At 40.3% G+C, this 72089-nt stretch overlaps 1 long non-coding RNA gene across 1 annotated transcript; it reads left to right on the forward strand.

Annotated features, from left to right (window-relative positions):
• The first annotated feature begins 25399 nt into the window (after window positions 1-25399).
• Window positions 25400-57193, forward strand: LOC114054373. The gene is made up of 5 exons (XR_003570471.1): window positions 25400-25434; window positions 49672-49743; window positions 52969-53168; window positions 56299-56420; window positions 57159-57193. It is a non-coding gene; the product is annotated as an uncharacterized LOC114054373 (long non-coding RNA).
• The last annotated feature ends 14896 nt before the right edge of the window (window positions 57194-72089 follow it).

Genomic DNA, 72089 nt, shown 5'->3' on the forward strand with positions numbered 1-72089 from the left:
TGCTTTGCAAATCTTAAAATGCTAAATAAATGTTAGCAATTATTATTTCCCCTTTGAGATTTGTCCAGAGAAAAACCTGGTGCTAGGGGAAGCAGGTAGGCCTAAACAATGGGACAAATATTGTAGGAAACGTAGTTTTCTGTACATGTTTAAAGTCTTATTTTTTACTACCCTTGTGAGTTTGAAAATTTAGGGGCTAAACTTATTTTGGATATTGTATTTTCCACCCCTACTTTGCATGGAGGCCACTAGTTGCATTTCAGAGTACAAATCATCAGAAGTACTGAGACTTGTGAGAAGTAGGGCTCTGTCCAAATCACTCCTCTCAGATGCTGTTAAAAAGCAATAATGATATGGATTCCCTAGCAATTATAGCATAAGAAATATTAATATGATAAACAGTGATTTGTGCTACTTAAGTTGCTTTGTTAAGAGTAGTATATTTTATCATTCAAAAGAAGGCACCACACTGCAGAAACAAGAACCTTCATGGAGAACAAGAAGGGTAGTCCTTCCATTGCATGCAACACATTTAGAATGATGTGTTCAGTGTTAGGCAATACATTTTTGGAAGGAGAAGGTCAAACTGGAGCCTATATAGAAGAGGACAATGAAAGGAGATGGATTTTAGGTAGAGGAAAAGGAAAACTTTCCTAAGAATTAGAGCTGTCCAGAAGTTGAATGGGAGAGAATGAGCTCACCATCTATCACCTGGTAGCTAGATCACCATTTGTGAGGGATATCACAAAGGGAATTCTTGCTCAAGTGTGGGTTGGATTAGATGATCTTTGAGGCCCCTTCTTACTCTGAGATTCTGTGTCTAGGATAATGAAAGGGCTCCTAACTGGCTTAGAAGGATTGGATGAATGAATTAGGGATGTTTAGCCTGGAAAAAAGAAATGGTGGTCTTCACATACTTAAAAGGCAAATGATTAGAATTGTTTTGCTTAACACCAGTGGGTATGACCTGGACAGAATGGGGTGGAAGTTATAGGGAGGCAGATTTCAGCTGAATATAAGGAAAAACTTCATAAAAATGTAAGCTCTTGGGTCTTAGAAGGCAGCAAGGTCCTCATCAATGGGAATCTTCAAGTGGGGGCTGGAAGTTGTAGAGGGGAATCCTGCTTTAAGTATGGCTTGGAATGGATGACCTATGAGGTGCTGCACAGTTCTAAGAATCTTTGAAATTGATATTCTGGGTCCGAAAGATGGTCCACTATCCAGCCTGATATTCCATTGTCAACACTCACCCTTTTGGGTATTTCTTGGAAAGTCTTCCCTAGGTTAAAGATTAGATATCTATGTATTATGTATATATCGCATGTATATTATATACATATTATATGTGTATATAATTTAAAAAAAAACAAGCATTATAGCAGAACTGACTGTAGTTACCAATAATACATTGTAGAGCTGTGTTTCTGTTCTTTGAGACCCAGAATTAGATTAATTCATTATATTTAATGGTACAAGTTTTAAGAGGAAGTGCAGCCAGGAAATACTAATTCTGTTTTTAAAAAATAATATTCTTTTATTTTATTTTTAATTTGTGGAATAAAACAAGCATTTCTATACCATAGTACAATGAAAAATGCAATTGTCCATGAAACTGCAAATCTACAATGCACAACTTGCTATTCCTTTCAAATATACAAAAAAATTATCATGAAAATTTTTTTTCTCCCCCACCCTCCAAGCTTCCTCACTCTGTGCCTGAGTCTGCTTCTGTAAACAGAAGACAATTACTATTTGTTTATCTCTTAGAGATGCTTGAGAAATTGGGATCTTTTATAAAATCACAGATTTAAAGCCAGAAGGGAGCTTAGGGGGCCACCTTAGAGTACAAACCCCACATTTGGTGGATGAAGGGTTGTTTAAGGTCTCATAATAAGTAGCAGACAGGATTTGAATTCAGGTGTATGGGACTCCAAATTCATCATTCTTTTTTACTGCATGCTGGAAAACAATGCAGAGTTAGCTTGGGAAAAGGAGGACGATTCCATAAAAAGTCACAGGCTGAGCCCTTGGTATCAAAGAATGACTGTCCTACGGTCCCCAGCGCCTGGCCCCCAATCAGATCTTCATCTCTCAGTTACACAGGGTAGTCCCTGTTTGGTTTGTTATAGTTTAATACCCAAGAGTGTGAACAAGTCCTTCTTCCTGGACATTTTAGGAAATTATCTGAGGTGAACTGCATTGTTAGAGGTCCATGGTGAGGCTCCCTGATAGAGCAAAGATCAGAGCTTGCCACAGCTGCTGAACTGGGCAGGCAGCAAGGCTTTGGAGAAGTCACTTGCACTTCCTCTCTGTTTTATGAGGGTCGTTGTCCTCTGAACTGTTGTCAAAATCCAATTAAAAACTCATTTAAGAATTCAGTACCTTAGGGGCAGCTAGGTGAAGCAGTGGGTAGAGCACCGGCCCTGAAGTCAGGAAGACCTGAGGTCAAATCCGGCCTCAGACCAAACACTTGACACTTACTAGCTGTGTGACCCTGGGCAAGTCACTTAACCCCAACTGCCTAAAAAAAAAAAGAATTCAATACCTTAATTCCCCACCCTCTCGACTTCACTCTCAACTCTTATTTTGTCAGTTAGTCAACAAACATCCATCTTCTTGAGTTCAGGTCTGGCCTCAGACACTTACTAGCTGTGTAATCCTGGGCAAGTCATTTAACTCTTTGCCTCAGTTTCTTCATCTGTAACATGAGTTGGAAAAGGAAATGGCAAACCACTCCAGTATCTCTGCCAAGAAAACCCCAAATGGGATCAAGAAGAGTCAGATACAACCAAAAAAAATGCTCTCTCTCTCTCTCTCTCTTTCTCCTAGGCACTGCTTATACTGGGGGATTCAGAGAAAGGCAAAAAGACAGTCCCTGCCCTCCAGGAGCTCACAGTGCAATGGGGCAGACATTCTGCAAACAACTGCAAAAAAGATATAGACAGTATAAATTGGAGATAATTAACAGAGGGAAGGTACTAGCATTAAGGGGGATCAGCAAAGCCTTCTTACAGAAGTTGAGATTTTATCTGGGACTTGAAGGAAGACAGGGAGGTGGAGATACTAAGGGAGACTCAGAAAATAGCCACCAGCTGTCTGAGCTGATCAAAGATGGGTTAATTTCTGTTAGTACTAATGAAGAATCAGCACCCCTCAGAAATAAAAACATTATCTGGTTGTCTTAAACGTGACTGGAATCTGGAAGATTTCTAGGTGCCTTACCTGGCTACTGTGATGCCTCTGGTCAGCTTTGCTTGTCAGGTGGCTTCCACTCTGTTTTTCCCCCCAAATGTTGTTTTCAATGGATCCAAAGGCCAGGCAGTGAAGATTCAAAAGTGGGAGAAATTGGAGGTTGTGAAGTTCCCTGATGGAAGGAGCCAGCCCAGTGCAGAGCTTAAGTCACCAGCCTATGGGGCAGTCGCCCCAGAATAGATAGCTCTGCTGTATTTTTAGTTAATGCTGCCTGGGGCCATAAAGCTTTTCTAGAAAAAGGCTTTTTTTCCCTTCTTTCACCTGTGGGTTCAGAAATGGGAACAGCTGATATTCTTTAGTGATAATTGAAAGGTCAGCTTTTTCTCTAAGGAAAAAAAATTGCCCATGTTTCTGTAGTAATTTACATTTTCCAAAGTGCTTTCCTCACCATAGGATGAAGAGGCAGTAGTACCAATCAATCAAGAAAGATTTGTTAAGTGCCTACTATGTGCCAGGCACTGTGCTAAGCCCTGGGATGCAAAAAGAGGCAAAAAGTCCCTACACTGAAGGAGCTTACAGTCTAATGGGTGATGCAACATACCGATAAACATATACAAAGCAAATTATGTACAGAATAAATAGGAAATGATTAAAAGAGGGAAGGCACTGGAATTAAGAGGAGTTGGGGAAGGCTTCCTATAGAAGGTAGGATTTTAGTTGGAACTTAAAGGAAGCCAGGGAGGTCAGTTGTTGGAGCGGAGGAGGGGGAGCATTCCAGGCTGCAGTCACAGAGAAGGGTGAACTTTTCTGCTTTCACTGTCCTTGGTGTTGAATTGACTCATAACTCCTGGTCAACAAAGTGAAAAATCTTTGTAGTGAATAAAAATGATAATAGCCATAGTGCTTTACATTTTGCAAAGCACTCCCCCATTCCTCTTAATTCCAGTGCCTTCCCTTAGTAAATTATTTACAATTTGCCCTGTATATAGTTTGCTTTGTATATATTGGTTTGCAAGATCCCTCCTGTCCCCCATTAGATTGAAAGCTCCAAGGGGACAACTAGGTGGCACAGTGGATAGAGCACCAGCCCTGGAGTTAGGAGGACCTGAGTTCAAATCCGGTCTCAGACACATGATTCTCACTAGCTGTGTAACCTTGGGCAAGGCTCTTAACCCAAATTGCCTAGAAAAGAAAAAAAGATTGTAAGCTCCTTGAGGGCAGGGACTGTTTTTCCTCCCTTTTTTCAATAGTTAGCATTTAACACAGTGCTTGGCACATATAGAAGCTTGATAAATATTTATTGATTGATTAATATTATCTCTTTTCATTTTTCAAAGCAACCCTGTGAAGTAGATTCTATTATTATCCCAATAAGGAAATAGAAGGTTTGAGTGGCTTTCCTAGGGTCATACAACTAGTAAGTATCTGAGGCAGGATTCAAACCATCTGCTTCACTTGAGTACTGCAGTCTATCCCATATAACACCTAGTGGCCTAGAGTAGGCCAAAATTTCATGAAATGATAATAGCATGCATTTACATATAAAACACCTTCCACAAACCAATCCTATGAAGTGGGTAATGCAATCAAGCATCATTATCTTCATTTTACAGATGAGGAAACAGAGACCCAGAGAGGTTAATTGCTTGGCCCAGGATCACACAGCTAGACTTGGCCAAGAGTCAAAATGACAGTAAAACCAGTGTACTTTCTATTACACAGAAACATGGCTCAACTTCTGAGTTAGAATTCACTGAGGCATGGGATAGGCTTCCTCCGACTGTCCTCAAGACTGGCTTAGTTTGGGGCTTAAAATCTACATCTAGGGCCAGTTAGGTGGCTCAATGGATAGAGCCCCGGCCCTGAACTGGCCTCAGACCAAACACTTGACACTTATTAGCTGTGTGACCCTGGCAAGTCACTTAACCCCAATTGCCTAAAAAACAAACAAACAAACAAAAAAAACCCGAAAATCTACATCCAACTGGGAGATCTATTCTGCCCCAGATTGAGTCCTGAAAAGAAAGGCACCAGTGACCACAGAGGAAAAACCTTTGAAGGGTTCTATTTTGTGTCATTAGGGATCTCTGTTCTCTTCCAGTCTTCTGTGCTTTTAAGTCCAGACAACTGCATTTCGTCCTAGGAATAGTCATTTAAGAAGAGTAAATGATAGCTAGATGGCGAAGTAGATAGAGCACTGGACTTGGAATCAGGAACACCTGAGTTCAGATGTGACCTCACACACTAGCAGCGTGACCCTGGGCAAATCACTTAACCCTGTCTGCCTCAGTTCCTCAACTATAAAATAGGGACATACTAGAGATAGAAATGGCAAAACCACTCCAGTATCTTTGCTAAGAAAACCCCATGGGGATCACGAAGAGGCAGACATAACTGAACAGCAACAATAAAGACTAACCCTTAGAGGAGAGGTAGGAGAAAGCAATTCATTCAGTACTTCCCTAGCATCCCAAAGTAGCAGATGGGAGTTAGGCAGTCCTTAACAAAGGCTAATAGAGACTTCACTTGACTTTTAAGCGTGTGTGTGTGTGTGTGTGTGTGTGTGTGTGTGTGTGTGTTTACAAACCCCAAAGTATCTGTTACCTTGGGACAAGAGTCTGCAAATTCTCAATTTGGCACTTCTCCCCATTTTACTGGTGAGGAAACTGAGGTTAAGTAACTTGCCCAGGGTCACATAGTTACTTAATGTCTGAATTCTGATTTGAACTCAGGTCTTCCTGACTCCAGGCCTGGTGCTCTATCCTCTGCTATCTGGCATATTTAGTATTTGAAGATTTACTATGTTATCATAGATATATAATGGGGGGGGCAGGGATGAGCCAGAAACAGCAGGATTAAGGGCCAACCAGTGGATAGCCTGTGTACTCTATTAGTAGTAATAGAATGTCCCTAGAGGAATCCCCTGTGTCTGTTATTATAGTAGGTTAGGAAGATCATAGGAAGGTTGTTTTAAGTTACAAATTAATTAAAAAACTAAAGTACATAACTAAGTTCACAACAAACCCAGGAGTTCGGAAATAGTCTTCCCTCTCTTCTTTCCTTTTTTTTTTGGCAAGGTGATGGGGTTAAGTGACTTTCCCAGGGTCACACAGCTACTAAGCATCTAGTGTGAGGTCGAATTTGAACTCAGGTCCTCCTGACTCCACCGCGCCACCTAGCTGCCCCGATCTCTCTCTTTTTTAACGGAGGACACTTGGGCTCTGAGAAATTAAGTGACTTGCTACCGGTCACATAGATGGTGTGAGAGCTAGGATTGGAACCCAGGTGTCTGATAGCAAGTCTAGGTCAGTTGCAACCACATCTTGTAGCCTGTTGTTATGATCCTTATCATTAATAACATGAAAGTCAGCATGATGTAGTAGATAAGGCATAGAACGATAGGAGTTGAAATCACAGCTCCGAAATATACTAGGTGGGCAAATAGGCTGCAGAGAAAGGGTCCTTTCTTGGGAGAGGGGATTCCTTCTGTCTTGAGTTCCCGGTCGATTCCTACGAAACCCCAGGTTTAGACCCTATGGCCCTATTGATAACAAACAGAAAAGGGTTTTCTTATAAAAGGGCCCTCTCCTTTCTTTCTCCTGAGTTTGTAAGACGGTGCTTGGTTCAGCAGAGACTGAAAGGAGTCCCGTGACCCTATTTCCAGGAACCCTCACACTGGCTTCCAATGGAAAATAACATTTCCCACTCATAAACATAACTGGAGCTTTGTTTTATGGACGTTAGAAAACAACCGTCCGCCCAGCTGCTGAAAAGAGAAACTTTAGGATGCCCCCGGGCAATGACAAATGCTACAGTTTGTTGTGCAATTTTCAGGGAAATCATATTGAACTGACAAGTTATGCAGGCTTTTAATTTTTTTTAAATGTTTTGTTACAGCACTAATAAGCTTGATCCTTTTAACAAGTATCAACCACCGGCGGCAACCCGTCACATGCGCCAGTCATGCGGGGAGGCGCGGTCACCTCAGCAATCATTAACTAAATGCCCGCCACAAGTGTAGAAGAGGCGATTTTTTTTTTTTAAGTTTTCACTTATAACAAAATCGGTAGGAGGACTATCAGGGAACAGAGGGTAGGCTTTTTCACCCCTTACTCTCACCGGGCAAAAAGAGCCACGTGTTAGCAACTAAAACCCCTAAACGGGCTCCCCACCCGCCTCATACCTGGAGCATTAAGTCTCGAGAAAAGCGGGCGAGCAGGCTGTTCCCCGCCCCCCATTGTCCCTTGCCCGGGGCTCGCCTGCCCCTTCGGGAGGGGAGGGGCCGCTCTCCTTCCCATCCCACAGTTAAAAGAAAATGCTCGGAATGCGGGGTGGATTGTAGTGTAGTGACTTTAATTAAAGCGGCATGCCCCTGTCCCTCTTGGCGTGGAATTAATCCAGGGTTGGCAGCTCGAAGGGGTGCACTGGACGTGGTGGACCCCTAGCTCCATCTGGTCACCCAGAGGTGAAAAATAAAACCAAGAGTTGAAGCCCTTTTCCTGGTAAGAACAACAGAAGTCCTTGGGACTGCGCACCTGGACATTCCCTCCTGGCTCTGTAATGTGTCTTTGTCTGACTTTTCTGGAGTGTTACTTTGTATCCTTTCAGATGCATGGATGGGATTTTTAGTGGGGGACGTAACTAACCCTAGTGTTAGCGCGGGGAGTTTGGGATCCTTTCTAGAGAAAAGGCTAGATAACAAACCAACCAACCCAGACCTATGTCCTTAGAAGCTGATAGTGAATTTTTGGCCTAGATGCGTATTTACTCCCTGTTATTACACAGAATATCTTTCCCAAAACGCTGCATAATAAATATACCCTTTGTTCTGAAAGAAAAACTGCGAGGAGAGTTGGTTTTTATTCTTATCGGGTGTTTAGGGGCCATATTTAAGGAAGAAGGGAAACGGGCAATTTTCTGGTTCCATGAAATTAAGATTTGTCTTCAGGACTTTCGTTTTGAGCTTTCCCATCAAAAACAGAATTAACATGGGACATTGGGTGGGGGGGGTCACACTATGTCGATTTCAAACACTGATTTCATGAGTCCTAAAGGATTTAAAGATTAAAAAAAAAGATACTGGGTTATAGGGCACCCATGTTTGACTAGAGGTTTTCAATGCATAAAGTAGGTGCTTAATAAGTGTTGAGTTGAATTACTTGTTAGGGCAATTGCCAGTTATGAAAAGCCCTGGTCAGTAGTGCTAGACATCTGACCCTCTGGGTGGGCGGGCTCCGTGTTGCAAGGAGAAACAATCACACGTGTGGGAATGGTTGGAGAAGTCTAGTGGCATTAACCTCTCGAGCGAATTGGAGCAGATTCAACCGCATAACCTTTTGTTTTTAAAGTAGAGCCAACTTTAAATATTTGCTGGAGTGTGCACCTGAATTCCATTTAATTATATCCCCCCCCTTTTTTTCTTCCTTCGCTCACCACAAGTTCTCACAGCAGCAAACGTAATTAAGGGAGTGAAACTGGTAGGATTGCATTACTATTCTTTTAAGTTCCATCCCTCCCCTCTGGGAGGCCGGTTTGATCTGGCTGCCTCTTTTTCCCCTTTGTAAAAAGTTACCTTTCCTCTCTTTCCCTTAACTCCGGGTGCTCCACCCGGATCAACTACTTTGTGAAATAGGTGGCCTCTTTATGCTTTACAATAGAAAGATTTGATGAATCACCTATTCTTGGCTTGTTAGGGCAGTGCATGGAAGGGAAAAAGCAATGCTAGGTGATGCTTTGTCCAGAAGATTCTGTCAGTTAAGACGATCAGTGAATGTGTTAATTAGGTCAGTTCTGTAGCCAAAGTGTATGCTGCTGCTACACCTCCTCCAACTGGAAGAGATAAAATTTAGTGCAATAGTATCTGTGATCTCTGGTCTTCAGTAAAGGCAATGAACACAAGGCTGATTGCCTACCTAGTCTTTTAGCAGGAAGGGGAGGAAATAAGCATTTATTAGGGGCTTACAATGTAGGCTGGGGTAGCTAGGTGGCCCAGTGGATAGAACACTGGGCCTGGAGTCAAAAAGTCACTTAACCCCTGCCTACGTAAAACTGGAGAAGGAAATGGTAAACCACTCCATTACCTTTGCTAATAAAACCCTATGGACAACTGGGTCACAGAATCGGACTGGACTGAACAACAAATGTGCCAGGGACTATGCTGAATACGTTACAAATATCTGGTTAGATCTTCACAGCAACCCTGGGAGATAAGGATTGTTATGCCCATTTTACAAATGAGGAAACTGAGGCAGGTTTGGAGACTTGTTCAGGGTCACCTAGCTGTTAAGAGGGTGGGTGGTTTTGAAATCAGGATTTCTTGACTCTAGGCCCAGCACTCCGGCTACTGAACCACCTAACTCCCTCTGATGGTCAGCAACCAAACACTGACGTCTTGTTAAGATCAGGAACCAGAAAATAGTAACAACCCTTTATTGTGGCTGTTCTTACCATACAAGTTCACTCTAACAGCAGTACTGACTCTCTGTTAAAGCATCCCTGTGATGAGGATGGGATCTAGACCACAAAAAGGAAAAATGCTGGACTTTCCCACTTGGCCAAATCTCTGGCGTTTGCCAGAGGCTATAATCCCATCAACTGGCCTTTCATTGGAGCTGCACCCAGTCTCCCAATTCCTCTTTATCCTTAGCCTAGGCTAGCCCTCCATTGTCTTACCTCCCTATGGCCTCCTGCCATTTCCCACCCTTCATCCTACCTAGGCTCCACTGTCCCTTGGCCACGTGGTCCAGGTTCCTGGCATTCTGATCACCCTAGTTCACTGGCCACTCGCTCCAAACTACTTGGCTACTCCTCGATCCCTCCGTAGTCTTTCTATATATAAGGTCCATCTTGTCTCCATTAAGGTGCTCAGATTCTTATAATCTAGCCAATAGCTTACAGATGCTCAGATTCCTTAAGAGTCTGCCCAGTACAAAGGCTTGGGTCAAATTCTTTCGGGCAGCACCCACGTGTCATTATTTTGGGGTCCCAGCACCTCTAGACCTCATCACTTGGGCTCAGTTCTTCAGAGTCAGTCACCTTCAGGAAGACCTCCAGCCTAACACACTTTCTAGCTGTTTGAACCTGGGTAAGTCACTTTGATGGGGTGGTGGGACCTGGACCCCTAGAAGGAAAAGACCATGTCTCTAGAAATAACCCAGTCCCTGAATTTTCCCATACATTTCAGCAGCCCAGATCGATGAAGCCTCTGCCCAAGGCATCGGACCCATCCCAGCCCACCTAGATCACTTAATTAGCTAGTTTGACTATCCTTTCACGGTTCCCCCCCACCCACCCACCCCACACTACTTACCCCTCTTTAATCCCATCTAGATCCTTTCACTGTCCGTTTTAAATTGCAGGGTCACCAGGAACCCTGCCTGCTTCTGTTGGCTACTATAAACCCTGTCATTTGACTGGAAGAAGGTTTGAGTGCATGAATTCATTCTGGGCTGAAGCTGCTCTATACCCTGACATTTTGGGGTTGCCAGCAACCCCAAACCGTATCAACTTCACCTCTGATTGTTTCAGTTTCCTCATCTGTGAAGTAAAAATAGCACCTTCTTCCCAAGGGTTGTGAGAGATCTAGGGAGAGAGTATTTATAAAAGGTTTAGCACAGTCTGGCACATAGAAAGTGCTATGTAAATGCTAGCTATGATGATGATGATGATGATGATGATGATGATGAAGTTGCTGTGGGGATTGTTCTACATGTGGGCACTGCAGAAGGCCCAAGTCTCCACCTTCAAAGCAGACAATTAAAGTACATTAAAAGAAAAAATCCAGCCAAATCCTTTATTATTTTTCAGTCACCCTAATAAATGGATCTTTCTCAATCTCCAATATTCAGATACCATCAAATGATGCATTGCATGATTTACCCCAGATACAGGCAACCTCTCCCAACAGGAATCTCTTAGAACAAAAGATCTCGGTTTCCTTCTTAACATGGCAAGCCCGTCTTTGGGACCCCTTCATCCTAACCCTTCCTGTCTCATTCAGCAGAAGCCCCTTCAGGCTCTAATCTTCCTATTCTTTCCCTTTACAAACATGCCCAGGTCTCACCCATCCTCCACCCTCACTTGGCCCTACCCATCCCCAAGCTCTCATTCCATATCTCTCCTCTCTTTCATAGCCAGACTGCAAAAAGCTTCCTACACTCCTGCCTCTTTATTCACTCAATTCTAAACCCTTTACAATTTGGCTTTTGACTTCATCGCTCAATTGAAACCGTTCTTCCTGAAATTGCCACTGAACTCTTAATTACCAGATCCAATGGCCTTTTCTTCTGCTGGGCTCCTGAGTTTCTTTTCTGATCTGGCTTCGTCTTCTAAGAAGCCTGTGCCAGTCGCGCCGTGCACTCTCCTCCTATAAGGAGCAGGCTGCCAAGGTCATACTTACCAGTCTTCGGATCCTACCCGGATAAACACAGAGACGAGCCGATCAGGAGGGGCAAACACTCGAACTTTATTCAGAGGCCATCACAGCAAGGCCAAGCAGGAAAGCAAGAGCAAGAGAGCAGGAGCAAGAGAGAGCGAGCTCCGACCCCTATCGCCCCTATATACCTTCCTAGCCCCTCCTCCTCAGCCTGCCTACCAGTGAATGATTGTAGGATCAGATACCGGAAGGGGATGTCTGGGGTTAGCGCTGCACCAAGGGAGAGGACGTGACAAAGGGAGCTAGGCCCAGATACAGGAGGGAGATGTCTGGGGTTAGCGCTGCACCTAGGGAGAGGACATGACAAAGGAAGCTAGGCCCGGATACAGGAAGGAGACGTCTGGGGTTAGCGCTGCACCTAGGGAGAGGACTAGACAAAGGGAGCTCGTTCTCTGCCATCCCACTCCCACGTGGCACAGCCCCCTGCCTCAGGAGCACATGCTCCGGCTACTTCCCCGTATCCTGTTCCTACCCCAGTTCACCACAACTCCACATGGCACAGCCCCCTGCCTCGGGAGCGTGAGCTCTGATTACTTCCCCGTATCCTGTTCCTACCCCAGTTCACCACAACTCCATATGGCACAGCCCCCTGCCTCGGGAGCGTGAGCTCCGGTTACTTCCTAATATCTTGTCCCTGCCCCATCTTGCCACAACCCCCACGTGGCACGTAGCCAACATCAGACAATCCCTCACACAAGCCTTTGCTGGGTTGTCATCTATACTGCCCTGTGACTCTACCTGGAGGTTCCCTCCAGAGCCCTCTTCTCTATCTGTTGGGACCTCATCACGTCCCTCTGTGTATGTGATTCCCAAAGCCATCTCTCTGGCCCCAGTCTTTCTCCTAAGCTGTGGGACATCCTGAACTGTACGTCCCTTAGACATCCTAAAGCAAAACTCGTTCTCTTTGCCCCCAAACTTCCCTCTCTTTGTTGAAGACACCACCACATTTCCATTGACCTTGGTTCCAAGCTTGGAATCATGCTCATCCCCTCCTCCCTCAACACCCCCACCACGTCCCACTTCTATCCAATGAGTTTGTTAGGCATTATTGATTCTATTTCCAAAACCTCTCTGTTACTCATTCCCTTATTTCTCCCCAGGTGAATAGTATGCTGGGTGTGGATTCCAGAAAACATGAGTTTGAGTTGGACACCTTCCAGCTGTGTGACCCATGTCAAGTAATTTGACCTCTTTCAGCCTCAATTTCTTCATCTGTAGAAGGGGGATAATCACAGCACCTACCTCACAAGGTTGTTCTGTGGATAAAATGAGATAACATGCAGAAAGTTTGATGAATAGAGTGGATAGAGTGCTCGTCCTGGAGTCAAGAAGACTCATCTTCCTGAGTTCAAATCCAGCCTTAGACTTACTAGCTGTGGGACTCTGGGCAAGTCCCTTCATCCTGTTTGCCTCAGTTTCCTCAACTGTAAAGGGAGCTGGAGAAGGAAATGGCAAACCACTCCAGTGTCTTTGTCAAGAAAAACTCAAATGGGGGTCAAGAAAAGTTGGACATGCCTGAATAATAACAGCTCATGTTTGGTCCTACTGAGAAAACTGTTTGGGGTCACAAAGAGTCAGATGCATGACTGGAAAAACGACTGAACAACATGGAAAGTGTCTTGAAAATCTTAAAAGTGATCTCATCATCACCATCTACTCAAAGGATCACCTTCCTGGTTCAAGCCCTCATCACCTCTCTCCTAGACTATTTGCAGGAGTCTCCTAATTGGTTTCCTTGCCTCGATTTTCCTCACAAAGCAGTCTGTCTTCCACAGAGTTGCCAAAGTGCTTTTCCCAAAACAGGTCCAACCATGTCAACCCCCCCCTTGCCCCCACTCCCCAATAAATTCCACTGTTTCTTTGTTACATATAAACTGTAGCCGTATGAGCTGTCATTTAAAGCTCTTTGGAACCTGGCTCCAACCTGTCTTTCTGGGCCTGTTTGTTGCTGTTCAGTTGTTTCAGTCGTGTCCAACTCTCTGTGCCTCCGTATGGGGTTTTCGTGGCAAAGATACTGGAGTGGTTTTCCATTTCCTTCTCTAGCTCATTTTACAGTTGAAGAAACTGAGGCAAATAGGGTTAAGTGATTTGCCCAGAGTCAGGGATTTGAAATAAGGAAGATGAGTCTTCCTGACTCCAGGCCCTGCACTCTATTCACTGCGCTACCTAGCCTAATGTATTACTCCCTTTCATGCGTTCTTTGGTCTAGCCTTCTGATTATCTTACTGAGTTCTTCACACGATTTTCCTTTCTCTTTGTCTTTGCTCTGGAGGCTTCCCCATGTCTGGAATGCTCTCCTTAAAATCTCCAGTTTTGTGCAAAGCACAGCTCAAGCACCATCTTCTGTTTGAACTATTTCCTGTGCCCTTATAGTTTCAATTAGCCCTACCCCCTAAAAAAATTACAATTTATTTTATATATGTTTGTATGTATACACATATCTCCTCCAATACAGACCTCTTAAAGATAGGGCTTTATAGCAATAATAGCCAGCCTTAAGATTTGAAAGCCCTGTACATATGTGATCTCATTTAATCCTTATAACAACCCCATGATGTAGGTGCTATTATTAGCCCCATTTTGCAGATAATATAACAATAGTAATTTACATAATATTTATTATGTGAGAGGCACTGTGCTAAACCCTTTACAAATGTCATTTCCTTGAGAGTTAGTTACTATTATTATCCTCATTTTACATATGAGGAAACTGAGGCAAATAGCAGCTAAGTGACTTGCCCAAGGTCACACAGCTAATAAGTAGCTGAAACTGGATTTGAACTCAGATCTTCTTAACTATGGACCCTAGCAATTTATCCACTGTGCCATCAAACTGCTTCCTTGATATTTCATTTCTGTGTTTGTATGACTAGCACCTACCTCATTTGGCACCTAGTAGGAATTTAATAGGGCATTAGGTGGTCAAAGTGCAAAGAGTGCTGGGCTTGGAGTCAGGAAGACTTATTTTCCTGAGTTTAAATCTGGCTTTAGACATGTACTAGCTTTGTGACCCTGGGCAAGTCACTTCACTCTGTTTGCCTCAGTTTCCTCATCTGTAAAATGAGCTGGAGAAGGAAATGGCAAACGGCTCCAGTATCTCTGCCAAGAAAACCCCAAATGAAGTCACAACATGACTCAACAACAAGGAATTTGCTAAGTACTTCTTGCTTAGTTATAAGTTAGGTGTTCTCTAGTCCATCTCACTTGTTAAGCTATAAGTGTTTTGCAGGCAAGGACTGTGTGTTATTCAAGTTTGTAGCCACAGGCCTATCACAGTGAATACAAAACACAAAAAATGTCTTAATTTTGTTTAATTTTATCATTTTGCCTAATAAATATTTGTTAAAAACACTTCTTTGTTTGGATTTTGGAAACCAGGGAATGTACCTCCTCCTGTGTTCTACTTTGGTGCTGCTCATCATTTTCTTTTTTTAGGGGGGGAGGGAAGGAGAAGGAGGCAGTCGGGGTTAAGTGACTTATCTAGGGTCACACTGCTAGTAAGTATCTGAGGCTGAATTTAAACTCGGGTTCTCCTGACTCAAGGGCCTGTGCTCTATCCACAGAGCCACTTAGCTGCCCCCATTATTTTTCACAAATGTGATTTTACCTTAAAATGCAGACTTTCTAATCAAAGGAACAGTTCCAACAATGAAGTTTTAAATGTATGAGATATTTCCTGCTTAGAACATTTTGCTCCATGGCCTTTTGGAGAACAACAGCTGACATTTATTCAACACTTTAGGGTCTGTCTACATTGCTTCCTACTAATACTATGATGAGCTGGTGTTCAGAACTGAAAGAAGAACACTTTCCCTACCGTGGGAAGGGATCGTTTGCTCTACTTTCCTATCCTGGCAAAGCCCAAATGCCCTTGTATTCTTGGCCAAAACCCCCAAGCTGATATAGAAAAGGGAAAGGTCAGGAAGCCCTTAGTTTGTCAATCCGACCCGAGAGCTATGGTCAATTTCATTTTATAAATTAACTATAAAATAATATTTATTGAGCTTCTGGGTACATGGCACAGTGGTAAATATTATGGGGCTAAAAAAAACCCCTCAAATGTATGATGGTAATAACAGCTAATTTTCTGTAGAACTTTGAAGATTTACAATGTACTTTCCTCAGAAAAAGTTTCTTGTTAGGAAATAGCGAAAATAGAGGCCAGTCACCTTTATTTTTATGGATGAAAAATTCTTGTTGTTGTTGCTTTAATAAAGATTTGTTTGAATGTAAACCACAACCCAACTGGGGTGGCAAAGAAGACAAATAATATCCAAATGGTATATACACTCAAAACTTCTTTACCTCTAAGTGGGTTAGAATGAGAGACTTTTGAGTGGGGAAACCTGAGTTCAAATCCCACCTCAGACACTTACTGTGTGACCCTGGGCAAGTCACTTGACTTCTATCTGTCTTAGTTTCTTTATCTGTAAAATGGACATAATAATAGCACCTACCTTACAAGGTTGTTGTGAGGTTCAAGTGAGATAATATGTATAAAACACTTTGCAAACCTTCAAGCACTTTGTGAATGCTGATTATTACTTATTATTAATTCTAGGACAAAATATATGTAGCATCCGCTCTGGAGGAGCTGTTCAGTCCCTTTTGTTGGTTGGCTTCTCAGGGGAGGCAAACACTTCAGATTCAAGGTACTCTGTGTGTCTTATACTTCTAAAAAACTGTAGCTTGAATCCCCACAGGTCAGCTAACAAACAATTAGCTGAAAGCAGAGGCATTTACTGAGATAGCATCTTAAGAACGATAGTAACAAAACATCCTTCTCTTCTTTCTCTATACTAGTGATTTTTAAAATGTCCTCGGACCCCTGGGAATCCCTGAGACCCTTTCAAGAGGTCCACAAAGTCAAAACTATTTTCATAACAATACTAAGACATTATTTGCCTATTAAAACACTCCTCCCTTTTCCAGCTACATATCTTTGGGAGGCTGGATTTTCTTCATATACTTCAACCAGAACAACATATTGCAACAGATTGAATGCAGAAGCAGATATGAGAATCCATCTGTTTTCTATTAAACCAGACATGGAAGAAGTTTGCAAAAATATTTAAAACAATGCCATTCTTCTTGATTTGTTTTGGAAAAAATAGTTATTTTTCATAGAAATATGTTATTTATGTTAATATATAATGGGTTTATTGATATTTTTAAATAAATATATTTTTTAAATTACCAGTTTTAATATCTAATACAATAAACATCAATAGATACAATCCATATAAACAAAAACTCTTTGGACTCCTCAATAGTTTTTGAGAATGTAAAGGTTTTTGAAAGCAAATATTTTGAAAACCATTCTTCCAGATTGCTCCTGGTGATTTTATCGGCTCTCATGGATTGAGTTATCATTGCTTTGCAGGCAGCTCGCTGCTGATGCATTGGATAGATAGAGTCAGGAACATAAGTTTGAATTTTGCCTCAGACCCTAGCTGTGTGATCCTGGGCAACTTACTTCATCTTAGCCTCAGTTTCCTCTTCTGTAGAATGGGAATAATAATAGCACCTACTTTACAAGGTTGTTGGGAGGTTCAAAGGAGATAACGTTGAGCCTTTGTAAACCTTAAATTGCCACATAAATGCTAGTGATTATGTTAGTAATATCTCCCCCCCCAAACCAACCAACTAACCAACCTATGGTACGCTCTTCCACAACTACACACAGTATTAGTGGGAAGAGTAGGTACGCAGGAGTAGAGTCATATACCTTAGAGAACATAGCTTTCTAGTGATTTGAAGAGGCTCAACCATAGTTTTTTTTTAGGGTTTTCCTCAAGTGTCTTTTACTAAAGCATCGAAGCAAAGTTCATGTGGTACAATACTTAGCCCCAAAACTAAGTTTTCCACAAGATTCTAGGCTTATCATAGCTGGTGGACTCACCACACACCCAAATATATGGTTGTTCAAGGTGACAAATAAATACCAGTTTACAAACATCTTATGGGTTACTGCTTGTCTTGGTATTTGGGAAGGCTGGCCCCAGCCCAAAGACAATAAAGAAAAGGAAAAAGAGGAAAAAAGGAATTTCAATTTGCTTGTCAGAGAGAAAGCTTGGTACCCAGAGAACTCCTGAGAAACCAGACTGCCCCAGGTAAAAATTCTTCTGTCTCCCTGACACATCTAGAGTCCCTGAAATTTCCCGTCTGGAACCCTGGAACATATAAGATATTCCAAATGGGGGCAGCTAGGTGGCGCAGTGGATAGAGCACCAGCCCTGAAGTCAGGAGGACCTGAGTTCAAATGTGGTCCCAGACACGTGACACTTACTAGCTGTGTGACCCTGGGCAAGTCACTTAACCCCAATTGCCTTAAAAAAACAAAAAAAAAAACCAGAACAAAACAAAACAAAAGAGATATTCCAAATGGAGATCTGAACTCTTCTTACTAGGACAAGCATGCTAGCTTAAAAAAAAACTAACAAATTCAGAAAAGCCACAAAGAGGTATGGGCTCCCTAAAAGTGATTAAGGGGGAAGGAAACAAGCATTTATTAAGTACTACTGTATGCCAAGTGGGCCAAGCTCATCATAAATACTATCTCATTTGATCCTTACAACAACCATGTGAGGTGGGTGCTATTATTATCTCTACCTTACACTTGAGGAAACTGAGTCAGACAAATGACTTGACTTGCCCAGGGTCACACCGCTAGTAAGTATCTGAGATAGGATTTGAACTCAGGTTTCCTGACTCACACGTCCAGTACTTTAATGCAACTGGACACCTAGAGGCAATAAAGTTTGAGTGGATAAGCTATTTATGTATTATTTGTGTTTTCTGCTTCCCAGTTGGATTGTGAGTTAAATTCAAATATATATTTATTAAAGCATCTAAAACGTGCAAAGAACTACATTCTACTTTGAAGCTGGATTTGAACTCAGTTCTTCCTGACTCAGGGCCAAGAGCTCTGTCCACTTGGACACCTTGCTGCCTGGATTAAGTAAATGTAGTTGATTATTCTGAGATTTCTTGTTCATCAGAATTTTCTTCTATTGACCTGCAATCCATAAATATCTCAGGCATGATCTAGATTTACATGAACGTAAAAAAAAATTAACATGAACTCTCACAGTGTGCTCTAGGTTCCTTCAGTTGTAAAATAGGAATGATAATAATAGCATCTACCTTGAAGAATTGTGAAGATCAAATGAGATATTTATTTTTTAAAAAAGTGCTTAGCACAATCCCATATACAGTAGGTGCTATATAAATGCTTATTTTCTCCTTCCCTTCCTTGGAGTTGAACTGCTGTTTTTCTCTTCTCCAAAGAGGTCAGTGCTGTTTACTCACTGCTTGGCCAGCAAGTGGACTTTCTAAAGCCTAGCAGAGGCATGGCTTGTTTTTGTCTAATTGCCCTGTAATTCCATCAAAAAATTCCATCTTTTCTCCTTGAAAAGAGACCAAAAAGTGAAAATCCTTCTTTGCACTTCCTATAAGACTTTAACACCTTCTTTATTCACTATCCCTTTATCTTCTGTGATTTCATCTTCTGGGCTGGGGTGGGTTGGGGAGGGAAATCAACCTATCTGATATGTCCATCCTCTACTTCATATGGACTCCTCCATTTGACTTTTAAAGCCCTTTATAATTTGGCCACAATCTACCTTTCCAGTCTAATGAAACTGACCTTTTGTTTTTTCAAACATGGCACTTCATTTCCCACCTCCAAGCCTTTGCATTGGCTGTCCATCATTCCTGGAATATACTGCCACCTCATCTCAGCCTAGTAGAATCCCTTACTTCTGTACTCAACTCAAACACCATGTTTGACAGGAAGCCTTTATTAATACACTTCTCCCCCCAAACTGCTAGTGATCCCCCTCCTTAAATTAATTTGTACACATATGTGTATGTGTCTACATGTACATATATATGTGTTGTGTCCCTCAAAAAAATGAAAGCTTGACACATAGTAGGCATTTAATACCTACTATCAATTGATTGAATGTATTTTCACAGCTGATTTGCAGGCACGAACCTATTTTCATATGTATAGAAGATACCTATGTGCTATACCATTCATTGGATACCTGCTATATCTCTATGAGTGGGTTTCCTTGTTAGTGTCAAAGTAGAATTAATGCTCATCTACATTTTTACAAGATTCTCAAGTTTTGTTTTTGGTTTTTGCTGAGGCAGTTGGAGTTAAGTGACTGGCCCATAATCACACAGCTAGTAAGTGTTATGTGCATGAGGCTGCACTTGAACTCAGGTCTTCCTGACTCCGGGGCTGATACTCTATTCACTGCACCACCAAGCTGCCCCCAAGATTCTCAAGTTTTTAACAAAAAAAATTTTTTTTTTTTGGCAACAGAAGGATGGGAAGGAAGATTTTGTCTGTGGGGTACTTGCTTTTGGTAAACTGACTTTTTCCTTTTCTTTTACTTTGAGATGCTTTTTTTCTCTTAATAATGTTTTTCCAATTACATGTAGAGATAGTTTTCAACATTCATTTTTGTAAGATTTTGAGTTAAAAAATTTTCTCCCTTCCCCCTCCCTAAGACAGCAAGCAATCTGATATAGGTTATACATGTACAATCACATTAAACAAATTTCCACATTAGTCATGTTGTGAAAGAAGAATCAGAACAAAGGGGAAAAATCATGAGAAAGAAAAAACAACAAAAAAAGTGAAAATAGTATACTTCGATCTGCATTCGGACTCCATAGTTCTTTCTCTGGATGCGGACAGCATTTGCCATCATGAATCTTTTGAAATTGTCTTAGATCATTGCATTACTGAGAAGAGCTAAGTCTCATAGTTGATCTTTGCACCATGTTTTTACTGTATACAGTGTTCTCCTGGTTCTGCTCACTTTACTCAGCATCTGTTCATGTAAGTCTTTCCAGGTTTTTCTGAAATCCACCTGCTCATCATTTCTTATAGTAGAATAGTATTCCATTACAATCATATACCAGAACTTGTTCAGCCATTCCCCAATTGATAGGCATCCTCTCAATTTCCAATTCTTTGGCACCATAAAAAGAGCTGCTATAAATACTTTGGTACGTGTGGGTCCTTTTCCCTTTTTAATGATCTCTTTGGGATACAGACCTAGTGGTGGTATTGCTGGATCAAAGGGTATACACATAAAGTGACTTTTCCCCTCATCCACTGAGCAGATAAGGAGGAGAACAGGTGTGGTATAACAAGTAGAAGCTTATCTGATAGTTAAAGGGATAATGTTTATCTCTCACTCACCCAAGTTATCAGTTTACACAGATCCTCTCCTCAGGCCCAGGTTGGGAAGCTTACACCTTCTCTAGCCTAACAGAAATGTCCAAATTCCTCATCCTACTAAGGAAAGTTCATTCAACATTCCACACCAAAAATGCTATGAGGTGTTTGAAATGATACATTTTATTCCACTTAACTTTAGTTAGTACACCTGAAAATAAAAATTCTACCCAAGCCAGTATTTTGAAGTGAAAACTTAAGACTTTCAGAAACGCTGCTCAATTCTCTTGCTGGACTCTAGCTTCCATTTCCTGCTTTTGACAGAAGCAAACAAGTGGATTACTGGGCAAAGAAAAGCAGAAATTGCTGGTTCTACTGCTTAGAGTGGAAGTCTTTACCATTATACGAGTTCCTCTCTGTGAGGAATGCTTTGTTTTTGTGCCTGTGTCCCCAGTACCTACCACAGTACCTGACACATGGTATGCACTTAATACTTGATTGACTGATTATGTTGATCCCATAGAAGATGCCTCACTCCTTCTGAGGATTTGATGTTTTGCTTGAATTGATATAGTCATGTTTTTTCCTTATGGTATGAACAGGTTGAACTTGGGTTAGAGGTATCTGAGTTCAAGTCCAGCCTCAGATACTTAATAGCTGTGTGACTCTGGGCAAGTCACTTAACCCTGTTTTGCCTCAGTTTCCTCATCTTTAAAATGAGCTGGAAAAGGAAATGGCAAACCATTCCAGTATCTTTACCAAGAAAACCCCACAGTGGGGTCACAGAGTTGGACATGACTCAATAACAACAAACACAACCACCACAACAACCACCACCACCACAACCCATGTTAGGTTCTAACCAGAAATCTGATAGCCAGAGGCCCAATTTTTGGGGTTCCCATCCTCTGTGTGTTTGTATACACACCCACACACAATTTGATCTGATCCTGTATATAGCTTGTTTATACATAATTGTTTTCATGTTGTCTCCTCCAATAGGCTGTGAGCTCCTCAAGGGCTGTCTCTTACCTTTCTTTGTATGTCCAGCATTTAGCTGGTATACAGAAGGTATTTAATAGATGCTTATTGAGTGGATTCTCTGGCCCCTACTTTCTCCTTCCTAATCTGAGTAGCCTGGGGGAGACATAATCTCTACGCTCCCCTCCATATCTCTTATCCACCAAATAAAGATCTTACCTAGACCATGGTCCGTGGTGGAGGAACATTTCTATTCAAAATTAGAGTCACAGTATTTAGAGTAGAAAGGAAACTTAGAAGTCATTTTAAAGATGAGGAAACCGCCCTAGGGAGGCAAAAAGACCTTGCTGAGGAGTCTCTTAATTTGAGGTTCATGTGAAATTTTTGGTAGTCGGTTGGTCTCTCTGGTTCAAGGAAATTTTCATGTTAGGTTTACATATTGGCAAGAAATCTCTTGGCCTCAATGGCTATATATTTTTTAAAATGAGGTAGTTAGTGTTAATAAAAATGGAAAAAAATGCTAAATAAATGTATAGCTACACTGTAATTTAAACCATTTATTGCGTCTCAGAGTTGAAAGAGACCTCAGAGGCAGCTAGATGGTACAGTGGATAGAGCACTGGCCTTGGAGTCAGGAGGACCTGAGTTCAAATCCGGTCTCACATACTCACTAGCTGTGCGCCCTTGGGCAACTCACTTAACCCTGCCTGCCTCACCAAAAATAAATAAATAAATAAAGAGACCTCAGATGCCATCTAGTCTAACTCATACTAGAACAAGTGTCTCCTCTACTACAGCCTGCCAAATGGTTGTCTTAGTTGAAGACATCCAACAAGGGGGGGAACCCACTATCTCCCAAGGCAGCCCTTTCTACTTCTGGTTTTTTCTTTTTTTTGAGGGGTGAGGCAATTGGGGTTAAGTGACTTGCCCAGGGTCACACAGCTACCCATTCTACTTCTGAATAGTACTGTTGGAAAGGTTTTTTCCTCATATAATCTCAATACTAAAATAAGTACATCACCTTGTCGATGTGGGTTTCCTTCAGTGATGCAGACCCTACCCATCTCATTCATCTCATCCATGCTTGCCTGTCCCATAGAATTTGTTTGCCACCAATTGGTCTGCCCAATGAGGGGGGGAGGCATGACTTCCTTCTTTTGTTCTGATGTTGCAATGGGCTATTTGTTATGCCAAAGGTCATTTTGTTTATTTTCTTTGTTTCAAGGGTTGCTAAAATCAAAGAATTTATCACCCTTCATTCATTCATTCATTCACATTTGAAGGATGAAATAATCATTAAGACACATCAAGAATTTATTAGTTGTTCTGCTCATTAGGTGTCAGCTATGTGGAAGGCATAGTCCCTATCCTTAAAGAGTTTATACACTAAAAGGGGGGGGGGATGAAATAATCATGCATGTATATATGTGCATACATTTATATATACACATACATGTCTACATATGTATCTACACATACAAGTAAGCATGATGCAAAGTAGATTGTAATGAGCCCAAAGTAAAGATCTAGACAAAGTTGGAAAATTTTAGGAGTGCTAGATTATGTCTTTGTCTCAGGACCTAGAACTTAGTAGATGGTCAATATATATTTTTTTGAATGAATGAGTGAATGAAGGGTAGCTAGATTCCCAGTCTAGCCTATAAATGCGTTTCTAACCTATAAGGTTGCTGTCATTGAACAGCTTAGCTAGGATTTTCTTAGAGAAGCCAGGTACTTCTTGTTTTTTAATTTTTTGAATTTTAATAGTTTATTTTTTCTCAATTACATGTAAAAATAGTTAACTTTTTTTTTTTTTTTTTACAATTTTGACCAGTTGCTTCTTACTGTGTTTGTGTTTTAAGTAGCCCTAAATACAGTTGAAGCCAATCGTACTAGAAAAAACTAAGAACTCCTTTTAACACTAATCTATGGGGAAAAATGTATTGGAGATCTGTTGTACAACTTGGGATATGTGTGTGTATATGTATGGGGGAAGGGTGCCTAGGTGATATGAACTTATACTTGGCATCAACCATATCCTAAGCTTTAACTTGGACAATGTTACCATGCACATGTCTAAACCATTGCTCTCGAGTTCAGGCCAAGTCTGTTCCTGATACTTCCCCTGTGGCAGAGTAGGTAATCCAGCCGGGCTTGACAACTTTGGATATTTTTGGCCCTAAAGTCTTTAAATTCTTATTATTGAAGTATCAGTTACACTTTCAGATTTGTTACTGCTGTCGTCTGGGACAAAGGTTCATATCAGCGTAAAGCAGGTTTTTTATTCTGAGATTTGAGTATGAAGGCTTCAGTGAAAAATTCACTTCGCTCATCTAACATTAACTAATGTTAGATGCACTTCGCGTGCATGAGAAGGCCCAGAACGCCGTGCATTTGGAAGCAGCGTTTCTATCTGCAGAGGCAATAGAGTCAATGCTTAAGGGACTTCCGCTTCTCATACTCAGTACAGTCACAGGACACTCCAAGGGGGAGCGCATTTTGAGCCACTTAACAACTCTATTAAACTTTCATTCATTGGATTCTTTTCTCAAGTCAAACCATGTGTCTGAAACACCCACAGGGCCCCATCTTACAAGCCCCCAGACTCAAAATATAGCTGCAGAGTTTGTTCTGGGCCTTCATTTTAAACCAACAAAAAGACACTTGCATATATTCTCTAGACCCCACTAACGATCACAAAGCAGAAACTGAAGGGTAGGTGTGAAAGAGGAAATTTAAAAGAATGAATAGGGCAATCAATCCATGGCTTGTGACCGACTCCTGGGGCTTCTGCTTCTAAAGATTCCATATTAGAAGACAGAAAACTTGCCCCCATCACCACGTTGCACATAAAGGTCTCTGTGGGTAATATGAGAAAGCTTAGAAAACTGCATATTAGTATTATCTATGTTTTATTGTATTTTTGTTTATTTTGTTAAATATTTCCCAATTACATTTTGATTTAGGTCAGGCCACATTTGGGAGTGTTGTAGGCTGCAAGTGTATTTGATACCTCTGGCCCAGCGGTACCTTGACCCCAACAGTATTTTCCTCACCCTCCCTACTCCCTTTTCAGCTTCCTTTTTATGAGGCAGCTAGGTGATATAGTGAATAGAATGTTAAGCCTGAAGTCAGGAAGTCCTGAATTCAAATTCAGTTTCATATACTTGTTTATCCTTTGTGTATTTTTTGTTTTTTGTTTTTTGTTTTTTTTTGGTGAGGCAATTGGGGTTAAGTGACTTGCCCAGAGTCCCACTGCTAGTGAGTGTGTCTGAGGCCAGTTTTGAACTCAGGTCCTCCTGACTCCAAGGCTGGTGCTCTATCCCCTGCGCTACCTAGCTGCCCCTTGTCCTTTGTTTTTGAAGAGGCCCAATGACCTCACAGACAGTGCCTTGACTTGCTTGTGAATTGGATTTAAGTGAGATAGAGTTGCACAAAGTCATTAGCTTCACTTTCTCTTCCAGAGTCATCAAACTCCAGTGACAGGACAAAAATCAGGACAAGTGGAATGCAGTGGATGACCTTGGTGTCTTCCATATCCGACCAAGCTCTAAGCAGCCTTCGTGGCCTTTGGAACAAATTGTTCTCATTTGCCCATTCCACCAGGAGAAGTCTTCATGTGCTTGGGGTAAATATCCCCCTAACTCACTGAGGGGTTTGAGGTCGGTTGGTTACCCTCAGCCTAGTTTAGCCCATCTTCCATGATGGTTTACCAGGGTGTGGCTGCTGTTCATGCTATAGGTGAGAGTTGGGTGAAAGGTGGTTGAGCAGTCCTGAAAAAGGCTATGCAGGCCCTCACACCAGAGGTGCTGGTCTTCCTGGTGACCCTGGGCAAATCATTTAACCTTCATCTGCCTCCATTTCTTCACTTATAAAATGGGGACAACAATAGGATGTACCTCCCAGGGTTGTGAGAATCCAATGAGATGATAATTCTAAAGGGCTTAGCACAGTGCGTGCAAGGAGTAAGCACTATATAAATGTTAATTATTATTATTATTATTGTTGTTGTTGTTATTATTATCAACAATGGGATTGTCCCTTCCAATTCAGTCAGAGAAAGATGTTGACAGTGTCGATACTTTAATGTATCGGTACCTCATTATCTTTTATTATGTGCACCTAGGTATAGGATTGGGGGTAATCAACTGATCGAAGATCCACTAACCACCTGCATTAAGTTTAGAGTTTTTAAAAGTTGGTGTATTAATGGAAACTGGTGAATTTAATACCAACAGGATGGGTAACATAGGAGACAGTTGTTGCCTTTGTGCTGTTGTCTTCGTGAACTTGAACCTGGTAAATCTGAGGCAGTTCCACTATGTTTCTCTGATTTTTTTGTGAGGTTAGACCAGACCAGAAAAATGTAGGTTGTATTCCTAGACACCCAGGCAACTGCATGGAGACATCTATTTGTTCAAACAAATATTATTGAATACTTGCTATACTCAAGAGTGCTGAGCCAGATTGAGGAAGACACAGAGATAAATAAGATCCAGTCTCCACTCTTTTATTCATGTAGGTTGTGTTTCCTTCCAGCTCTGAAATTCTCTATGTGATCTTTACAAATGATGTGTGTGCAATGTCCCTTTTGCAGCAAGTTCAGTGACTTTATAAGGGAATCATTGATTTTTTTTTTGATGTGAGGCCTAGAAGCCTAGAAAAATTCATCAGATGGGCACAGTGGGTTGGCACTCCCTTTGCCACTTATTAGTACATTGGCCACAACGTAAGAGATGAATGGTTTATTAAAAGGAAAAAATGATAAACATATGCGGTAATGGGAAGGCCATAGTAACCTACAAGCCTTCAATTTCCTTTTTTTTTACTTAGACATTCATTCCCCCAGTGTCACCATGTCAGGATAATAAACTTCTTTATTCACAATGGGGGCCTCTCTAGGCATTGATAACTTCCATGATGGAGGTGGGCCTTCTTCCAGCATCCTTCCTCTTCTGATGTGTTCTGCTCATCCCCCTTCCCTACCATGAGCCCTGATGCACTGCCCCCTTGTCCAGCTCTTCGTGACCCATTTGGGGTTTTCTTGGCAAAGACACTGGAGTGGTTTGCTATTTCATTCTCTAGCTAATTTCTACAGATGAGGAAACTGAGGCAAACAAGGTTAAGTGACCTGCCCAGGGTCACACAGCTAGGAAGTGTCTGAGGCCAGATTTGAACTCAGAAGGATGAGTCTTAACTAGGCCTGTCATTCTATCTATCCACTGTGGCACCTAGCTGCCATTATGTGCTGTCCCCTACTGGTGGGTGCCAGGGGTCACACAGCTAGTGAGTATATGAGGTTGGATTTGAACTTGGGTCCTCCTGACTCCAGGGCTGCTGCTCTATCCATTGCGCCACCTAGCTGCTCACTACCATGAGGGGAAGAGACTTTTTCTCATATTTCTTAGTTCATTAACAAGTTCCCTCCTCGGTGTCATAGGGATGATGCTAATTGTAATAAAAATTATGGCTCAAGTCTAGGGTTTCCTTCAAAAGAGAGAAATAAAAAAAGATATTCAACATACACTAGGAATCAGGTATGGGACAGATAATTTATTCCTACATAGAAAAACATGCTAAGCATGGAAGAATCAGAGCATAAATTAAGAGGATTCAGTAACTTACCCTTAAAGGATGAGTTGCAAAGTTAATATTTAAGCCACATCAGAACATAAAGCAATTTTATAAAACTGCCGGTCAGGCAATTTACATTTCAGCTTGCCTGAAATATGTCCAAAAACACTTGCTATATGGGTGAAATCCAGGCCAGGCTTGCGATAATTCTCTGATCTGTGGCTATCCATTCCAATACAGAAGCTTCTCTTACTGTCAACCACTTCTCCTACTGTCAGCTGGAGCTTCCAGTCTCAGGACTTTCATATTTCTCACATTCACAAGGCCAATCAGTCAATCAATCAATAAAGATTTATTAAGCACCTACTACATGCCAGGCACTGTATAAAGCGCTGGGGATAAAAAAACGAGGCAAAACAGAGTCCTTTCCCTCGAGGAACTTACAATAGAGGAGAAAACATACAAACAAAGCAAGCTATATTTAGGATAAATAAGAAATAATTAAGAGGGAAGGCCTTGGAATTAAGAGGGGTGGGGGAAGGCTTTCTGTAGAAAGTGGATGGGACTTAAAGGAAGCCAGAGAGGTGCTGCTCTTCTGGAGCAGCAGAAGAAGAGAGCTCCAGGCATGGGGGACAGCCAGAGAGAATGTCCTGATCCAAGCGATGGAGTATCTTGATCATGGAAAGCCAGGAGGCCAGTGTCACTGGATTGAAGAGTCCATGTCTGGAAGTAAGGTGTAAGAAGACTGGAAAGGTAGGAGGGAGCTGGGTTATGAAGAGCCTTGAAAGCCAACAGAGCATTTTGTATTTGCTCCTGGGGACAATAAGGAGCCACTGGAGTTTGAGTAGAGGGGCATTGTGACATGCTAGGACCTGTGTTTTAGGAAAATCACTTTAGTGGCTGAAAGGAGGCCACCTAGTTGTAAGAAAATATAAGGGGCAAGGGCTTCCAAGGACCCATGTATAAGCTCCTTTAGTTGTAGCCCTTAGGCATTAGGTGCCACATGATGGGTTGAGAGAGAGAGACAGAGAATGCTTTATCTTTATTTATCCTTCACCAACCCTCACTGGAGAGCCTTGCCAGCTGGACAGACAGAGAGACTAGTCTGGAAACTTTCTTTTAGCAGAAGCAGGACCCCACTTCTTTGCCACTGTTTTGGGGTCAGAAAGATACAGGAATCATTTCAAGTTTGCCATGTCATTCTAAGATGGCAAGTCCTTTCAGCACTGGTCAACCACAGGGTCAGATGAAAGTAGAAAATTCATCCTTCCCCCAAAACCCAAGCGATGAGTACCAAGTCTTTGAAATCTCAGTAACTTTACAGGAGATCTCTAGATTCAGGTTTCCTTGCATTGCCCTTAGAGGCTCGTTCAGACTTGTTAATTTAATATATGCTATGGAGCTACTTATCCCAACTCCACTTTCTTTAGGGTTTAGGGGCAACCCCAAGAAGATCCGGGAGTATTTTTTCACAAATCCCCACCAGTTATGGTTGTTTCCATGATCATCAGTTAATATGTGAGTCAGACTTAATTAGCTTTTAGTAAGATGATGCTGTTAAAGTGCTGCACTCAATGTGCCAGCAAATTTGGAAAACTCAGCACTGACCACTGGATTAGAAAAGATCAGTTTACATCCCAATCATAAAGAAGGGCAATGCCAAGGAATGTTCAAAGTTACCAAATGATTGTGGTCATTTCACATGTCAGCCAGGTTATGCTTAATTAAGATTATGCAAGCTAGGCTTCAGCAACATGTGAACCTAGAATTACCAGAACAAGCTGGTTTTCCAAGAAGCAGAGGAACTAGAGACCAAATTGCCAACATTCACTGGATTATGGAGAAGGCAGGGGAATTCCAAAAAAACATCTACTTCTACTTCATTGACCTCACTCAAGCCTTTGACTGTGTGGATCACAACACAAGGTGACAAGCCTCAAAGAGATGGGAGTACCAGATCATCTTATTTGTCTCCTGAGGAACTTGTACTCGGGCCAAGAAGCGAGTTAAAATCAAACATGGAACAACTGATTGGCTTAAGATTGGAAAAGGAGTATGACAAAGCTGTATATTGTCATTTTGTTTAATTTATATGCAGAATACATCATGTGAAAGGCTGGACAAATCAAAAACTAGAATTAAGGTTGCTGATACCACTCTGATGGCAGAAAGTGAAGAGAAATTAAGAAGGCTCTTGATGTGAATGAAAGAGGAGAGTGCAAAAGCTGGCTTGAAGCTTAACATTAAAAAAATAAAACAACTAAGATCATGGCAACTGGTCCTATCAATTCCTGGCAAATAGAGGGAGAAGAAATGGAAGCAGTGTCAGATTTTATATTCTTGGGCTCAAAGATCACTGCAGACGGTGACTGCAGCCATGAAATTAAAAGATGCTTGCTCCTTGGAAAGCTATGGCAAATCTAGACAGCATACTAAAAAAGCAGAGACATCACCTTGCTGACAAAGGTCCATATAGTCAAAGCTATGGTTTTTCTAGTAGCAATGTATGGCTGTGAGAGTTGGACTATAAGAAAAGCTGAGCACCACAGAACCAATGTTTTTGAATTGTGGTGCTGGAGAAGAGTCTCTTGGACAGCAAGGAGGCCATATCAGTCAATACTTGAAGAAAATAATTCAGGCTATTCACTGGAAGGTCAAATTCTGGAGCTGAAGCTTAAATACTTTGGCTGCATAATGAGAAGATGGGACTCATTGGAAAAGACTCTGATATTGGAAAAGAGTGATAGCAAAAGGAAAAGGGGAGAGCAGAGGATGGGATGAACAGATAGTATTATGGAAACAATGAACATGAACTTGGACATGAACTTTGGGAGATAGTGGAGGATAGAGTTGGACATGACCGAAAAGCCAAGAGTTATTTACTAAGATGGGCAGCTAGGTGGTACAATGGATAGAGCACTGGGCTTGGAGTCAGGAAGACTCATTTTCCTGAGTTCAAATCCAGCCTCAGACACTTACTAGCTGTGTGACCCTGGGCAAGTCACTTGACCCTCTTTGCCTCAGTTCCTCATCTGTAAAATGGACTGGAGAAGGAAATGGAAAACCACTCCAATATTCTTGCCAAGAAGATCTCAAATGGGGTCATGAAGAGTCAGACACATCTGAAATGACTCAACAACAATTTACTGAAGTGGTGTAGTAACAACATTTGGTATAAAACAAAGTCTCTTTTGAAACACTCTCCCACAAATATAGAGTCCAGGGGAAAATGAATTAAGGCTTAAATAGCATACGTGGCAAAGGAGTGACTCACACCTCTTAGGAAATCCTTTTAATGGTGTCTTCAAGGTGTTTCCCTTACGGATGATGGAGCTTTTCTGCTGACTCCTTGTGGAGCTCTGACTCTGTCTTTCCTCCTTGCCTCCAGCCTAGATGCCACCAGATTCTGTTGTTCAGGTGATGCTGCCAAGGCACTAGGAAGTCCTGGAGTCAGGAAACAGAGGGTTCAAATCTCACCTCAGATGGCATATTTGGGATCCTGGGCAAGTCACTTAACCTTTCTCAGATTCAGTTTCCTGGTTTGTACAATAGCGATGATAATAATAAACATAATAATGACAATTACCTCTCAGAGTTGTTGTAACATATGAGATAATGAGATAATGTATGTAAACCATTTTGCAAACCCTAAAGCAATATATATAAATTCAACCTATTATTAGAAGAGCTCTGAGGTCCCTTCCCACTCAAATTTTGTCAACAGTCAAATTGAGAGACTTTAATATACTTATCATTTCACTCCCGTTCTGAAGGAAACTGTACGTAAGCAGCTCCTAAAGTATTAATACCCTGGGGGCCTAACTTCATTTTTCCTTACTGCAAGCACAGGCTCAGAGCTCAGAATTCTTTCCTCAGCACCTGAGTTAAATATTTTCTTTCTTTTCTATAGAAGTGAAAAAATTTTAAATTATTTTTCTTCATACAAGTGTATTTGTCTCCATCAAGCTGCTTATTATAGAGGCAGCTTGGGACGGTAGATATGGTGCTGCATTGGGAGCCGGAAGACATGGGTTTGGATCCTGATTTAGCTACTTACTTACTTGCTTGATTCAGTTTCCTCATCTGCAAAATGAAGGGGCTGGAGCAGATGACAGTCCCTTCCAGCTCTGAATTAGTAAGCAGCCAATGATTTCAAATCCTTTGACAAACTTCTCTGAACACCAACAGAAGAGAATCTGTTGCCACATTCCCTTCTAATTCTGAGTTTTCCCAAAATTCTTCTTAAGTGTTTCTTTATTTTCACTCTTATTGCCTCATGCCTTTCTTAAGAATTTTGAAGTTTGCTTTTGAAATACAGTTTGATTTTCTTCTATAATTATGAAATTTTTTCAAGGTTGTGTGTTGGGGGAAGGAATGTATTTAGACTTTGAGGAATAATTAGAAATTATTTTAGACCTTTATATTGTCATTAATGTGTATGTTTATCCTGTCTGATATAATGAATTATTATTGATAAAAACCTTCCTTTGTTCTTTGGGAGACTCAGTTGCCAGGCTGAATCCCAGATAGTTTTGGTTAGCTGGACAAAACTACAAAATCATGGAGGGGTAGAATATGTGCTGATAGTTTTGTTTTGTTTGCTTTTAATAGCAGTTAAAGTGCTTTGCTAGGTCTGTTATCCCTTTTGATCCTCTTTACCACCCTTCAAGGTTAGGTGGTACAGATGTTATCTTCATTTTAGAGAAAGAGGCAGCGAGGTAGTTCAGTGGATAGAGTGCTGGCCCTGGAGTCAGGAAGACTGAATTTATTCTTTTCATTATTTTTTTTTTCTAGGCAGTGGGGTTAAGTGACTTGCCCAGGGTCACACAGCTAGTAAGTGTCAAGTGTCTGAGGCCGGATTTGAACTCGGGTTGTCCTGACTCCAAGGCCGGAGCTCTATACACTGCACCACCTAGCTGCCCTGGAAGACCTGAATTTAAATCCATTCTCAGACACTAACTGTGTGACCCTGGGCAAGTTTCTTTACTGTTGTTTGCTTTCATCCACTGGAGGAAGAAATGGCAAACCACTCCATTACCTTTACCAAGAAAACCCCACGGACATTGTTAATGTGCTATGGTCTATGCGGTCACAAAGAGTCAGACACAACTGAACAATAACTACTTTGTCAGTTGGCCTCCATCCTGCTATTTTTGATCCTTTCCCCCATAAATTTTCAGTGCTCTTCCCCTTTAATTTCCTTTTAGTAAATCTAGTACATGTTACATATCCCCATTAGAACTCATTTTGACAAACTCAACAGACATTTAATAATTGCCTACCTAATATATCCATAGTATAATGGGTGCCGAGAATACATCCAATTCTGAGATCTAGGATATACTCATTTGTTGTGTTGCCCATTTCTGTAACTGAAAATGTACAGCTGCCAACAGAGTAGACAGTTGAGGCTATCAGAGACAACTATCCTATTATAATAAAACGAATGATCAGGTGTGGCCATTATCTATTACACGAAATGCAACTTGGCAGCTAGGTGGCGCCATAGTGCACAGAGCACTGGGCTTGGAGCTTGAACCTGAGTTCAAATGTGACCTCAGATATTTACTAGCTGTGTGACTCTGGGCAAGTCACTTTACCTCTGCCTGCCTCTGTTTCCTCAGCTGTAAAAAGGGGCGAAGTAGTATCACCTACCTCCCAGGTTGTTGTGAGGATCAAATGAGATAATATTGGGTACAGTGCTTAACACAGTTCCTGGCACATGATAATCTCTCTATAAATGTATTATATTACATTAAATTATATCATATTATATATTACATTTTATTTTCTTATACTGCATTATAATGTTAGCTATTACATATCATTTATTACATTCTCATCATTGTTATTATTATTGTTGTAACGATAAAAAGGTCTGATGCAATAAACCACCACTGAACGTTACAGTATTGGAGTCAAGCACAAAACTTCTTGGGTGCAGATCAGTGCCAGGGTGTCACTTTTTACAAATGGCACAATTGGAATTCAAATTGCAAAATCCGTGAGCCAGGAAAACAGGATTAGTCTATTACTGAGTTTCAGAAGACGACAGGCAGCAAAACTTCTTCCTTGTCTTGGTCACAGCATACAGCATGGTCTGGCCCTTTAAAAGTGGTCGGCTCTTTCTGCACAAAACAAAACAAAACAAAAAAGAAACCTGAGGGAAGCTTGACAACAACAGAAACTTGAGCCCTCATTTGTAACTGACTGGCTACGCTCCACTAGCCTAACGTATCTGTTATCTCTTCTGTAATCTCTCCGTGCCAGCTGCAGGAACTCCTGTGCTTTTCAAAGCAAAGAGATGCAACATGTCTGTCTGGGTTGGTGGTGGTTCCAAATTGACTTCTGTCCCCATCCCCTGACCCTTCCCCCATCCAGTCAGTCACCTTCCTTATGCTTAAAGTCACTACTTTGTCCCCTATGTTGAACAGAACCATACAGATCCATCTCACCTCCCCCAAGGCTAGAATTGCAGAAGTTAAAGCCTGGCAGTTATACCAGTTACTCATGCATCTGTTCTAGTCTTTTCAATTCACCAGGGTGCTTGCTTATTCTGGGGTTCTTTGCACCTCAAAGCACCTGTGCTCTGTTCTGTTAGTGGCTGTTGGGGCAAAGCTTCGGTGGCCCTTCAAGCACATGTAGGCAGCGTCTAGAGAAATAAGAGTTGGTATCCTAAAACATTCGTCTGCCGCTGTATCATGCCATGTAATAGAATGAGTTAGTAAGGCTTTGTTTTTGATTGTTTGCTTTCAAAGCAGGAGACCTTCTTGTAACCGCCCTAAGCCAGAGAATATTTCCTATCAAAAAAGGAGCCGGATCTAACAATGAGATTGCAGGGCCTCGTCTTGTCCAATCTAAACCTGACATTTAATGGAGGGTGGAGATGATCTTCATGACATTCTGTCTTGCACTTCCATCCATGCCTTTGCTCAAGCTTTCCTTCATACCTGTAATGTTTACCTTCCTAATGTCTACCTACTAGAGATTCTACTACCTATCAAGGCTCAGCTCAAGAGAGCTTTCTTAATTCTACTAGTTGTGGTTGTTTAGTCCAGTCTGACTTCACGATGCCATTTAGGGTTTTCTTGGCAAAGATACTGGAGTGGTTTGCCATTTCTTTCTCCAGCTTATTTTTATAGATAAGGAAACCGAGGCAAACAGGGTGAAGTGACGTGCCCAGTCACACAGCTAGTAAGAGTCTGAGGCCAGATTTGAACTCACAAAGATGAGTCTGCCTGATTCCGGGCCTGGCAGCTATTTGCTGTGCCACTTAGCTGCCTAATTCTAGTTGTAGTTATACTTAATACTTAATTATACTAAGATGTACTAAATGCTAAATTATACTTAGTTATACTAAATACTTATTACTACTAGTAGGTCACCCTGCCTCAAATAAAAAATTTTTTGTTTTTGTTTTTGAATATATCCTGGATTTAATTACCTATAAAAGCTTTCTGTCTCCTTTCCCCCAACCTCCTTGGCATGTAAGCTGCTTCAGGACAGGAACTAACTTTTATATTTGTGTTTCAGTAACAGGCACATAGTGATTGCTTAATACATGAATGTTGATTATTTGATTGGTTGGGGGTATTACCCTGTGTGCAGGAAAATCTGCAAAGGGAGAAGAAGTGATGAAATTGGTAAGAGTATTGTGCTGAGAGTTAAGACCTGGGTTCCAGCCTGGATTTTCTCACTAGCTCACCACCATTACCTTGGTTAAGTACTTTCAACTCTCTTGACCTCCATTTTCCCATATGTAAAATGGGAAAAGTAGGTTTGATGATCTCTAAGGTGTTTTAACAGTTTTGATAGTCTGTGGAAATCTCTGAATTTACTTGATACCCTAGAAACCACTTCCCTCCTCTTCAGATGTGTTGTAGAGCACTAGGGGGAACAGTATAAGAGATTCTGAGGTCATTGTCCAGCTATCAAATAGGTTTATTTCTTCCCCACAGGTTAGGACCTGGACAGCCAAAAGAACAAAAGGTCCAGCAAGGTGATGGGCTCCTGTTCTGCAGCATGATTAAGTCTAGGGCATAGGTAGATAGTAGGTAGAGAGCAGAACTGACCCAGTCCCAGGACCTTGACCTAAAAGGCTAGAAAGGTATTCACTTCCAAGTTGTGGTAACTGAGAATAACATGGTTTGCAGCAATGTAGGAGGAGCTAGTGCTTTGGAAGGGCCTAATAGGGCCAATAGGGGCAGTTTGGTGGCATGGTGGATAGAGTGCCAGGCCTAGACAGGACACTTACTAGCTGTGTGACCCTGGGCAAGTCACTTAACTCTATTTGCCTCAGTTTCTTCATCTGTAAAATGTTCTGGAGAAGAAAATGGCAAACCACTTCCGTATCTTTGCCAAGAAAACCTCAAAGGGGGTCATGAAGAGTCGGACACAATTGAAAAAAATGACTGATCAGAACAGAAAGAGCCAAGCTCCCAACATACCATTACTGTTGATGCTATGGCTCAGTTGAATGGGGACGTGTTAGGGCTGGCAAGGAGACAACCCTGATACTTAGGGTATGGATAAGCTATGTGCATAAATAAGTATAATAATAAATATGATACAAAATGGAAGGTGACAAAGTTAGAGGGGAGAAAGCATTTAGTAAGCACTTACTATATGTGTAGGCGCTGTGTTAAGCACTTTACCAATATTATCTCATTTGATCCTTACAACAGCTCTGGGAGGTAGGTGCTGTTATTATCTTCATCTTACAGTTGAAGAAACTGAGGCAGACAGAGGTTAAGTGACTTGCCTAGAATCACACAGTTAGTGGATGTCTGAAGCCACATTTGAACTCAGGTCTCCCTGACTCCGGGCCCAGAACTCTATCCACTGTACCACCTAGCTGCCCCTAGAAAGTGCTAAAATAAATTTGAGGAAGGACGGGTTACTTTCACCTAGCAAGATCAGGGAAGGCTTCTTGAAGAAGATGGTATATGAACTGGATTTTGAAGGAAGAAAAGGGTATCAACAGTTGTTGATGAAGAGACTATATTCCAGGTACTTTTCTCTTGCTAAAAGTCTCAGGGAAAAGCCAGGATAGTCTGGTTTTGACTGAAATGGAGAGTGGCTTAAGGGGAGTAATGTGAAAAGACACTGTAAAGGTGGTGGGAGTGCTTTAAATGCCAAGTGAAGGAGTTTGCATTTTATCCTATAGGTGATGGGAGTTATGGATGGTTTTTGAGCTGGGGAATGACCTGATCAGACTTGTGCATTAGAAGAACTTTTGGCAGCTATATGAAGGATGGATTCCAATGGGGGGAGATTACAGGCAGGAATGCTAATTAGAAGGCTATTACCACAGTGAGAGGAAATGAGAGTGTGAATTAGGTGGGTGGGAGCACCCTGAGTGGGAAAAGATCTGGGCAGTCTCCTATGGAAAAAGAGACTTGACCACTGATTGGATTTTTGGGAAGAGGGAGAAAAATATCAAAAAAGGTAATATCTGAGTTCAAAACCTGAGTGCCATTTACTGAAATAGGTAAGTTAGAATGAAGAGTAGGTTTTGTGGGAAACATAAAAAGTCTAGATCTAGAAGTGTTAATTTGAAGTCTAATTTGCCCAAGATATTTCTTGCCTACTTGAAAACCTATTGGTCTTATAGGACCAGTAAGTATCCTGGGGTTTATTCATAACTTTTCATTACTAGTATGCAAACATAAAATCTTTCTCATAACTTCAAACATCAGATGTGATTCTATCATTTTGAATTTTTACTTTTTTTTGGTAACCATATTGCAATTAGTATAAGCAGTATATCTGGCAACCATATTGCAATAAATATAAATATAGTCACACAAATCTCCAGTGTACCTACTGCTAGGGAGGCATTCTTAACACATTTCTGTTTACATTTGTAAATGGCTTAGTAACATCTTAATTGTATATCTTTTATCATAATACTAAGTAACAAGGAAAATATATCTTAATTTAATCCAAGTTTGAAAATAAATGATCACATTTCTAACCACATTTCTAAATATCTGAACAATATTTAAGTATTCTATATGTTGTGTTGTGATACTTTAGACACATGTCATTGTACACACAATGGAAAATTGATTCTGATTTAAAATAAAGGAATTGTAGAAAAAGGACTAGCAGATTCTAGGCCTAGATTCCAGCTCTCTCTCTCTCTCCTATTTAGCACTTGTACAACCTTGAGGAAGTCACTGCAACTTATTGGGTCTCCATTTACTCATCTATAAAATGGTGATGATGTGTCCCGGGCACTTCATCTCTGTAACCTTTAGAATAAAATTAAAATGTGAATTATGATGGTGCCAAAGGAGAAACACTCAAAGTGAAAGATATACTAAATAATACTATCATTTATGTTTTTGTTTTCGTTCAGTTGTTTTTAGTCATGTCTGAATCTTTGTGACCCTGTTTGGGGTTTTCTTGGCAAAGAAAATGGAGTGGTTTACCATTTCCTTCTCCAGCTTATTTTACAGATGAGGAAACTGAAGCAAACAGGATTAAGTGATTTGGCCAGGGTCACACAGCTAGTAAGTGTCTGAGGCCAGATTTGAGCTCAGGAAGATGACTTCAGGCAACACCTAGCTACCCTAATATCATTTATACTAAATACTTAACAGAGGAATAGGATAAAGACTATTTTAACATCTAAAGAGATTGGAAGTCATGAGAATGTGAGTTATGAAGTAGATGACAGTTCTTTCATAAGAAAAAGTAGAAAGAGAATGAGAAAGATGGGAGCACTTTCCCAAATATTAAAGACAAATTGGAATAGAGAATGGAAAAGCGAGAGGGAGAGTTCATGCTTAATCAGTTTAAAATCTCAGGGAAAAGAAGGAGCTAGGAAACTCTATGAATTAATACTAATTAAGCTGATTAAAGAGAACAATGGGGCCAGACCAAATATCCAGAGAAAGAGAACACACTAATAATTTGGTTTCTCAGATAGTTTTTGCAAAGACACACACAGAGGAGGGAAATCAGCCTTCCCTCCACACCCCCAAAGGTCTTTGTTTTATTATAAGCTTAAAAAATAGCAACAAACAGGAATATTTCCATGAAAAAAGAACAAAAACAAGAGTTGTTTATGAAATCATGAACGTCTATTACATATATAGTATTTATTTTTAAAAGTGCAAATTTAACATGGTAATAACAACATTGCCCTCCTTATTTGTGTTCCCTTATGATTTTCTTTTGCTTTCTTCTGTGTATTTTAAAAATATTTTAAGGACTTTTTAAAAAAAATCTCTATCACAACAACCCTGCAAGGGAGCTGCTATTTATTATACCCATTTTACACTGGAGGAAACTGAGGCACACAGAAATTAAGTGAGAAATTGCTCAAGGTCATACACCTACCAAGTATCTGAGGCTGAATTTGAACTCACTTCTTCTTTAGCCGCTGAGCCACCAACTACTTCTAATACAGAGTTGAAGTGTCTGCCTTATGGCCAGACAGTTAGTTAGTGGCTTAATTGGGGTTTGAACCTAGACCTCTTGACTCTATAGTACTATACTATAAATTAGGAAACCCAGATTCTAGTCCTGGCTCAATCACTAAATACTTGTGTGACCTTGGACAAATCAGTTAACTGTTATGGACCTCAGTTTCCTCATCTGTAAAGTGACAAAGTTGGACTAGATCATGACTAGGCTTATAAATATGATTTAGAGGAAAACTTAGACATAAGTCCTATCCTATTTGTATTAGGATATTTTCCTACAGCAATTGTAAGTGAAGGATATAAGCCAAAGAGAGAAAATGACCCTCTTGGAGTGGGTCAGACCCCCGTAGTGAACCAGGTGACGTGAGCCCAGAGGCTTGGGGGTCTGTGGTCCATGGGTTCCATCTACAATGAAGGAAGGAAGATTGTTCTGTGTAAATTTTGTGTGAACAAAATTGGAGAAGTCATGCTTTACCTACTCAAGAAAAGAAACAATTTACCGCATAATGTGGGCATAGAAATATGTTACTAAATACAATTCATATCTATTCACTAAAGCCAGTCTTGCAGAACTTTGTCCTAGAAACACCTAGTGGTTCCATTTAATTCATCTCAACAATGTAAGTTTCTTGATGATGTTTCATTTTGGTTTGTATCCTCAGCACCTAGCATTGTGGCTAACACATAATAGATGCTTAATAAACTGCTTTATATATGTTATCTCATTTGATTTTCACAACAAATCAAATAAAGCACCATATATCCTGGAGACCAGGGCTTTTTTTCCCCCCCTTTTCTTTTTATTCCCATCATTTAGCACAGTGCCTGGCACATAGTATGTACTTAATAAATGCTAGTTAACTGAGTAGTTGATTTGTGTGGTACTTTGTAGATGTTAAAGTGCTATATAAATGCCAGTTATTATTATTAATAGCTAGGTGTTACTGACTTCAAGAGATAGTGGAGGATAGAAGGGCGTGACATGCTGTGATCTATGGGGTCATGAAGAGTCAGACACAGACTGAATGACTGATCAACAATAATAGGTTTAAAATAGGTGCTATTATTGTCCCCATTTTACATATGAGGACTGAGACAAACAGAGGTTCAGTGACTTATCTAGAATCACACAGCTAATAAATATCAGAGGCAGAATTTGAACTCAGTTCTTCCTGACTTGAAATCCAAAACCACCTTGTTGCACCTAGCTGCTTCTATTAGTCGTAGTAATAAGTCCTATTCCCAGTCTTTATCAAAGTATTGAAATATTTCTGGATTCTTAAAAGTTTTCAGCAGAAAGCAAACTCTTGGCCGGAGAGACTTTAAGAGTGGACTTGGCAACAGACCGTCTTTCCAAAGGCCAGGCTGTTATTGTTGTCATGTCTGACACTCCATTACTCGTTTTGGGGTTTTCTTGGCAAAGATACTGGAGTGATTTGCCATTTCTTTCTCCAATTCATTTTATAGATGAGGAAACTGAGGCAAATAGGGTTAAGTGACTTGCCTAGGGTCACACATCTGGTAAATGTCTGAGGCTAGATTTGAACTCAGGTCTTCCTGACTGCAGGCCTGGCACCCTTATCTACTGAGTCATTGAGCTGCCCCCAAACCAGGCTAGCTAAGTATGTTTACCACCTGGGTGTTGGCCAGTAGAAGATGAATTTTTTGGCCATCCCAGTCCATGAAACATTAAAAAAACACACAATAGTCTTTAGTCCTGTGTGTCCATCTTCTAGTTTTACAGTGACAACAGTGAGCTAATGGAAAAGATATCAGTTTTTAGCCTATCTGTAAACATTAATTTAACAGGTATCAGTTAAGCAAGATGTGTGGGTTTTGTCCATAGTAGAAATAGTGACATGGTTAGAGTTAGAGCTAATCTTTTTTTTCCCTTGATAATTGATTCATTTATTTTTAGTTTTCAACATTCACTTCCATAAGGTTTTGAGTTTTAAATTTTCTCTCCTTCCCACTTCCCCCCCCTCCAAGATGGCGTACAATCTGATATAGACTCTACATATACATTCATGTTAAGCATATTTTCCCATTAGTCATCATGTAAAGAACAATTAGAACTAATGGGAGGAACCACAAGAATGAAGCAATAAAACAAAACAACAAAGGAAAAGGAGAGTAAATAGTATGCTTCTATATGCATTCAGACTCCATAGTTCTTTCCCTGGATGTAGACAGCATTTTCCATCATGAGTCTTTTGGAGTTGTCTTAGATCCTTGCATTGCTGAGAAGAGCCAAGTCAATGTAAGTTGGTCGTTGTACAATGTGGCTGTTACTGTGCATAATGTTCTGGTTCTGCTCATTTCACTCGGCATCAGTTCACACAAGTCTTTCCAGGTTTTTCTGAAGTCTGCTTGCTCATCATTTCTGGTAGCACAATAGCATTCCATTACATTCATGTACCACAACTTGTTCATCCATTCCCCAATTGATGGGCATCCCCTCAATTTCCAATTCTTCGCCACCACAAAAAGAGCTACTATAAATATTTTTGTACACAAGGGTCCTTTCCCCATTTGTATGATCTCTTTGGGATACAGACCTAGAAGTGGTATTACTGGGTCAAAGGGTATGCACAATTTTATAGCCCTTTGGGCAAAGTTCTAAATTGAGTTAAAGCTAAGCTTAAGGTTACTACCGATGGAACTGAACCACATTTATATTGAAATTTTCACTAAAAAGGAAATGAAGAAACAAAAGATATTGCAACTAAATGGAAAGACAAAGACAGGTTGATGGTTTTCCTCAGAGAGGCAACCAAAGGAGTTGGTTTCATTGTGCACCCAAAGGCAACCAGAAACATCATTTCATGGGAATCTTGTGCTCATGACGTGTAAACAGATTAAGCAATGTAAAGATAATTGGTGCTGATGTACCAGTGTCTGTTACAGAGTCTGAAGAAGTAGACAGATTCTTTGAAAGCTTGACAAGATCATCTAAATGAGTGAAGTTATTGTGAACTGATCTAAACCATTCTGGAGAGGAATTTGGAGCTATGGCGGAAGGGCTATAAAACTGTGCATATCCTTAGACCCAGCAACACCACTGCTAGGTCTCTATCCCAAAGACGTAATAAAAGGGAAAAGCACCTATTTGTACAAAAATATTTATAGCAGTTCTTTGTGTGGTAGCTAGGTATTAGAAATTGAAGGGATGCCCATCAATTGGGGAATGGCTGAACAAGTTGTGGTATATGATTGTGATGGAATATTATTGTACTATAAGAAATGACAAGCAGGGTAATTTCAGGAAAACCTGGAAAGACTTATATGAACTGATGCAAAATGAAGTGAACAGAGCCAGGAGAATGTTGTACACAGTAACAGCAATATTGTATGATGAAGAACTGTGAATGACTCAGCTATTCTCAGCAATATAATGATCTAGCTTATGATAGGTCCTTGTGTGCGGCTTTTTGACTAGTGCAAGTTTTACAGAACAAATCCTTTTATTAAGGGGACTTGTTCTGTGAAGTTTGGATTCAGTCAAAAGGCCACACTTGAGGACCTAGAGGGCCACATGTGACCTGGAGGCCGCAGGTTCCCCACCCCTGAGATAATCCCAAAGGCCTAATGATGAAGCATACTCTCTACCTTCAGACAAATAATTGATATTGCTTGAATTCAAACTGAAGCATGCTATTTTTCCACTTTCTTTCATTCTTTTTCTTTTATCTGAGTCTTCTTGTACAAAATGACTAATATGGAAATGTTTTACATGATTGTACATGTATAACCTATATCTGATTGCTTACTGTTTTAGGAAGGGGGAAAGGAAGAAGGGGAGGGAGGGAGGAATAAAATTTCGAACTTAAAACTTAAAAAAAACCAAAACAAATGTTTTAACAAATTGTTCTAACATGTAATTGGGGGAAAATAATGTATATGCATATACAAAAAAAAAAGAGTCAGACACGACTGAAAAGACTGAGCACCAACAGATGCCAGAGTGATGATACAAGATTTAGATAAATTATATTCCCTGCTCTAACAAAGCTTATGTGTATTAGTCATTCTGGTCTTCACTGTCTTCAAATAGAATGAAATAAAAAGTGATTCTCCAAGTGTTAAAAAAAAAAGAAAGAAAATGTCCTTTAGAATGAAAAAAAAAAAAGAAAGATGCCAAAGGTTATAGACAACTCCAAACTTTCACACTTGTAAATCATGAACCCTTTCATCAAGAATAGAGCTGAAAGACATCGGACATGATGAACATTAAAAAAAAAATCACAAAAACATAACTGACTAGAATTTAACTGATAGGAAGTATCTGGTCTTCTAATGTGGAAATCATTTAAGGGTAAGATGTGTCCAGTCTAGTAATTGATTTATCAGTGTAATACCTGTTTAGAGTGCACATTTACGTTTATGGAGAAGAGTGACTAATGATGATGATAATAATGATAGTATTTTTTAATAATACTTTAATGTTTACAAAGCACTCTTCCTGTGTTAACATTTAATCCTCACAACAACCCTGTGTGGTAGGTGCTATTTTTATTCCTTTTATTACAGATTTGGAAACTGAGGCAGAGAAAGGTTGAATAATATTTCTACTTGCCTAGGATCAGAGAGCTAGTGTCTAAGGCAAGATCTGAACCCAAGTCTTGACTCCCAGTCTAGCCCCCTATCCATTGAGGCCCCTAGTTGCCTCTATCAGCTTCATTATTATGAGTAATAGTGCCTCAGGAAGGGTGGAAAAGCAGTTGGGGGGAAATAGGCTTAGAGAGTCTTTGGTTTGAGACCCAGTTAAAACAGTTATTCCCTGAGAGATTTATAGACGAAACCAGTAATAGACATGAAAATGGAACAGTTCTTTGGAAATTCTGCAATGACCTGGTCTCACCAATGGCCGTAGCAAAACCACCACTTTTGGACTTCAATGCCCCAATTGCTGGGATATTTTGGGAGGAATTGTCAATGGTACTTAAGAAGATGAAGTTTCATTGTATGGGCTGGTTGGTTTTGTTGAATTTTTTTTTCTCCCTTTTCCTTTAAAATCTTTGTTGCAAGAAATAGCCTGCCCACAGGGCAGGATAGAGGGGGATGTTTGGAAATCTTTTTTCCTTTCTTTGTACACCCAGTGCCTGGCACACAGTAATAATAAATGCTTGCTTATTAAAAAAAATGGAGTTAAGTCTTGACTAAATACTCCAATGTCTCATCGATGTTGGTACTCCAACATTGTTGGATATACAGTGATATAAATTGCAGTGATATAGATTGCAATCAATCTATGTGTGTCCATTGTGTTCAACCCTTGACTCAACCCCTATAAATTCACCCCAAGGGATTCCTCCCACCTGGTGGGGTTCTTTCCTGTATCCATAGGCTCATAGATTTAAAGCTAGATGGCGTCTTAGAGGTCATGGAGTCCAATCCCCTTCATTTTATAGGAGAAGAAGCTGAGACCCAGAGGAGTTAAGTGATTTGCCCAGGGTCACATGGCTGATAAGTGTCTGGGGGGGGATTTGACCCCTAGATGTCCTGACGTAGGTCTGGAGCTCTCTTTACGTTGTGTGAATACCGGTAAAGTATTCTCAATGACCAGTTGGCCGTTGTTCTCATCGCATGACTTGCCCATCGTTTTTCTATTTATACATTTCTCTGGTGATACCCTTTCCATCACTTCTTTTGCATGATGCCTCACTTAGAATATGTTGTAGTCAGCGCGTGCCCATTGGGTGCTATTTGATTTCAGTTCCTCAGAGACTGTAGAATTCCCTTACCTGAAGCTAGGCAATATCACTGGGGTCAAAAAGATGGGACTTTGTTTCAGGGAAAAGCTTCGGGCCAATAAAGAACTGGCCGATCTCTCCCTATGGTAATTCAGCCTTCAAATTTCCTTTGATACTTATTAGCCATATGACTCTGGGCAAGTCCCTTATCCTTGCTGAGCCTTGATTTCCCCATCTGCAAAATGAGGAAACTAGATCAAATACTCTCTGAGGTTTAGCTTTAAATCTGTTGTCATTTGATCCCCATTTGGTTCAATTCTAGACTTGGTTCATTGTCTAACCATGGTGTTTGCACTACTGGATGAGCTCTGTAAATTGTCCATATAACTCCGCATTTTGGAAGATAGGTATTTTTCATCCACTTGGTTTTTCCTGTGTGGATAATTACTTCAACTCTCGTGGGAGCTTACTGATTTCGTTTAGGAGGCTCTGTAGTGTTGTAGAGCTTGATACAATTAGTACAAAGTCATTTTCAAATGGAAGTATTCGAGTATTAGACCCTGAACAGGATTTTCACAGTAAAAGTGGTGAACATCTTTCAGATCATATCTCCCTGTGTTATACCTCACTTAATATCAATAATTAGAGAATCATTTAACAAGGTTACCTCTATCGTTATATCTTTCAAGCAATCTGGCATGATTTTCTCATATGATTGGAAGAGACCTTACTGGAGAAGAGCTTTTAAGGTGACATTTTGCTCCACTCAATTGAATTCTCTTTTATTATTAACAAATAACGTGCACGGTGGGATCTTGTACTTGCTATACCTTTCAATCAGTTGTGTGATAGTCAAGATGTGGTCAGCTCTGGAGTATCATTTGCAAAACTACTTGTTCCCTTCTGATATCTTCATCAAAGACATCCCTGATGCATGTGCTGTTGTTTAAATCTGGTCTCAGATATTTACTAGTTATGTAACTCTGGGCAGGTCACTTACTGTTTGCCTTAGTTTCCTTATCTGTAAAATGGGGATAATAAGGGGCAGCTAGGTGGCGTGGGAGCACTGGCCCTGAAGTCAGGAGTACCTGAGTTCAAATCTGGCCTCAGACCAAACACTTGACACTTACTAGCTGTGTGACCCTGGGCAAGTCACTTAACCCAATTGCCTAAAAAAAAAAATGGGGATAATAATAATAGCACTTACCTCCCAAGGTTATTGTGAGGATGGAAATGATGATGTAATAATTGTAAATTGCTTGGCACATAGTAGGTTCTTATGTTAATTATGATGATGATGATAATAACATCCGCTTCATATGGTAGTTGTGAGGATCAAATGAAAAAACATGTAAAATGCTTTGCAAATCTTTTTTTTTTTTTTGGACAGTTTAAAAAAATTTTTTTTTCTCTACTTATTTTTTTTCCTTTATTAATTTATTTTGATTTATCAACAATCACTTCCATAAGCTTTTGAGTTCCCAAATCTTAAAGCACTGTATAAATGCTAGCTATCATATAGGGTCATAGCTTTACAATGGGAAGGGATCTTAAAGGTTGTCTAGTCCATCATCTTCATTTGTTTTTTTTTTTTTGGGTGAGGCAGTCGGGGTTAAGTGACTTGCCCAGGGTCACACAGCTAGTAAGTGTTATGTGTCTCAGGCCAGATTTGAACTCAGGTCCTCCTGACTCCAAGGCCAGTGCTCTATCCACTGCGCCACCTAGCTGCCCCTGTCATCTTTATTTTATAGGTGTATAAATTGAGACCTTGAGAGGTAAAGTCACTTGTTTAAGGTCACACAGCTAACAAGTAGCAGAGTCAAGATTTGAACTCGGGTTCGGTGACTTCAGGTTAAAGGTTCTTTCCAAGGTTCAAGGTGGTTTCTTAGATAGATAGGGCATGAACAAATGAACAATGAGCCGGACCCAGAATTTAACAAGACAGGGTCAGTGAGCTGAATCATATTTAAGAAACTAGTATTGCAGGGGGCAGTTAAGTGGTGCAGTGGATAGAGCTCTGGACCTGGAGTCAGGAAGACCTGAGTTCAAATGTGCCCTCAGACACTTATTAGCTGTGTGACCCTGTGCAAGTCACTTCACTCTGTTTCCTCAGTTTCCTCATCTGTAAAATGAACCAGAGAAGGAAATGGCAAACCACTTCAGTATCTGCCAAGAAAACTCCAAATGGGGTCATGAAGAGTCAGATACAATTGAAAAACAACTCAACAATAACAGTATCAGAGAAAGCATTGTACAAGTTGTACCCTGTTACATAAGCTTGTCTTTTTAGTTTTTTGAACTTTTATTTTTCAAATTTGGAAATAAGAGATCTTGTTTTGCTTCTCAGATGAGTAATATCTGATAATGAATATTCAGATAAAAAAATTAACATTTAATATCCAATTAATATTCAAACGTTCAGTTCATCAGATTGTCCGTTTTTCAAATCTGCATTTTTATACTCCAGGCTACATTATGTTCTAATGATGTCTGGTCTTATATAAGGTTATATAAAGTATTTTGCTATAAATTGTCTGAAATTTATTTTAGTTTTGTCTATTGGAAGATTTAGTTATTGGAATAACAATATTTTTACTTCTCTCCTTGACTTTTATTTTTTTTTAATTTTTATTGATATATTTTGTTTTGATACAGCTGTTTCCCAGTAGCCTCATTTGTTGTTCAGTCGTTTAACTGTGTCCAAATCTTTGTGACCCCCTATATCATACTGTCCATGGGGTTTTCTTGGCAGAGATACTGAAGTGGTTTGCCATTTTCTTCTCCAGTGGTTAAGGCAAACAGGTTAAGTGACTTGTCCAGGAACACACAGCTAGTATGTGTCTAAGGCTGGAATTGAACTCGGGTCTCCCTACCTCCAAGTTCAGCACTTTATCCATCAAACCACTTAACTGCCTTCCAGGCAAATAGAGATTAAGTGACTTGTCTAGGGTCACACAGCTAGTATGTGTGTGAGCTGGATTTGAACTCAGTTCTTCTTGACTCCAGGCCCAGCGCTCTATCCACTTAGCCACCTAGCTGCCCCAATATATTCCCTTTAAAAGATACAAGCTAAGCAAAGACACCTGCCGTGGTGACTGGGACTTACAGCACATTTAACATTCTACATTCATAATTTCATAATGAAAGGTTATGAAATAACAATAAATAATGAACAATAAAATATGCTTTGACACCAGTTGGAAGGAACCAACATTGATCATTGTGAACCACCTAAATTTTGTTGTCTTTTTGTGTTGTCTTAATTTACATCAAAATCATTGTGTCTGTGGTTTTTCTGATCACGTACAAGTCTTCCACTTCAGAATTCTTTCCTCAATATGCAGTGATATTCCTTTGTATCTGTATATCACAATTTGTTTAGCTTTTTCACAGCTAAAAGCCAGTTTTTGAATGCCAATGATCTCCATAGGGAAATGGATAGTATCCTGGCCTTGGAGTAAGGAAGATCTGAGCTCAGGTTCTAATCTTGACATGTATTTGCTATGTGACCCTGGGTAAGTCATTAACCCTGTCAGTACCCTAGGCAACTCATAAAGACTTTAAATTATGGGAGAGTTGTATATCTGTATTTGTAGGGGAAATTTCCATGGAGAAATTCCTATACTGATGAAAATTGTAGGTTTAGACTGCAAACCAAAATTTTTCAGGTGATGCTATGTGGCTAAGAATTATAGGACATCCCAATCTCAGGTGAATCAAAATTGCAGACCACCAAAAAGGTACTGGAAAGATACATGGCGAGTTTAAGTAGGCTGTAGCTTTCTCCAATAATGACTTGCATGCGCAGAGTGGCATAAAGTACCTCATCATAAGAATACACAAATTAGAGTAATGAATCAGCTAGGGGGCTCCATAGTGCACAGAGTGCCAGGCCTGGAGTCAGGATGATTCTGAGTTCAAATGTGGCCTTAGACACATACTAGCTATATGACCCTGGGCAAGTCACTACACCTCATTTGCCTCCATTTCCTCATCTGTAAAATGAGCTGGAGAAGGAAATGGCAAACCATTCTAGTATCTCTGCCAAGAAAACCCCAAATGGGGTCATGAAGAGTCAGACATGATTAAAGTGACTGAACAACAAGAAGTAATCTAAAAGTATTTGCCAAATTGACTTGCAACTGGAACTACAGAATTTGGCAGAGAACTCTGAGGTCATCTAATCCAAACTCTAGATGAACTGGAATCTCCTCTCAAACACATCTGACAAGAGGTCATCTAGCCTTCCCTCGAAGACCTCAAGTACAGGGTAACATTTCCTGAGGCTTCCAGTCAGGAAGACCTGAGTTCAAATCCAGCCTTAGATACTGTGTGACCTTAAACATGCTGTCTGCCTTGGTTTCCTCATCTGCAAAATGGGGATAATAATAGCACCTACCTCCCCAGAGTAGTTGTAAGGATCAAATTTGTAAAGCTCTTAGCACAGTGCCTGGCACACAGTAGGAGCTTAATTAGTGCTTGTTTCCTTCTTTCATTTCGAATAGCTCAGGATGTTTTTCCTGATGTCAAGACTAAATTTGGCTCTTTGCAACTTCTATCTATTGGTAAACACAGCAAGACTGATCCCTCTCATCATATGTTCTCTGAGTCTTTTTTTTTTTTCTCCAGACAAAAAATTCCTTCAACCAATCTTCATAAGTTAAGGCCCTTCACAATTTTGGACACCTTCCTCTGGATGCTTTCAACCTTATTAATGCCTTTATTAAAATGTGGCTTTCAGAACTGAATACAATGTCATGTAACCCAGGCTTCTCTGGGCATGCCCATTTCTAATATGGAGGTGTCCTTGAGGGGCCTTTGGAATATGTCCCAGTGACCTAAAATGGAGATCCTTTCATCCCCTACCAAATGGGTGAGGGAGGGGGTAGCCTCCTTTGATTGGCTGCCTGTCTTTAGAACTGGCTAGACTGAGCTGGTTTCTCTTTTAGGCTCTACCCTTTTCCACCCTCTTTCTGCTGTGCTCTTTTCAGGGACAACTATCTGCTGTGTCCAGAAGGTGAACATTCCAGTTCACCCACAACCAGGATGCCATGAACATAACTGGTGAGAAGGGAAGGACTTTCCCCTCCTTGTTCCCTCTTTTACTCAGGCTCTGAGAAATGAGTCAAGGGGTTTCTGTCCTGTGTTGTTTGTTCTCCTCAGGTTCAGAAGTCCAAGGTGATCTTTACTGGACCAGGTGTTCAAGCTATGATAACCTTGGAACCAGTGTTACAGGTGAGATGGAAACCCTGAGAAGACAGGGTGCCTGTGACTTGAACCCTATGGGGGCCCAGCTAACCTTATTCCCTTTCTCTCCCTAGAAACTGAGGTGATGCAAAGGGAGGGTGGGAGGTGGTTTATGGTGGGGGATTAAGTTTGTATATTTGTGATTATGCCTTTTTGGAGTCAATATATATTCATTGTTGGTAAAGCTGTGAGTGGTTGAACCATTATGGAAAGCAATTTGGAATTATGCTAAGGCATGACAAAAATTTCCATTCTTTTTGAGTCAGAGATAACACTGCCAGACATATCACCCAAGGAGGTCAAAGATAGAAATAAAGGTCTTATATACATAAAAATACTTATGTGATCACTTAAAAAAAAAAAACCCCAAACCTTTTTTTTAAAGTAAAGAACTGGAAACAGAATAAGTGCCCAGTGATCATTGTTATTTAGTCATTTCAGCTGTGTCTGACTTTCTGTGACCCCATTTGGGGTTTTCTTGGCAAAGATACTGGAGTGGTTTGCCATTTCCTTCTCCAGCTCATTTTACAGATGAGGAAACTGGGGTAAACAGGGTGAAGTGACTTGCCCAGGGTCACACAGGTAGGAAGTGTCTGAAGCCGGATTTGAACTCATGAAGATGAGTCTTCCTGACTCCAGGTCACTCTATCACTATGGTAACACCTAGCTGCCCAATGACTAGGGCCTGGCTGAAGAAAATGTGGTACATGAATATAATGGAATCTTGCTGGGCTGGGAGAAGCCATGAACATGAAGTATATAGAGAAGCATGAGAAGACATATATGAACTGATACAGAATGAAGTAAGAGTCAGGGAAACAATATCTACTAAGACGACAGCAATGGAAATGGAAACAACAATAACAAAAGCTATCTGAAACAACCCTGTATCATTATAATGACCAAGCTTGGACCTGAAGAAGAGATGAGAAAATTTACCTACCTTCAGTTCAGAGATGGAAGACTATGGGTGTGGAATGTTTCGCATGCTCTCAGCCTTGATCGATTGATAGATTGATTGGTTACTTTTGCTGAACTGCTTCCTCTTCTCTCTCCTTTTTATCTGTCTGTCTCTCCTCTTTTTACAAGGGATGGCTTTCTGGGGGAGGGGAGGAGGAAGAGAGATATTTGGAAATGAAGGTAACATTAAAACAGAAGATGTCAATAAAATTTTTAAAAAGTTTTTTTTTCTTTTTAGATTCATTCCAGTGTTCTTGCCCATCAAGATCTTTGTAACGGTCATTTAGCACGCTATTGATTCCTTCTACCTTTGTATCATATGCCAGTTTGATAGATGTGCCAACTGTGTCTTCAAGTCATTAGTTAACAATATTGAACAGCTCAGGGACAAGCATTGGTTCCTGGTACACTCTGTTGGAGATCTCCCTCCAAAATGATATTGTCCCGTTAACGACCAATTCCCAGGTCCAGCAAGTCAGCCATTTCTGAAATCACCTAATAGTGTTATCCTGTCGCCCCCACCTTCCCGTTTATTCTATGAGAATAACATGAGATACTTGACCAAATGCTTTGCTAAAATCTAGGTAAACCTGTGTTTGTGTTGCTCTGGTCTGCCTGTCTGGTAACTGTTGAAAAAGAGAGTGAGGTTAGTGTGGAAGTCATGCAGTGGCTTCCCTTCCATGCACTTGATACCCCAGCCCAACTAGACAAGCGTCTGTCTGCCCCTTGGTACACAGTGTCCTTCCATGACTTCAGACTTCTGCTCACTCAGGTTGTTCCTTGTGGCTGGAATGTCCCTTCTCCCTTTGTTTGATGAATAAATAACCATCGATCCTTAGGAGTCCAGACCATAGGGCTCCTTCTCTACGAAGCCTTTCTTGATCCTCAGAGTTGGTAGCAACTTTAGTCCACGGATCTCTCATAGAATTCCAACTCTTTAATGCATTTGTAACTGCAGTCCCAAAGCCCATTGGTATGGGACTGTCTCCTTATTGATGGAGATCAACATCCCATGCATTGGGTTTTAAGACTGGGTTTGGGGGCAGCTAGGTGGCACAGGGGATAGAGCACTGGCCCTGAAGTCAGCAGGACCTGAGTTCAAATCCGGCCTCAGACCAAACACTTGACACTTACTAGCTGTGTGACCCTGGGCAAGTCACTTAACCCCAACTGCCTTTAAAAAAAAAAAAAAGACTGGCTTTCACTTTGTCACGTAGTATAATCATATGAGTTTGTGTCTTATTTCCCTACTGGACTGAAAGCACCTGAAGGGCAGGGACTGTGTCTTATCTAAACTTAGGGTATTCCCAATGCCTAGATTTATGCTCTGTACAGTGTGAGTACTTAATAAATAAATGCTTGTTTAATAGTTTACAAAGCACTTTACGTTTTCTCAAATTCTTGCTTAAAATTTTTAAAAACTGGTTTTCCCTTGTTTTAAAAAGAGAGGGAGTGTGTTACAGTGAGTAGAGAGCCAGAATGACCTGGGTTGAAGTCCTGCCTCTGACATATACTGGTTGAGGGACCCTGGGGGCAAGTTATTTAACCTCTCTGTGTTAAATGTTCAGAGGTTTTCAGTGGCGTCCAGGAACCTCCAGGGTCCCTGAAACTCTTTCCTGGGATCCTGGAGGTCAAAATTATTTTGATAATAATACCCAGACATGTTAATTTCAAACACAAATACTGATAGCTATAACCCACATAAACAAAAATCTTTGTGTGGGTGGAGGGTCCACAATCATTTTTAAGTGTAAAGGCATCCTAAGGCCAGAAGGAGCTTGCTAAGACAGTAAGTTGCAGAGAAGCTTGGTTTTTTGTTTTTTTTTTTTTTTTTTGGTTAGGCAATGAGGTTAAGTGACTTGCCTAGGGTCACACAGCTAGTAAGTGTTATGTGTCTGAGGCCGGATTTGAACTCAGGTCCTCCTGAATCCAGGGCCGGTGCTCTATCTACTGCACCACCTAGCTGCCCCCAGAGAAGGTTTTTACTGACCTGCTTTGCTGAAGGGAGTAGTTTCTTACCTGGAGGTTCTCTATTCTAGCTAAGTCACCCATCCACTCTGTATCCTCTATCCTCTGTCTCTTTTCCTGAGAGCCAACCCTTATAAAAATAAAAAAAAGAGGAAAAAACAACAATTTGTCAAAACTAACCAGCACATCAACCAGGTCTGACATTCATATAAGACAGAGTCAGGCACATGGATCCTGACCGATCTTTAACTGCTGATGCCTTCTTCCCTCATAAATTACTTGTAGGTAGCAGCATTCATGGTTGTTGGAACTAATTGTTCTCATCTGCCTATTCTGCTGGGGGAAGACTTCATATGCTTGCGGAAGACATCCTCCTAACTCACCAATGAGTTTGAGACCTGTTGGTTTACCCTCAGCCTGGTTTAGCCTATCTGCAGAGGCAGTTTACCCAGGTCTGCCCATGCTACAGCTTCTTGGAGCCACAGGTAAGAGTTGGGTGAAGGTGGACACAAAGGTGGATGAGCAGCCCTGAAAAGGGCTCCGTGAGCCTTCTCACCAGAGGTGCCAGTCCTCCCTGAACACCCCATGCACCCCATAAGCTGCTGAGCACTTAGAGCTTGGTCAGACATCGAAGACACCAATGTCATCCACTGCATCCTGGGCCATCACCAGTGACTTTTGTCTTGCCACTAGACTTCAATGATTCCGGAAGAGATAGTGAGGCTGACGACTTTATGCAACTCTGCCTCACTTAAATCCAGTTCACACACAGGGTGATGTCATTGGTCTGCTTTGGAAATGAAGGACAAACAACAATGACAACAAAAACTTGTAGTTAGGTACTTTGTATTGAGTTTTATATGTTTGTTGTACACATGCTAACATTTATGTTTTATTTATTCATAAATATAATATATTTTTATTTTAAAATACAGATAAATAGTAAATATTTATATTATATATAGCTTTTATATACACATATACTTTTTGTCTCCTCTATAGAATATAAACTCTGTGACATTTAAAAAGTTTGAGAGACATAATTTCTGGGTAATTAGTCATTTTATTAATAATGCCAGCATTTTAATAAAAAGAGGTCAGTGGCCCTCTAGAATGCCAAAGATAATCATGGCAGTGGGCTAACAGCTTATATGCCTTTTGGAAGAGGAGTGTGCTGGAGAGTGGCAATTAACTCTGATTAGTTAACAATTGATGAGAGGTGGACTTTACAAAGAGAAGTGAGCCAACTCCAAGGAGGGGCTGAGAGTGACCTCACATCACTCTTGGCCAGAGAGACTATCCCTATGCTTAGACCACCCCCACAATTTATTTCTTTTTCTTTTTTTCTTTTTTTTTAAAGTAAGGCAATTGGACTGAAGTGACTTGCCCAGAGCCACATAGCTAGTAAGTGTTATGTGTCTGAGGCCAGATTTGAACTCAGGTCCTCCTGAATCCAGGGCCGGTGCTCTATCCACTGTGCCACCTAGCTGCCCCAGCCTTATGCAATCTAGGCAAAAAATCTGTATCCTCCATCTGAGCTTGAGTTGGGTGGAATAGCAATACCCTGAATGAGGAGAACGTTAATCTCACCTTCCATCAGCCCATTCCTTTAGACAAGGAAATAGGACAGGGAAAAAAAAAAACTGGAATCTCCTCAATAACTGGCTATTAATATGAGAGAGAACTAATAATTTCTCTCAACTCCTTCCTAGTAGGCATTATTTAGTTCATTGTATTTGTATCCAGCTAGATGTCGCAGTGAATAGAGCACTGGGCCTGGTGTCTGGAAAATCTGAGCTCAAATCCACATTCAGACATGCTTCCTAGCTTTGTGACCCTGGGTAAGTCACTTAATGCTGTTTGTCTCAGTTTCTTTCTTTGTAAAATGAGCTGGAGAAGGCAATGGAAAACTACTCCAGTATCTTTGCCAAGAAAACCTCAAATGGGGTCATAAAGAGTGGGACACAACGGAAATGACTGAACAGCAATACCTTCCATAGTACCTGGTATATATAGGTGCTTAATAAATACTTGTTGATCCATTGATTGTTCTATGTAATGTTCTACACCTGTAGTCCCCTACCTCTGCAAAGAATGAAGGTAGGTGTATTCTCATATTTCTTCTTTGGGGCTAAGCTTGGTCATTGTAATATTTTATCTCATTTGATCCTTGCTATAATCCTTTGATGTAGAAATGATAGCATCTATTATCCCCACTTTACAGAGGAAAATGAGGGTCTAGGTACTACATGTACTTGAAAGTAAAAGGACATTTCTTTAATTATCTTCTATAATTCATAGTTCTTACAAATTCTGCTTTTCTCTCCCCACCTCATCCCTGTTAATTAGAGCAAATTAGCCTATTTTTAAAAAACCTGTCAGTCCGAGTGTCAATTTTATCTTGGAAATAATATATAATATACATATTTTGGGGAAATAATTTTTTTAAAATCTATTTTAAAGATAACTATTGAGATAGCAAACCACTGCATAAAGGCAAATATGTCCCAGATCTGCTACAGTGAGGAGGGAGCCTGCAAAGGAGCAGCTGGTGAGAAAGCTATCAGTCCTAAGCTTAGCAACACAGCGGAACAAATACTAAGAGAGACTCTCTAAACATCCACGAGAGAATCGTGACCAGTAAAAGCAGTGTGAGTTTATAAAAAAAAAAAATCAGATCTTGCCAAGCAAACTGGGTCACTTTTGTGAGCAAGTTATACAACGAGCAAAGAGGGAAAAAGCAATTTCAGGGGGAGAAAAAAACGAAGGGTTTGGTGGCCATGGTGACTGGGATGGAAACAGGCAAGGTTGGTAAAGAAGTCTACTTTAGTCTGCTGATACCTGGGCCTCCTCTCCTTGGTTGGATGTTAAATAAAGAATTCTGCTAGTAGTATGAAGCTTTGTATTTTTCGTTTGTGCTTAATTCCAAGCTCCTAAGATGATTCAAAACAAAACAAAACAAAACAAAATAAAATGCCAAGCCTTACATAGGAAGCAAAAGGACAGCACAGCTTAGAATAAGCAGAAAGCCCTTCTGAGGTTAACATAGGAATTTGGGTGGGTGATAACAATAGCATGAACCAAACCACATTACTGAATGATTATGCCATCAAAACCCTCTAAATTTAGAAACTTTAAACCCAGAACCAGTGTGGTTTGGTAAAAATGGGCTGTATGACTATTGGACGATACAAAAAAAAAATCACATTTTAATTTCTAAATTGTTAACCACTGAAATAGAGTTCACAGAGGCAAATATTCAACAAAAAGAATTACATTTAAAAAAGAAATTCAATGTGGAAAGCTCGAGTTTTACCCATTTTTTTTAGAATTCTTTTCTTTCCATCTGGGGACTTCTGCCAAGCAATAGAAAATGTTGAATTGGAAATGTAATTCTGGACACCGTACATCTATAAAGTAAATTTAAAATGACCAGAATCATTTAGGATTCTCTAAGTGATCATGGTTATAAAACTTAACCTCATAGTATGCTTTCTAGGTATGGTAAAAAGTAGAATACAGCATTATGGAAAGATTGAAATCTTTCTGTCTTCAACATCCATATTTATAATTATCATAATTATGTTTTCCCACAATTTTCATCTTTTCTTCAAGGCTTCCCCAGTACAGAAAGGTGAGTAGGTGAGGATTAAGCTCTTCAATGGAAGCTGGAGACAACAGCATCTGGAACCAGGGAAGGCAGATCTATATTCAGCAGAGATAAGAGCCCTGATGTGGTAAGAGTTCAAATGGGAGGAGAGAATGCCATTATATCTCTATTGTCAACAAATACCCTTTCATCTTCTACATGTTTATCTTAGGCTCTTTGAATCTGGTGTTTCTGGCTCTCTCAGGAAGAAAATGCATCCCTTTCTAATGTGGCAGTCCTTTCTAATGTAGCTTGCTCCTACTTTAAAATCTTAACACAGGAGGCCAAGAGGAATTCACAGCCATTCCTTGCTGTCTTCCTACCTCCTTGCTACTTCCTTTGCCACTATCGCTTTGTAATCTCTCCTCCTTTGAGGTTCGTTCCAACCTTCTATATTATCCTGAACACAGTTTTGTTATCATAGTATATACTCCAGTTCCAGGTTACTCTCCTTTCTCTAGGAGTTCAGTGTTCCTTGAGGCCTACCCAAGTAGAGTAAAAGGTTTTCAAATAGAAAAAGAATTTAGTCAGGGCTTAGAATGCTGAATGAGACTGCAGGGTATTGAAAATTATGCTGTTTGGAACAATGCCCAAAGGGCTATAAAACCGTGTATACCCTTTGATCCAGCAATACCATTGCTATCTCAAATAGCCCAAAGAGATCATAAAATAGGGAAAAGGACCTATTTTTACAAAAATATTTATAGCAGCTTTTTTTTTTTTTGGTGGTGGCAAAGAATTGGAAATTGAGCGGATGCCCATCAGCTGGGGAATGGCTGAACAAATTGTGGTATATGACTATAATGGAAATACTATTGTGCTATAGGAAATGACGAGAAGGCTAATTTCAGAAAAACCAAGAAAGACTTACACAAACTGATACAAAGTGAAGCGAGTAGAAGCAGGAGAAGCTTGTACACAGTAACAGCAATATTGTATGATGATCAGCGGTGACTGACTTAGCTGTTGTCAGCAATACAATGATCAAAGACAATTACAAAGGACTCGTGATGGAAAATGCTGTCCACATCCAGAGAAAGAACTGATGGTGTCTGAATACAGACTGAAACATGCTATTTTTCACTCTGTGTGTGTGGTGTGTGTGTGTTTCCTTTGGGTCTGTGTCTTCTTTCACAACATGACTAATATGGAAATATGTTTTGCATGATTGTACATGTATAACCTATATCAAATTGCCTACTATGGAGGGAGGAGATGAGAGAGGGAGAGAGAAAATTTGGAACTCAAAATTTAAAAAAGATGAATGTCAAAAAATTGTCTTTACATGTAATTGGGAAAAGATGTTATTTAAAATTTAAAAAAAAGTTATACTGACTCAGTGACCCATTGTTCCTAGTCCTGCTTGTAAATCAGTGTTGGGGGAGGCATCACTCTATGACCTGTTGTTTAGCACTTATCCCTACTTGTTACTATCACCCTCTATTAAACATCCCATAAAGGCAGTTGGGGAGGAGCTGAGATGCAATGGCCCAACCACTTTTACTGATGCAGACCTATTCAAGTTGTCTTTATCTCATTCTGAAAATTATCAGTAAAAGCTGGCTCCATCATGAAACCCTTGTTGATCTCCAGTGATCAGTCCATCCATGTGTTGCTAACTTGATGTATTTTTAATAAGCTCTTTTAATTCTCTTTTTCCTGAGTTTTGCCTTGTTAATCAGGGCAAAAACCTGAATAAAGAATTTTCCTTTTAACAAGGGAAATGATGATTTATAGTCCATAGTGGTTGAACTTCCTTTTCCTCCTGTTGGAAAGAACCAGATGATAGTTGATATAAGGAGGATAACCAACTTAGAACAAGAATAGAATAGGTCATGAAATCTGCAAGAATTACTTCATGCCACCATAACAGAACTGCTTTGGAACAAGAAGATCATGGATTTAGAGTTGGAAGGGACCTTAAAGGCTAACTAGCCCAATCTCTTAATTTTACAGATGAGGAAACTGAGGACCAGAAAGCTTGTGACTTACTTAAGATTGCATAGGTACTATGTGTCAGAGACAGGATTTGAACCCAGATGCTCTGACTCCAGAACTTTTCCACCGTTATTTCATCCCACTTTTATTTTATCTTTTACAAAGTACATTTACTTCAAAAATACAGCAAAAACAAATGTACAAACTTTCCCCCCAATACCTCCAGGATATATGCTCTCATATATCTTATATCTTCATGTATCCTATTTCATATACTTTGGTCTTTGTGAGAGTAGTCTTAAAACTTAGCTCCGTTCCTTTATAGCACTGATCCTACCAATTTCAGGTCCAAATTGGTCTGATTGCCAGGTGAGTCTCTATGCTGGGCAGTGTCAAAGGTCCTTCCTGAAGAGCATAATCATTTCTTGTTCCTTGGGGCATTGATGTTGATTGAAAAACCTGACTTGGATTCTGACTTTCAAATTTCTGTGGATATCTTTCCTGACCTTTGTAACTCCCAAGGTTAGAAAGTCTACAACCTTTACCTAGAATGGGAAAGAGCAAATAAAAGGGCCAAGGACCAAAGCCCGTTTCTTAGGAGCCATAAGACTTCAGACAATGAGAAGATCCTAAGGCCATTCCCCTTATAGTATAGACTCTCACCAGATGCTAAGGGAAGGAATCACCAAATGAAGAGATACCTGCTCCCCCCTCCACCCAATACTTCTTCCAAGTCTCCCATAAGTATTCTGCTCTTGGCTTTTTTTTGTCTTTCTGTATCAGGGGTTCTTAGCCATTTTGTGTCATTGGTTCCTTTGGTAGTCTTGTGAAGCCAATAGATCTCCTCTCAGAATAATATTTATTTAAAAAATTCATAATTGAAGAGAATGGTAAATTTCAGTTACAGGTTATTTAAAATTAAGATAGATTTTTCCCCCATCTAATTTCACAGACCTCTTGACTCTTGCTTTATACTTCCTCATCTATTCCAATGGCTTTGATTATCCCCTCTATGCAGATGACCCCCCGATTTGTATCTCCACAAGGCACCTCCTGTGAGATCTCCAGTTCTATATTTCCATCTGCCTTCTTGATGTCTCCATTTAGGTGTCTAGGTGTCATGATGATACCTTACACTCAATATGTCTGAAACTTACTCTTTCCCTTAAACCTACCCTTCCCGCCATGTATTACGCTGCCATTTATGGTACCACCAGCCTTCTGATCACCCAGGGGTGATAACTCTTCTGTCTCCCTTGGCCCCCACATTAAATAAATTGCCACATTCTCTTGACTTCACTTCTGCAATAAGTTCTCATATTACTTCCTTCTTTTCCATTTTCACTACAACCTTTCTAGTTGAGATTTGTATCTCTCTCTCCCTTAGCTGTTGTAATAACCAAGTCATAGAAGTTGAGAGCTGAAAGGGACCTTAGTGGTCATCTAATCCAACTGGTACCTGAAAGGAATCCCCACTACCACATTTCTGAGTTGTCCCCTGAGAACTTTAGCTCTGTTTGAGCTAAAGAGACTCTAACTATCTTCTTGACTACAATCTGGTCTCTCTTCAATCCATCATTCACACAGCTGCCCAAGGAGTCTTCTTTATATATATCTCTGATCATATCACATTAGAAACATTTCTGGAAGCCTTAGATGAAGTGTGGGGGAGGTAACATGGTATAATGGAAAGAGCACTCTTTTGGGAGTTGGAGGATCTAGGTTTGAATTCTGCTTCTGACCCTACCTATGTAACTTTCCAAGTCACTTACCCTTCTTAGTCCTCAGTAGACCCTCATTACCTACCAAACAAAGCATAAACTCCTGGTCCTCAAATTCAAGGCCTTTTATGATCTGACTCCTTATGACCTTATCTCACCTTTCCAACCTGAACTCACACTCCTTTTCACACTATCTGTCCCACAGGGTTGTTGTGAGCAGAGTCCCATGTAAACCTTAAAGTACTATGCAGATCTGAAATACTATTATTATTGCTCATATATTTTCTGTCACCCAGACTGGTTCACTCATTGTCATCTTTTCTTGGTCTCTCTTACCTCTGCGTACTTGTTCATAGTGCTACTATATGCCTGGAGTAGACGCTTCCTTCCATCTTCTCTATCATTACCTTTTCCTCCACATTCTCTCTTCCTTCAGAGCCCAACTCAATTATCACCTCCATATGAAGATTTCCCTGATCTGCTCCCAGCTCTCTCTCTCTCTCAAATCTCCCTTCTCATAGTTCTCATAGCACTTTGCTTAGACTTTTCTTTGACACGTATCATATTCTGCTTAGTACTGTAGTTAATTTTTCTTTTTCTTTTTTTTTTAGTTAATTCTTCTACATAGTTTTGTCCTTCTATTATTTTGAAAGAGTTGGAGGAATAAATTCTGTGAAGGCTGAAACACATATCTTGCCACAATGACCCCATTGACTTGGGACTAAGATAGTGATCCAACTGACTCTTGAGATAAAGTCTAGTCTAGGAGAATGGATTTCTAGGTCCTCTAAGCTGAGGCCACAGCAGCTTGCAGCCTGCACCAATCCCTTCTACCAGCTGTTGTTGCTTGCTCTAGGTTCATTGTTCTGGGGTCGCTTAGTTTCTCAGTAAATAAAGTAGGGACCCTGAGTCTTACATTCATTGACTCTTCACCCAGCTACTCTAGGGAAAGTTGCTACTTAGAGAGTTGTTAATTTTATTTTATTTATTGAGAGTTGTTCATTATAGATATGTTTATGGGATCAAAATCTAAAGATTCTCTCCAGAAAGGGGGAGAATAAAAAAAGATACCTGATGTACATAAATGAATCAGGTGTGGAACACGAATTTTATTCTCTTACATCAAAAGGAATGACAAGCAATAAAGAACCATAGTGTTGATTAGAACCAAATCCAGTGACTTATCAATGCTAGTGACTACAGTCTACTGGGAAGCTAACATTCAGGCCTTATTGGGACATCATTAGTTGTTATTGTTATTGATGGTCTTTCATTTTGGAAAAGGACCAATGACTTATGAGTGAATTGGACTTAAGTGAGGCAGAGTTGCTCAAAGTCTTCAGCCAGACTCTGTCTTCCAGAGTCATCGAAGTCCAAAGGCAAAACAAAGTCAAGATGACCGGCAATGACCCGGGAGGCAGTGGATGACATTGGTGTCTTTGATGTCTGACCGAGCTCTAAGCACTCCACCGCATCTGCTTTAGTCTCGTTCATGGCCATTGGAACAAATTGTTCTCATCTGCTGATTCCTCTGGGGGAAGTCTTCACATGCTTGGGGTGGACATCCCCCTAACTCACTGCCGGGTTTGAGGCCTGTCAGTTACCCTCAACCTGGTTTAGCCCGTCTGCTGAGATGGTTTACTGAGGTGTGGCTGCTGTGCATGCTACTGCTTCATGGAGCCACAGGTAAGAGTTGGGTGGCAGGTGGACCAAAGGTAGATGAGCGGCTCTGAAAGGGGTTCTGTGAGCCCTCACATCAAAGATGCTAGTCCTCCCGGAATACTCCCTCCGTCCTCATTAGCATTAGGCTGCTCATTAGCCAGTTCATATTTCACCTTCACTGGGTGGAGTTTGATCAAACACCAAGTGGGATCTTTTTTTTTCTGGGACCTCCCGCTCAGAAGCCAGTGCTTTCCTTGCCAAAAGTTTAATCCTGCTATTGCTGCTGTGATGTTAGATGCTGCCCTGATTTTCAGCGTTCTTGGGCTTTCAGGACTTTTCTGTGTTCAGAAGGAGAGGCAGTAGGCAGGGGCCCGTTGTACCAGGTTGGCTAGTTGAGTTCATGTGCCATGTGAGAGCAGGAAGAGACTGTTGTCATTTAGTCATATCATACTGCATATAAATATATACACTTTTTTATCAGCTGTGAAATTAGAATACTGTGTGTGACCTAAGAGATAGGAGAGTTGCTCTGCAGAGGAGAAGTGGGATCCTTTTATAATATGTTATAGCACCCTTGGAGAAAAGATCCTATGTCGTAGCTGTGGAGCAAGGCAAAGAAGGTATTACCCGATATATTACCCAATGGTCTGTTTCCTGGACTCTATTCAATTGCCTTTCCAATTTTGTAGAATGTGTAAGAATTTATCTGCTTTTGGCATATCCTTAGAAAATCCAAGGTCACTTCCATGCCAAGATAAAGGATACTTTTTTTTTTTTAAATTTTTAGGCAATTGGGGTTAAGTGACTTACCCAGGGTCACATAGCTAGTAAGTGTCAAGTGTTTGGTCTGAGGCCAGATTTGAACTCAGGTCCTCCTGACTCCAACTATAAAGGATACTTTTGAGGCAGGGTGAATATTAGTTAAATTTAGCATTTTAGGATCTTAGAATTTTATATTATTGGGGGGGAAACTTTCTTTTTTTTGGGGTGGGGGGCTCATAAGTGAAAGGGGACAAACTATTCATTAAAAACCTACTGTCAACAATAGTGTTGCCCCTTTCTTTGCACCAGTTTCCCTGGTGTCTTGGAACATCTCACCCTGGAAGATGCCTCTGCCATGCCTGCTGCTTTTTCTCATTGGTGAGTTTCTCCTGGGGCCTCTATTTTGTAGCGGGCCCAGACCAGCCAATCTTCATTCACCAATGCTCCTGACTTTCCAGACTTCAATACCTTGCCTCTAAGGTTAAGTACTACCCTTCCTTCCCTCGCCCATTGCAGCCCCATTTTGTGTTTTGTGTCCCCTCACTAGAAGGTAAGCTCCTTGAGGGCAGGGGCTGTCTTCCTTTTTGTTTGTATTTGCACCCCCAGCACTTAGCACAGTGCCTGGCACATAGTAAGTTTTTAATAAATGCTTGTTGACTTGTCTTGCTGGTGTCTCTTTATAACAAATGTATTAAATGATATGTTAGATATAATACATCAAACCAATATATATTGTATACACAATAGGAAGGACAAGCTGGTTACCAGACCTGTGTAGAGAACATCTATCTATGCAGTTAAAAGCATAGTTGGAAAGATGGTTCCCTTCAGGGCTCAGTATCTCAATTCTCCCCCATTGCTATTTATTTTGTATATATCCTATATATTCAGATGACCTATGAACATTTTGTATCCTCCTAATAGACTGTAAGCTCTTTGAGGACAGGGATTGTCTCACTTTTGTATTTATTCCCAGCACATCGTTAAGTACTTAGTAAGTGTTGTTGATTGATTAATTATAATAATATCTCATTTACATGTTGCTTTCAGGTTTCATAGAATCACACAATTTCGGAGTTAGAAAAGATTGTCTATACAGTCCAAACACTTTTCTCATAACAAACCTATAAGGTACTAAGTTTAAGTATTATTCCATTTTACAGAGAAGGAAACTGAGATACAAAGAGATTAAGTGAGAGACTTCAGTTGAACCTTGGCCCTCCTGATTTTAGGTCTAGAGCTCTTTTTTTTTTTTTTTTTGCCACAGAACGGCAGAGGTTTATCTTATTGGAACAGAGATTGTGAGTGTCTTCATGGAAGTGTGGTCATGGAATTATGCAAGTTTTGGCAAATATGGTAATGGCTAGTATTTTAACATCTGTAAATAACTGTGTTGAGTGATATATATTACAGCTGTTTAAAAATCTCTTCTTCAAACACAGGCTTGTAAGAAATGGTAGGTAGTTAAGTGTGGATGTTCACTAAATGTATATTATTCCTGAGATTAAGTTGTCGTGTCTGGCCAGCACACTGGATTTGGAATCAGAAAAACCGTTTTTAGGTCCAATTTCTACTACTGACTTGCATTAAAGTCTCTCTCTCTTTTTTTTTTTTTTGGTCTGCAAAATGGGAATAATATATTCTTGTCCTCCTCCCACACTGGGGTGTGGTGATGAGACTTTTAATGAGGCCGTGTTGGTAAAGTGCTTTGAGCTCAGCTAATGACAGGCTCTGGGTAAGTTATTACACTGAACCTTCATGCATTTTTGGAATAAGAGGTTGGTCTGGAAACACTTCAGAGAATTACTAAGAAACTAAGATATGCTACAAGGGCTTCTTAACACACAGATTAAATCTGGACAGGGGAGCTGACACAGTTATTGCGTTGTCCTAGCAAGACCTTATGCCCAATCGATGTTGACACTTCTTTCTTCTTTTGAATCATTTGGCAGCTCCGTTTTGCAGCGATTACCTTCTCACACCCCTCCTTCCATTTATCCCTTCCATGCATCCATCAAACAGATCTTAATCTCTTCCCACAGAAGTATTGTCCTTTTATTTCTTTAGCTAGAGGACTTTATTTTGGTAGAGGAGTTTTTGAAACCATCTTATTTTTAATTATGTTGACAAATACATATATATATGTGTGTGTGTGTGTATGTGTGTATGTATATATGTATATATACATATATAAAACAAATCATATGAAGAGAAATGTGTATACTAATTGCACTAAATTGAAAAGTAATTAATATTTCCAGATTATATATAATTTATGCATATATGCTAATAGTATATATGTCTATATCTATAAAGCATAATAGTAACTATTCAGCAATTTATTATCTTAGAGAGTGATCCAGGTACATTGAGAATTTAAATGACCTGTGTGCTCACAATCTCACAGTCAATCTGTGTCTGGCAAAACTTGAACCCAAGTCATCTTAACCGTCCCCTGCCACCCTCACCTCCCCAGCATTGGTAGAGGGAGCTCCTTCCCCTGGATCATCTACTACACTAATAAAATCATAGGTCTGACCTCCCTACCAAATATAGGTAGATAGAGCTAGACTTTTTTTTTTTTAAACTGGACCAATGATTTCACTGATGTAGGGAACTCCCAGTAAGGGAAAGCCTTCTACTGCCACAGAGGGCTAGGCCTGGATTCTGGAAGATTTAACTTCAAATCTGGCTTCAGACACTTACTATCTGTGTGACCCTGGGCAAGTCACTTAACCTCTGTTTACCTCGGCTTTCTCTTCTGTAAAATGGGGATGGTAATAGCACCTACCTCCCAGGGTTGTTGTGAGGATCACAGTTCCTGCCCCATAGTAAGCACCATATAAATATTATTATTATTATTATTATCATCATCATCATCATCATTATGTTATGGCCCCTGCAAGGTTAAACAAGTTGCTCAGGGTCATACAGACAGGATATATCAGTTATGGGTCAGGTTTTTCTGAGACCAAGGCTGGCTCTGGATCCACTATGCCCCATTGCCCACTGGAATAGAAGGTTTTTTGATTGTAAAAATTACCATAGGTTTCTAAGTTGCTACTTGGCACAGTGGATTCAGCATTGGACCTAGAATCCAGAAGACCTCATTTCAAATCATATCTCAGAAACTTATTAGCTGCATGTGATCCTGCAGAAGTCACTTTAATTGCTGTTTGCCTCAGTTTCCTCATCTGTGAAATGGGGATTATAATAGTACTTACCTCCCAGGATCAAATGAGATAATATATGTATGTAAAGCATTTTTGCAAACCTCAAAGTCCTATATAAATGTTATTAATTGTTATTACTACCGTTATTAGTTGCTGGGCTTTTCAATAGTATGCCACTGATCCTCCATCTCTAAGCTGTTTGTGTCAGGGAGCCAAACCTTCTGAGCTGCTCAGACTTTGCTTCACAGATCACCTCTTTTCTCCTGTCTTTGAAAACCTGCCCGTCTGATTTTCCACTCTGAAGAGATTAGATAGCATGTCTTCAGGGAAAAGTGAAAACCATAGAATACACTACCCATCTCTCAAATGCTCCGGTTACTCCGAGACTGAAAGAAAGGAGGAAGGAAGCTCCTGACTGGTGGTTTGGCAGGTGTGAAAGCTTTTTTTATTTAGACATCTGTTTTAGTAGACACTCCAGGCCTCTGCATGAGCGAGGAAGCCCCCCTACTGTTTTACAGAGGAAGGATTCTGGACTCCTGATGAAATGGAGCGTCCATTCTGTCAGCCTGCTCCAAGCTACACTGGGAGAATTTACCCTGTCAGCTTGCATCAGGAGGGCTCTAAAGTGAGGGGAAAGATTCCTCCTTGTAAATCAAAAGCAGCTTGCTTCTCAGATTTCAAAACTACAAAGAAGTTTCCACCGCCAATGGAAAAAGCAGGTGAACATGCCACCTACAGTATGCTGCACACAAAACTCTCCTCTTTTTAAAGTAGGTTACAATCTGATAGGTGATTTAGAAGAACTCATATTTCCATTCCCACTAAGGATTAGGCTAGGAATTTGGAGCAGCTGTGGGGTAGGTCATCTCTAATGGCCTTTTTTTTTGTGGGGGGGGGGTGCTCAGAAACCTAAGGGTGAAGACTTAGCTAAAGCCTTGGATCAGAATCAGCGTATGTATACTGATGGACCAGAAGGGGCCCAGGGGAGACCAATGTCTTTTGTTTCACAATTCAGAATGATTGATTTAGCAGGGACCTTCTCTTAGGAAGCCCTCCCCAACAAATCTTTGCAGAGCCTTTGTGTCCGATCAGTCTTTTCTTGTGTGTAGATGTAGTCCCAGACCTAAAGTATACTAGAATAATAATATTGTTTTTCCTTTACCTTTTTTTTAAAAGGAAAATTCTTTACCTGGAAATGCCAGGCCTAGAAGAGAAATCACCTTAAATCACCAGCTCCCTCCCTACATTTTCACATGAATGAAATCTGGTAAAAATAAAAGTAAACGACAGCCAGGAAAGGAGAAAAATCAGCGTTGTCAGCATGAGGGAGTGGTATGGAATGGAAGGGGGAAAGCATTCCCACCTACTTTGCTTTGGTGGTGTGTGTATGTGTGGATTTATGGGCTGATTATATCAATGCTGCCAAAGCTTACTCCCAGTTGCCCTGGCCTCTCTATTACTGCTGTCACAACAGGACTTGTTGTTCGTCAGTCATTTTCAGTCATGTCCAACTCTTCATGACCCCCTTTGGGGTTTTCTTGGCAAAGATACAGGAGTGGTTTGCCATTTCTTCTCCAGCTTATTTTACAGATGAGGAAACTGAGGCAAACAGGGTTAAGTGACTTGTCCAGGGTCACACAGCTAGTAAGTGTCTGCCTGGCTTTCCAAAGAGTAGGGTCTGGGGCAATCATCCCCTCCCCCATTTGCTGTATAACTTAGTTCGGCTCTGACTTCTTACACAAATTTAGGGAGTTGACAAGTGAATGGTACTCAGGAATATCTAGCTCTCTAAGTGGAAGCTTCTACTCCTACTTTTGGGGGGTTGGAAATTCTAGACACAGGTTCCCCATCCCTGTTCTAGAGACTCTACTCTCTAGAGGAATTAAAACACATTTTTTCTCTTGGAAAAAGATAAAAGGAAGAATAAAACTATCAATGCAGTAAACTTCAGGTATTTTATGGGTTAAATAGGCTTTTTTACCTCCCCAACACTGAATCAAAATTTATTTTAATTTCTGAAAATGTGCAATTAAATTAATCAGAACCAAAAAAATGCCCCCAAAGTTAGCACATTTCTCATACTACATTAAATTGCCAATATTTTATAACTAATCCCCTGATGTTCACACGTCAAAAACAGTAAACACCCAAACTTCAAGATGTAATGGCTGATACCCAACAAAATGCTAGTCGCCAGTAGAGTAAAATACAAAAATCCTTTCAGAGTTCACAAATATGTTGTAATGGCAAGATGTGATTCAACCAGAGTGCTATTTTAACGTTATTACAACAATAAGCATGGGTATACTTTGTTCTTTACATTTATGCTTGCTTTGAATCTATGCTTTGTAAAGACGTTAATTTTTTTTTTGGAGGCAGTTCGGGTTAAGTGACTTGCCCAGAGTCACACAGCTATTAAGTGTTAGGTGTCTGAGGTCGGATTTGAATTCAGGTCCTCTTGAGTCCCAGACTGCTGCTCTGTCCATTGAGCCACCTAGCTGCCCCAAGACATTAACATTTTAACAGTAGACAATAAGTTATCAGGTTGCTGATTAAATAGCATTAAATGGACTTTTAAGGGTTGGCCTAAGAAAGTTACCATAATTTGCAAGCATATATATATATATGTATATGTATATGTGTATATATGTATACATACATATATAAAATACACATACATATGTGTGTATGTGTATGTGTATATGTGTGTATATATATACATATATGCATGTATATAAACATATATAAATATAAAATACACTTACATATGTGGGTATGTGTATCATATACATATATGTGTATATATAAAAATATATAATACACATACATATGTGGGTATGTGTATGTGTATATGTGTGTATATATATACATATATATATATAAATGTATGTATATAAATGTTTTCTGAAGGCACTCAACCCTTCTTGGGGCATTATAGCCTCTGAATTAATTGGCAAATACCCATAATCTATTCTAGAAACTTTGCATTGCCATATATCTTTGACCTCCTTGTCTTAGTGACCTCATATTGGAAATTTTGAAACTATGAAGAGTTTAAAAATCTTTTAGTAAGAGCCTAGTATGAAGATGAATGAAGTACTAGACAGAGGCTAGCCTTGGAGAAGGAAGATGTAGATTAAATATATCTACACCAGTAAAATCACAGGTCCATCCTAGAGAGGACAAGACTCATTGAACATAATAGAGGCTTAATCACTGCATGTTGAATCAGTAGCAAGAAAACATTGGAAAATAAGAGGCTTGGTGTTGATCCACAGGTTCCAGGATGAATGAATCACTGGACATCTCTTTCAGACCCACCAGATTCATTTAACAGCTATCAGGCCTTTCAGTATTTCTTGGAAAGTGTCTTCTAGTTCCCAAACCATGATAGTCTTCCAGGATGAAGACTATACAGTTATAATAATCTTCACATTGCAGGGGTAGGAGTGCAGTGCCCTGGTGATCTGGAAAATCTGGGTAAAATTTTTTGGCTTTCCCTTTGTAGCAGAGAAGTTTGAATTATTATGGTATTAAAAGATAAAATATATTGATATCATACAATACTGTACATATATCTTTTTTTTCTTTGAGGCAATGGGGGTTAATTGACTTACCCAGGGGGTCATGTAGCTAGCTAGTAAATGTCTGAGGCTGGATTTGAACTCAGGTCTTCCTGACTCTAGGGCCAGTGCTCTATCCACTGTGACACCTAGCTGCCCCTCAATACTATACATATTATATATCATATGCATTCATTTCTGAGTTTCTGAACTTCTTCTGTGTCCTCTGTTGGCCTTCATGTGTGGTCTGCAGCTTCTGCAAAACGCTGCCCAAAATTCCCATTTAATTTCTTATGCCAACCCATAATATATCGAAACTGCATAGTATAAAAACCATGAGGTGGAAAGTTGCAATGTGGAAGGGATAACTAGTGTAAACCTAAGTGATGGGGTAGCAGGACCTGGGAGTAGGAACTGTAATTCACATGAAGGGACTGTTCTAAATGAAAAAACAGCTAGTGTTGGTCCAGACTTGTCACTTCATTCCTGGCAGGGAACTCCCAGCAAAGAAAACTATATCATAGTAGGTTAGAAGAGAAGCTGAATGCTTGGACTATGTATACATGTTGAGGCTTTTAAAAAACTCGATTATTGGGTAAGTAAACAGAGGAAGTTACTGGAATGAATTTCCTTGTCACTCGAGCCCCAGGGCTGTGGTATGTTTCCGACAGTGACTTTTGTTTGTATAAAGATTCAAGACAGTAGTACAGGAAGAGAACTCAGATCTTAAAATAAAAAAGAGCCAAATGCATTTGTGGCTAGTAGAAATGAGTAGAGGCCATCCCACGGAGTCCTAACTAAAGAGACAAGAATATGCAATGAATAAAGGGAGGATCCAGGCATTAGAGTTGTGAGCAAGCAGGCTTTTCTGCAACCTCCCGAAGTCTCCTTCTCTGAGTGGTTTGGCTGGATGACTTGGCTGAAGTGATAATGAACAGGAAACCATATGGATCGTTCCTTCAGCCTTCTACAATCTGCCTTCACTGGAGAACGGAAACTGGCCATTCAAGGTTGATGATCCAAAAAACAACTTCTCTAGTAGTAGGAAACATGAGATTTTACACAATCTATTCCTTGGGAGGTTGTTTTTGGTTTGTCTGTTTTTTTTTTTCAATCACACTATAAAATTTTCTTAGAGACAGATGACTTTTAATGATTATCAGTCTAACAGGTTGAAATAACAAGCCACACGGAATTTCACCCCTCATAAGATTGATACAATTGTCATCTACATTTGAATGTCCGACAACTCTGTCGCTAGTAAAAGAAAACTCCAATTTTCAGGTACGAGGAGGAGATGTCACCTGTTTTACACAAAACAATTCTCCCATCCCCTCCGGCTCCCTCCCTTTCCCTCCAAGGAACAACAAAACCATCTGCAGTCTACTTGGCAACTGAAAAAATGATATCCAGGCATTCTGAATGGGAAAAAGCTTTAGTACGAAATGATGATAGTATTTCCATCCTTACTTGACCACTTTTAAAGGGAAAGTGTTAAGATCCCAACAACCCAAGGCCTTCCCAATAAATTCTTGGCCACTTTGACACACACACACACACACACACACACACACACACACGCACACACGCACACACACACTTCTTTAAATATCTTCCATCAGTTCAAATATATATATATTTCTTTAAGTGTCATCTAGCAGTTAAAATAACAATTGCATGTTCCTATTAAGACCTGGACTTTTTGCAGACTTCCTATGTAGGTCCACATAACCCTGTATTACATTTCCAAGGTAACATCTTTTATTGGGTTTTCAATATAAATGGGGGTTTGGGGAATTAGTTCTCACTGGCCACATTTCTATCTGTTAGTGGAAAAAGAAGGGAGGCTTTTTTAACCATCTTCCATTCATTTTGTTATTCTTCTCGCTATGAAATTACAGAGCTGGAAGCAACTTCAAGAGGTCATCTGATATCGCCTCTTGTGGCTGGCTAGTCTACACTTCGTCCAAAGCAGATGTTTGTGATCTTGTTTTTAGAGACCCCTAGGGACAGACATTCTGCAATGTCTTTTGCAAGGCTGGAGCAGGGTGTAATTGCTGTTCTTGAGAGGCAGCATGGTGTGGTGGAAAAAACATCGGACTGAGTGTCATTCCTCAACTTGACAATGGCTGTGTGATGGGGCAAATCTCTCGTCTTCTTTGAGACTTAATGTTCCCATCTTTAAAATGATGATAATAGTAATTGCATTAGTGATTCACAGGGTTGTTGAGGACAGTCAAGATCAATCAATCAATTAACAAGCACTTATTAAGATTCTAGGCACTGTGCTAGGCATTGGGGACACAGATATAAAAGTGAGATCTAGCCCCTACCCTCAAGGAGCTTATATTTTACTGGAGGGGAGGCACAAACATTTCATATATATATGCACATATATATATATATATATATATATGCACATATATATATATATATATATCCATACATATAATATTTAGAAAGGAGCACTAATAGGGGTTAGCTAGGTGTCACAGAGCTAAAAGGCCTGGAGTCAGGAAGACCTGAGTTTAAATCCATCCTCAGACACTTACTAGTTTTTTGACCTTGGACAAGTTATTTAATCCCTGTTTTGCCTCAGTTTCCTCACTGCCTACACTCATCTGTAAAATGGGGATAATAATAGCACTTCCCTCACTGGGTTGTTGTGAGGATTAAATAACATAATAATTATAAAGCACTTAGCACCATGCCTGGCACATTTCCACAGAAATAGGGAAGTTAGGAGGAGTGAGCTTAGGAGGAAAAATAATGAGTTCTCATAAATGTGAGTTATGATACAGTGAAAAGTATATTGGATTTGAAGTCAGGTGACCTGAGTGCAAATTCAACTCTGCTGCATACAACCAGTGGGACCTTTGGTATTTCATTTCCCTTTTGGGGCCTCAGTTTCCTCGTCTGTAAAATAAAGGCATCGGAC

This window comes from Vombatus ursinus, unplaced genomic scaffold (genome assembly GCF_900497805.2).
Source record: "Vombatus ursinus unplaced genomic scaffold, bare-nosed wombat genome assembly UNPS02014813.1, whole genome shotgun sequence".
NCBI classification, from domain to species: Eukaryota; Metazoa; Chordata; class Mammalia; order Diprotodontia; family Vombatidae; genus Vombatus; species Vombatus ursinus.